Consider the following 72,089-nt stretch of genomic DNA (forward strand, 5'->3'; position numbering starts at 1 on the left):
CCACTTTACCGGGTTACACAGAGACCAATATTATAGTTCTTGGGAAACGTTCCAACCATCATATCTGCCTGAGATTCAGATCTGCTTGGTGTCAGGATATTCCAGACTCATCAAGTCTAGAGGAAAAAAATAAAATTTTGCAACATAAATCGACGAGATGGCATTGCGAGATTCTCAGGAAATGAACTACGATAGCAAGCTCCAAAAGATGAGCCGGTTCTGCTACACACATGTGAACACGCTGTCCCAGACAGGCATGGTCACCTGGTAGTCTTACAACGAAACACTACCGAGTTCAGGTGGAAAACCATCATTGCGGACAACGGAGTCCTTGATTAATCCCAGGTTAGCTCTTAAAAGGAACTCTTTCTCCTGGAACAAATCAGTCAGTGGCTTGGTGTGCTAAGGATACATATAGAATGAAGGTTGCAAGTCTCCAAACCACATAATACTTCGCACGTATGCATGACCGTCTTGGGATGATTCCAAAGGAAGCAACATTGACTTTCTCGAATCCACAACGGCAACTTGCATCAAATGCACATGAATTAGAGGAATACACTTCTTTCATCTGAACATATGCTTCATGAGATAGCATGAAGAAATGCTTTCAAAAGTTTTCAACACTAGCTTAATGTTCAACAAAATTATGGAGAAGGCAAGGATGTTGTCAATGGGCTCAATCAACAACAATTCATCCAGGTTTCCATAAAAATGGAATTCCATAATTATGAGAACAAGTGATAGTATTGGTCAGACCAAAGGATATAATGGTGTATGCTTGAGGGATCAACCACGAGTAAGACAACATTAAGAACATCGTTGGTTCTGATTTGATTTGAGGATAGCCCACACTCAAATCAAAGCTTTGGCAAGACAATAGGTCCAACAATTGGTCACGAGGATCAATCGATGAAGATATCATCTTTCTTCAACACACATACAAGATATCCCTTAAGATGAACTAAATCGGACAAGCTTCCATCTTCCAACTCTCCAAGTTGTTGTTTAGCTTGACCAAACAGCTCAGGGGTATGCAACACAGATTCTTGGAGAAGGGGTGGTTTATATGAAACCAGCTTGATCACGAGCTTAACATAATAGTCGGGTGACGACCTGGTGATACTTTCGAGAAGATATTCAAAAAATCACGAACCACTGATATGTTACTAAGTTTGAATACAATCTTGCTTTTCAGGGCAAGACGATATGATCAAATAAGCAATGATTGGCACTATCCTAATTCATTGATCGGAGAGTGCACCGGAAATAAGGACTAGGTAGCACAATCAATCTTAGAATGATGAATCAATAATCAACACGCTAAGAATGAGGTTGTTGTCCCTTAACTACCAAGCAACGAATTGCTAGGAGTATAGATTTCACACATCACGATTCACTTGTCGGTATTCCGGTTGCAACAACACGGGGACCGAGAAATGAATAATGAGGGCGAGAAGTATCACTCTATCAAGAGTTCGTAGGCTGGTGTGCAATTCCCATGACATTCTTGATATAAAGATGGAAATACTCCAAGGTAGAACAGAATCAAAATCTAGATTGGCATTTTGATTTGCGGAGTACAACTTCTTTGACCCAATCCTGGAAATGGATAAGGTACTGGAGTTTGTTTCTCCTAGTCATTCCGAATAGAATGGCTTGACGGACCACAAGAGTAATAGGCATCGATGAACGAATGCACACATACTCTTGACTATCAATTGATAGACGAGGTCAGAAAGCAACTAAAGAGGGATAACCCAAAAAAACATATGATTTTCTGAGTTGTGGATGCATGGATTAGAATGTCGAACGAGTTCAACATATTTCTTCCGGACAATTCATGCAGATAGGTAGGACTGGCAGGGTCACAACATAGAATGGGGAACTCATCGAGAGCACTTTTGTTGTGATCTTTTGGTTCAAAGAACTTCTGCCATAAATGGTTCATAGTATTTGGAAGAAGGAAATACCACGGACCTCGAGGACTATCGCAAAGGTTACTAACATCCTAAAGGAACTAGAAAACACTATCAACATGAAGTAGGTGGGGTGAATCTCGGGTTCAAAAACCCAGGAGTAGAATACCTACTACTAAGTTGCATCATGGGATGCTTTCGAGAATGAAGTCCAGAATCATCACAATAGGACACAAAATGTGGCTAGATTACTAGGTGATACTCTAGATACCTAGGGTCATAATAATAATAGCTCCAACATAAATGCCGAGGCAATGAAGTATCCCAACACACTAGTTAGTGTGGTTGATCTGGCACAAGGAAACTTTGGGAATGGAAGAAGGGATTTGCAAATGCATCAGATTGTTTAGAAATCTGGGACGACTCGGATAGCATAACGGCTCTAAATGCTCAAGGATTTGAGACATACTGCAAAAATGGTGGCATAACCACTCAGAAGTACAATATCAAGGTTTCGAGATCAATAGTTAACATACGAAAGTAGTAGGAACTTAACTGAGGCTTGAAACCAATAATCCTATAAGTCTACGAATTAGTAACACGTGATCCTGATAGAAAGATGAGAAGCCTAGTTTCTTAACCCCGTAGGAAAGATAGGATGACTCAGATCAGAAGGGCATAAGGTATAAGGAGTAAAAAGAGCCTTACGTTCCATCCCACAATCAATTCCCTTATATAACTAAAGAATTTCTAGACTCAACTTCGACCAGTTTGGCTTGGTAATCCTACAGGCAGTTAAGCTCTGATACCAAAGCTGTCAGGACCCCGATCCTATGCCACACCGATCTAGCATGTAACACCTCATATCACTTTGTAACCTCACGCACGATATTCCCATGGGTGTCGCCTTACCAGGCCCGGGACCGTTTGCGTCTTTTGGCTCACGTATATGATAGTGTCGCTAGCATCCATATGACAAAGAACCCGGGCTGACATGGCTAGTCATAAACCCAAAGTGGCACTAACTTACAGGGACAGGCATACATGACCCAACAACGAACGTGTCGGTCAACAGCGAGCGAATCCGGGCAGTAGCAGCTGGGCTAGCAGGACTCCAGATAATCTGCGCTGTAGTAGGCTAACAGGACTCCGGTAGATACCGCCTGACATTTCCCCGAAGGGACAGACACAGGAACAAAGAAGGACACATGCCGGCCAGCCTAAGTGTTCCGGAGCAGTAGCAAGCTACCATGGCTCAGTGGAAGCACTAGGAGACATTTCCCGGTAAGAGAGGCTACCAAGGATAAACAACTAGGTTGTCAGATCCCACACATACCAAGCATTTCAATAACATACACACAATATGCTCGACATGTGCAAATACAACATGGCATCACAACATGACTCTACGACTCAAGTATTTTATTCAATAGGCTCCGAGGAGCGAGATATTACAAACATGGGTCTCATGACCCAACACTTAGAGCATACAAGTCAAAGCACAAGCGGAAGCTTAACATGTCTGAGTACAGACATCTACAAATGGAAAAGGCTGAGAAGCCTGACTATCTACCAGATCCTGCCGAGGGCACAAGATCGTAGCTGAGGTAACAAGCTAAACGTGGAAGTCCACGTGGAACTACTAGTGAGACGGGAGTCTCTATGCAAAAACATAAATTAAGCAAACGTGAGTACAAATGTACCCAGCAAGACTTACATCAGAACTATCTACATATGCATCAGTATCAACAAAGGGGGTGGTGGAGTTTGACTGCAGCAAGCCAGCTTTGACTCGGTGGCTATCCTGAACTACGACAGCAAGCAACTCTTTTGAGGTGGCGCACACGAGTCCACATATTTACCATATCAATATACCACTATGGATCCGCTCCCGTCCCCCTACGAGAACGCCATCCATAGCACTCACGCTTATCTTGCGCATTTTAGAGTATCCACTTCAAGTTATCTATGAACTGTACAGGCAACCCAGAAGCCCTTTTCCGCGGACACGGCTATTCGAATAGATGATGTTAACCCTGCAGGGGTGTACTTCTTCACACACGCTCTCACCACTTATCGCCGTTTACACGACATGTACTCGGCAACCTTCAAGCGGAAGCCCAGCGAGGGTGTCGGCCATGACCTGACTAACCACGCAAGTCTCTAGTCCAGGTTTATCGCCTATTCGGGTTCCATCCGCAAGGAGATCCGGCCGGGGTGTCGCTCACGGCCCCAAACGATGTGTGCAGGGTTCCCAAGCCCACCTCGACGGGTGGATCTACGCTTGGTACACTGTGCCACCGTGCCTAGTCTGTCCCAAGCCCACCTGTACCGGGTGCCACTTGGTAGACTACTAACACTACCTACAACACAAGAAACTAGTTGCAACTCCTGGACAGAGATCATGTTGATTAATAAGTCGAGAGAGCTTGGAGTGCCCGGAGCCCAATGTGTGGTAGTAATTGTTCATGGATCACAAACACAGAACTCAGTTCCTGAGGACGGTTTCAATGAGACAACCCACCATGTACTCCTACATGGCCTCTCACCGCTACCTTTACCAAATCGTGTTCACACACTTAGCTCTCAACAGTAGGACATGTTCACAACTTTCCAATTCATCCCCGATGATTCAGACCTGACACAACTCTAAGAAATAGTAGGCATGACAAACAAGCATGAATGAGTAGGCACATCAGGGCTCAAACAACTCCTACTCATGCTAGTGGGTTTCATCTATTTACTGTGGCAATGACAGGTCATGCAGAGGATAAAGGTGTTCAGCTATCGCAGCAAGTAACAATTGAATCATTGTTGTCCTAATGCAGTAAAAGAGAGCAGGAGCGAGCAAGTGGGATTGTATCGGAATGAACCAGGGGGTTTTGCTTGCCTGGCACTTCTGAAAATAATATAGTTCTTCATCGGTGTCATCAATCACATCGTCGGTACACGTCTATTGAGAGGGGACAAGCACCGACAAACAAAGAAGAAACACAATCGATGCAATGCACAATATGATGCATGATTATGACATGGCAATATGCTGTGGTTTGAGCTAATGCATCTAGCAGCAGGTTAAATGGAGTTGGTTTGAACCCTGGGTTCAAATTCAAACTCCATATGTGAGGGTTTAAATGCCATTTAAAATATTTGTCCTAAACAGTAGTCATAACTTGATCTAACATGCATGAAAATGGTACAAATGGAAAGATTGGATTTTTCTGATCATTTTTCATATATAAGTTATCTCATTTGGAGTTACGGTTGAATTTATATGAATTTTAGAACTTTTGGGCATTTTCTGGAATTTTCTGAATTATTTTAAATCCAGAAAATTATTAATTGCGTCAGCATGACATCAGCACTACGTCAGCAGGTCAACGGGGCTAGTCTAGGTCAAACCTGACGTGTGGGGTCCACACGTCAGTGACACATGAACTATCCCAGTCAAACCCAGCGCTGACTGGGGTTTGACCAGGTATAGGGCCTACTGTCAGTGGCTGTAGGGTGTTTAGCTAGCTGGGTTAGCTCCTAATGACGGAGCCACGTCGGCTCGCCGGAGTTTGGCCGGCGGTGACCATTTCGCGCGGCCGAGCTGCTGCTGGGCGGCGTTAGGGGCTGCGTTTAGGTGCGGGGAGACCACTAGGAGGGAGCCCGTGCTCTTCCGCATCCAACGGAGCAGAAAGGAGCGGGCGGGGTGCGCTGTACTCGCCGGAGTCGAGCTCGCGGCGGCGGCCGGAGCTCGGGCGAGCTCGGGGTCGGCATTAGGGAGCACAGCAGAGGGTGTAGAGGGGTGCTATGGCCTCCTCGGGGTGCACTGAGCACGGATGCGTGCTCGGTTGCAGCTCTAGGCAACGGTGGCTACGGCGGCGACATGGTCAGCGGCGGCCGGAGATCGGGCGCGGTGGGAACAACGGCTACGGTGGCCAAACGTGCACGGGAGCTAGGGGAGAGGAAGAGGAGCTCACCGCGAAGCCGGAGGGGGTCTCAGCAGGCTCGGGGACGCGTCGGAGACGACGAACAGGCGCCGGCGATCTCGGCGACCGAGAGGTTGAAGACGATGGCATTGATGGCGAAGTAGAGCTCCCGGTGATGCGTGGCTCGACGAGGAGGACGAAGGCGACGAGTAGGATCCCCGGGGCGCGTCGGAGAGGCGGGAGGGAGGCGGTGGCTGCGGCTATGGCGAACGGCGGCGACGGTCTCCGTTCTGTCGCGGGAGGGAGAGAGAGAGCAGAGGAGGATAGGGACGGAGGGAGAAGTGGACGTGGCGCCAAGGAGGTGCGTGGCATCTCCAGGGGGGTCGAGGAAGCGAGCAGAGAGGCAGGAGGTGGCGGCGTGTGCGCGCGTGCGGCGGCCACACGCTCTGCCTACTGGCTCGGGGAGGAAGACGACAGGAGGCGCCAGGTGGGTTGGGCCAGCGAGCTGGGCTGCACAGTGCTGGGCCTCTAGGCTGTAGGTAAGCGTCAGGTAGGGTCAGGCGAGCCTCTGTTCTTTTCCTATTTTTATTTTCTGTTATTTTGTTTTGATTTAGTTTGAGAACTAAATTATTTTAAAACTTTTTGTAAATTTTTGTGTGATCTCAGAGAGATAGTCCAAGGCCACATGCAAATTTACAAAAATATTTGGACATTATTTCTTATATAGAAGAAATAATTCCAACCCAAATATGTTATTGCTTTAAATCAAAGGCCCAAAATAAATTATTTCTGTGCCTTAAAAAATATTGGTTTAAGTTTTACCTCATGCCAATATTTTCACAAAATAACAAGAACATTTTCTTGGACTCATTTGATGAGATTTAAATGTTGGTTATTTTTAGAGGTTTTTCCGAGGCTTTTGAAAATTCCTCAATTCAAGTTTCATTTGAATTTAAACATGATGCTCACATGGAAACTAGCCTAGGTCAGACCAGAATTAGGGACGTGACATTTATCTCAACATGTAGGCATACAACCCACCTCAACATGCAATCATGCGCATAAACCTATTTTTCATTTTATTATTCTACTTATATTTAATAAATATTTTAGAACTATATATATAATAATAAATCATATGTAATTTGAAATTTGATTCATATATCATTGATCTAAATATTTATATTCCACATAATTAAATCTTATTGAAATATTTTACGACTGATTCCTGCGAAAACGTGCAGTGTATCGTCTAGTTGAATTAAGACACAAGAACAATTTCTAGAACAAGTCTAATCAGCGCTGATTTGCTGACGGCTTGCGATCACGACACGGTCGACACACAAAGAGAGGGCCCCAGAAATTAACCCTCCATGCCCGAGCAGCGTCACCAGAGCCATATCGTGCATCGACGACGGGCTTTGAGCCGCACTCAACGTGACACTCAAGTCAACGATCCTCGCCGGCCTCGATTACGATCTGCAAACCGATGCGATTACGGGGCGCCAATTGATTAAGGCCGGCGATAGATAGATGTAATGTAATGCTAGACACTTGTTTTTCCTCGATTCTGATCCCATCGGAGGCTGATCGTTCGCTCGAAAACTAGCACGGGCACTGTGGTTAATTGCTCTGCACAGTAATGTGATTGTGGATGGGGACTCGGGCGCGTACATAGCATTAGCAACAATGCCTGGAACGCGTATAGCTATCTAGCTTTTGGTTACGTTGGATGGATAGAAATGAGGCAAGAGCACTAGAGACCCACAAACTTGCGGTGGATATGATGGTTTAGTCCATAAACTTGCAAAAGGTGATCAACTCATCCACAAACTTGCAAAGCATGGGATGAATTAGTCCACAGCCAATCAAAAGAGGATAATTGGCGCCTTACTGACAGCTTCGTGGCAGATTGGCTTGGACAAGCGTTTTTGTGAAACCCCCCTTAACATTTATGGAAATCACGCCCGCAATCCTTATTTGGGCCGGCCTTGGTTATTTGTCCCAAGATTCTCATCACCTTTCATCTTTTCCCACATTTCAGCACCGGTACCATATTCTATATACTGCTAAAATATCCAATGCAAGAACATGAAAGATCACCTATAGTAGAGGAAATTTAGTAATATGTATCTAAGAATAAGCGGCGGGAACATTTAAAGTTTGTTTCCTTGATGTGGTAAAATCTTCCGTCGACATACGTATAACAACTTCCGAATTGTAGTCATATATAAAATACATATTTAAAGTTTATTTGTAGGTTTCTAGTGATATGCGAGTGGGTTGCAACGGTCAACAATGCTGATAAATAAATAGAATAGATGATACAAATACAACCTTCAAAACATGTCTATTGTTTGACAATCATGTTTAAGAAATTCCATTGACCAGGTGGTGAATAACTATTTTTTTCGAAAAGGTGGTGAATAACTATTTGACATCATAATTTTGTCGATCAATCAGTGATTCAAAAATGAACTTTACACACAAAAAGCATATTGTATAACAATCACATTTAAGCAATTTCATCGACTATTTAATACATAACTGTTTGATATCACAACCGGTTCAATTTCTTTCTGTAACATACAATTACCAAGCAGTAAGTTAAACACACACATGACTCCCCACAGTGAAGGTGGCCTGCACAAAATAAATCTCTGATAATTTGAACCAAAGTACGCAATTTTTTAACTAGTTCAATTCAAGACTAACTAAAGTCCAAAGTTCATCTAGTATGCACGCCATGTCAGTAAATAAGCAAGCGATTGCACCCGGCCGGTTGATCCATGCATCCATGCTCGTAATTTCCTAGTAGTTACCTAGAAAGAGGTATTATGCATATCAGATTAGGATCAACCCGGCCGGTAGCATGCATGGATGCATGATGCTTGTCTCGTCTCGTCTTTCTTTGCCTAGCATGGCAATTGGCGACGATGATGGTGCTGCATGCACGGTTGGCCCTTTCTAATGCAATTCAACTGTGGCAACATTACGTAAGTGCAATACGTGAAACTCGAAACATGGTAGACGCACCTCCCATCGACAGTTTTACCTCCTCACCGTCGTCTGTGGCCGACATGCAGCGGCGGCGACCTGCGAGGTGCTGCGCATTCTGAAGGTTCCCCTCCTCGTTGTCATGTGCGGCCGATCTACAGCAGTGGCTACCAGCGAGGTGACGCGCTTTTTGGAGGCGACCAGCAAGGTCATCCTCTACATTTTGTACGTGATTAGTTATACTTTTTGGAGTAGTCTATGACTCCGATCATATGTATTTGCTGCAGATGCAGATATGATTGAAGTGTGTTAGAAATCTGCAGAAAGTTACGACTACAACCTGAGCTCAGCCAACAAGTTATTCTGCTCCATATTGAAACTGCTTCCTGTATTATGGAACACGACACAGAGTAAATTGTAATACAAGAAAAGCTATCAGCAAGCGACGGCATCATGGATTTTCGCAAAATACCAAGGCCGGCCCAGACAAGGACTACGGGCATGATTTCCATAAATGTTGAGAAGGTTTTCACAAAAACGCCGGTCCAAGCCAATCTGCCACGAAGCTGCCAGCAAGGCGTCAATTACCTTTTGCAAGTTTGTGGACTAATCCATTACATCCATAGCAAGTTTATGGGTCTCTGGTGCTCTTGCCTCGATGGAAATCAACTGGCTATCCGATCCGCGCGCACGGGAGGCCATGGTTTCCTTCGCCTTTCCGGCGTCGAGGCCGGATATGGCCAGCCAGCTAGGTCGCCCTTTTGGGAGGAGACATGTCTATCTGCGCTGTTTGACGAAGCCGGCCAAAGCAAGTTTAAAGCCGATCCATCGGCCGTCGACGTAAAAATAGGATAGCTCGCTCGTGCGGGCAAGCGCTAGCAACCGCGGCCGTGACCGGGCTCGTCGGCGCGCGCGGGAGTCGTCGATCGTTGGCGGGAGAAATCATTACCCAGACAGAGCGGATCGCCCTGGTTCAAACCGTTTGTCAATGGATGCCGATCCAAAGTGGTGCGCGCTAGCCGGCTCTATCGCAGTGTGCTCTGTGCTGTGTGCAAGCTGCAACGTCGCATTTTGAGCGCGCGCAATACGGTGGGCCGGGATCCCTCCCACAGGAGGTCTCATGCCGACAGTCCGGCCAGGGCAGGCCGGCGCGTCGACCGGTCAACCTCGTGAGTGCGCCATGCGGGAGACAGCGCCTCAATCCACACGTCCAAATGAAGATCGCATGATGGAATTACTTCCATGCATTTTTTTTTCACGGGGAACTTCCATGCATGCCAATTGAAGTTCTGGGTTTATCGTAAGCTAAACTTGTTTAAATGTAATCAGGTCTATAGAAAAATATACTAAAATTAAAATCTAGAACAGCAAATTAATCTCATGAGATTCTTCATATGAAATGGAGTATATTTCTGTACTATGTGTATTTATTGTAGTGATCTAAACGCTCTTACATTAGTTTACAGAGGGAGTACTTCTTACCAATTTTTTTAATAGAGTTGGTCAAACTTATGCAAGTTTGACTTAAGACAAATCTAGAATTTTAATTATTTTGAAATGGAGGAAATAATACACATACTTAGAATCCCGATAGCTGGAATATTGCATAGGCACGAAGCATCATTAACGCCCACACGTATATATATGTAGCCCCTCAAGTTAGCGGTGCAAGGACCCTAACTTGCCTTTTTTTTTCTTTTTTTCTTTTGTGATGAGCCCTTAACTTAGTTGATCATGTATCTACTCCCTCCGTCCCCGGTAATTGCCTTTGGCTCCTAGGTGCATATGCACCCATTGTCGAAATCCAAATTCCGAGAAGTTAAAAAATTCGAAACAAAAATCCCGCGTGTATATCCGGACATTTTATGTGCGTTCACAAGGTTTCAGTGAAAAACGACGTTTTTTGTGGCTTGTGTAAAAAAGATAAAGAAATGCCTCGTGAATAGTTAGAATGAAGCATCAGAAATTGTCTTTTTTACACAAGCCACAAAAAACGTCGTTTTTCACCGAAACCTTGTGAACGCACATAAAATGTCCGGATATACACGCGGGATTTTTGTTTCGAATTTTTCAACTTCTAGGAATTTGGATTTCGACAATGGGTGCATATGCACCTAGGAGCCAAAACGCCACTCTCCTCCGTCCCATAATATAAAACTTTTTTGACACTAGTGTACTGCCAAAAAACGTCTTACATTATGATACAGAGGGAGTAGCTTGTAATGTATTGTACCCCGACGTATCGAACCAATGATGTTGATGTAGTTCTAGCACCAAGATCAGTCAACCAGTTGTACATCTTGTTGGATCATGTACTTTTCACCTTAGTTGTTTGCATGCTTGGTAAGGGCATCTCAGCCGCGCCCCCAACAGGCCACCCTAGGCCATTTTTTCGGCGCCGGCGCCGAAAAAACGGCCCAGCCGCGCCCCCAGGACGCCGAAAATCGCCGGTTCGGACCTTTTTTCCGCCCGGCGGTCACAGGCCGAATCCGGCGCGCTGGGGAACCGTTGGGGGCTCCGGCGCTAGGGAAAAGCACGCCTGGCCCACACCGACAGGGGAAAAGTCAAGGTTTTCTTCCCCCGACTCGCCTCGCACCCCCCGCGCCCTCGGCCACCACTAGCTATATCCCGGCGACGGCCGCCGGCCTACTCCGCTAGATAGCCATTCCCCGCCGGAAAATAGCAGCGCTTCGTCGCGGCAGCCCCTCCCGCAGCAGCTGGGCATTTCCGGCCGCCGTTTCCGGCCGCGGAGGCGCGGTTTAACGGCGGGTACACGCCCACCGAGCGCAAGGTGTTCGGCGTTTTGACTGTCTCGGTGATGGACTCGGATGAGGAGGAAGAGCTCGCCGCGCTGCTGGAGGAGGAAGCCGCGGCCGACGTCCAGGAAGAAGAGCATCTGATGGTGCTCGCCGCCCTCGCCCAGCTGCTGGCGAGCAATGAAAAGCCGCGACGAGGTGGCTCGGCGCCGGGGCGGGTGAAAGCAAAGAACCGGCATCGTCTGCAAGGCTACTGCATGCTCTACTCCGACTACTTCGCCGATGCTCCACTTCATGGCGAGAGAACATTTCGAGCGCCATTACCGGATGAGCCGAAAGCTCTTCCTCAGGATTGTGAATTCCATCCGGGAGTTCGACAACTACTTCAAGTGCAAGATGGATTGCACTGGCGCTCTTGGATTCACCTCCATCCAGAAGTGCACGACAGCGATGAGGATGCTTGCATATGGAGCTCCCGGTGATTCACTCGACGACTATGGGCGCATAGCCGAGTCCACCAGCATAGAGTGTTTCTACAAGTTCTGTCGCGCAGTGGTGGCAGTGTTTGGGCCACAATACTTGAGAACACCCAATGCGGAAGACACTGCTCGGATCCTAGCCCAGAATGCAACAAGAGGATTTCCTGGGATGCTTGGAAGCATCGAGTGCATGCATTGGAAATGGAAGAACTGCCCATTTGGTTGGCAGAGGATGTACAAAGGCGCCAAAGGCGGTTGTAGTGTGGTGCTTGAGGCGGTAGCCACACAGAACCTCTGGATTTGGCACTCCTTCTTTGGTATGCCAGGAACTCACAATGACATCAACGTGCTGCAGTGCTCTCCTGTTTTTGCCAAGCTCGTTGAGGGCCATTCTCCTCCGGTGAACTTCGAGATCAATGGGCACCAATACAACAAGGGGTACTATCTAGCTGATGGCATCTATCCGAGATGGTCGACATTTGTGAAGACGATCTCAAACCCTGTGGCAGGAGGCAAGAACGCCTGGTTTGCGAAGCTTCAGGAGGCTTGCAGGAAGGATGTTGAGCGGGCATTGGTGTACTCCAATCTCGATTCGCTGTTGTTCGGTACCCCGCTCAGACCTGGTCGAAAGATCAAATGTGGGAGATCATGACTTGTTGTGTCATCTTGCACAACATGATCATCGAGAGCGAGCAAGAAGACCCAGTGTTTGACACTGAACCATACTACAGGCAGGGTCCTCTAGCCGAAGTTGATCACCAGCTACCGGCAACTTGGACTGCCTATCTCAGTATGCGTCAGGAGATCCGAGACCCACAGCTGCATCATCAACTGCAGAAAGGTCTGATTGAGCACCTATGGAAGCTCAAGGGGGACGCCGCGTGATGAAATACGAGTTTTTATTTGTTGAACTATATAATTTGTATTGAACTATTTATTGTTGTAGTATTTTGTTGAAGTATTTGATTTTTCTGTGATGAAATATGTGATAAGGAATAATTGTGTTGATAATTGAACGCCGAGACACGGCGAAACCACGCCGAATATGGGCCTATTCTCGCCCATATGGGCCGTTTATTCGTCGAATTGGGCTGCAAAGTGGGCCAATTTCGGTGCCTGGGGGCGAGCTGAGGGCGACGACTGGGCGCAAAATCGCCCCCAACGCCGAGTGTATCGCCGGCTCGCCCCCAGGCGGCGCTTTTAGACGCCCTCTGGGGGGCCAACGGCTGGAGATGCCCTAAGTTGTACTCCATGCAGCAGAAATATACCCCGTGTGAATGTAAAGGCGTGATGATACTTTTGGGACCAAGACAGGAAGCTTCCTCTAGAGAGGTCACATCATAGGATGAGTCCATTTTCATTAGCAAATCTTCCTTGGGAAGCAGGTGGCATGCAAGAATTATGACCACACTAACGTATTGCAGATGTTGTAAATAGGATTGTTCACGGTTGTTAGGTCCTCCTGGCAATTGTGCATTTTTCACCGAGGTAACAACATACCCGGTTGACATGATGGGGACTTGGATATCGGTTGGCATTTGTTCATCACAATCCATAAGAGAATGTCTCACAAGCCCCATGGAAAATGAGAACACCAAAAGGGACTAGGTATTCTGGAACTAGAAATCATGAATTCGGTGCATTGGCTTCATTGGGCATGAGAGGGGTCTCTGCAACTCAAGCTGAGTTAGGTAATGGGCAAAGATGTTTCTTTCGGACTCACATATGTATCAATGGCACAATCGTTGAAGAATTTGCATGGAATATTGTCGATGGGACAAGGAAGCCACCCCCTCCCCCTTCTGGACCTTCCCGAGAAGTCACCATGCTCCCGAAGAGTGTTCGGCCCTGCGAAAATAAGGAAAGGTGTCCGGGGAGGTCGGTCCTCGCCCCCTCTCCTTCTCGGGGAATTGCCATCTGGCTTACAGTTTGCATGGGTCGGACGCTCCCCGAAAGAAAATGAGGGATGTGACTAGAGGAGCCCATACCTAGGCAGGGGGGATGTCATGGTCTATGTATAATAGGGCAGGTTAGGCATGGGCTCAGCCATGCCAGGGCGAAAGGACTAATGTGAAGGGGTCTGGTCAGAGTAAATGGGCCTACTACTGCCTACATCACCACATGGGACGTGTGACTCCCCTCTGTGTAGGACTGAGAGGGTATAAAAAGGGGACATCAACAATATTTGTTAGAAGAGGAATATACAGAAGAGCACACTAAAGCGGGAGTAGGGTATTACACCACTATGGTGGCCTGAACCTCTGTAAAATCCTTTGTCGCGTGCGTGGAGTGATCGAAGTGTTTTAACCCATGATCAAACAATCTAGGAGCACCAACGTAGCTCTGATCTTGATGATCACCCGTCGATAGATATTCTCAGTTCTTGCCTCCGGTCGCTAGAGAGAGAAGAACAATTGCAAAAGCAATGATCAATGAAGACTTGACTAATGATACAAAGGGACAAATTAACATCTGCATTTTTCATCAGGATTTATCCTTGTGGGAGGTGATCTTTGAACTTCAGATCACATAAGGAGTTGAATGCAAGTGGAGCTGGTCCTGAAATTACAAGTTCCAACTAGTGAGCAGTGTGAGAGATGTCATGGCTATTCTGTTGGGGGTGTTGATGTCAGCAAGATTGACCCACCAATCTTTGATGGATCGTTCAAGATGCCAAGTGAATGTGTCAATGTTCTTGAGGTGAAGCCACTCGTTTGCCAAGTTCCAAAGGCAAAGGGTGAAGTGGCACCTTAAGAAGAGGTGCATACTGGACTCTGCTTGAGTTGACCGTCCAGCGAGCACGAAGTACATACACAAATTATTGCTTCACCAATAAGGATTACAACAAAATTGCATTTGCATTGGGTCAAAAGGTACGAGACCTACCTCCCGACCCCGACTCCTCCTCCCGACCCCGTGCGGCCGCCGCCGGGCCGCACCGGGCGGCCACATCCCGATCTCCCGTCGACTCCCCGTGCACCCCCTCCCTCCGCCGCCGCCGGCAACGTCGCTGGGCGAAGGCCCCGTGGCGCGGCGGCGGCGGACCTCCTCTGGCGTCCTGAGATCTGAGGCGGCGGCAACCTGATTTGGATCTCCCCCCCGACGAGGATGGCGGGCAGCGGCGGCCGGGGCGCGACGGGGGGTTTGGCTGCACCCGGCGGGAGTAGTACGAGATGGCGGTAGCGGCGGCTGGGGCGCGTCCCAGGCTGCCGTTACGTCCTCAAACCGCTGCATCTCATCGGATTCGGCGACGGCTCGCTGAAGCACTCCGGGTCTGCATCGCATCATGAGGATTATGGCGGTGGTGGTCATCTCCTACGTCGGAGGTCGTCGACCTGAGACTGGATGATCGGATCTCGAGATCTGTAATCTAGTCCCGGCTACGAGTCGGGGAGACATAGTTGCCGGTGAAAACCGAGCCGATGGCGGACGATGGCGGTGTTCTGCGTCGTTACCTTGATGAAGGCATCGTTCTGTAACTACTATCGACCCACTCGTGCTGCTCCGGGGGAAACTCTATGATCTGGTTTTCCAGATCGGACGATGGCGGCACTGCTGTGTTGTTTCTCTCTTGGGAGCATCGTTTGTGGAGCAACGCTGAAAGTCACAGGCAGGAGGTGGAGCGGCTTCGTCTTGCATGGAGCTTCGGTGGAGATGTCAAGTCATGCCTGACCAACAGGTGCTACGCTTTGTCATGCCTTGTCGGCAGGTGCTACGCACGACAGATCTTCCAAGGACTTCATGTTGTGTCAGCTGGTGGTACTTGGCAGCATGGCGCTGAGGTGTATCAGTGGCGACCGCGACGTGCTCAGTTGTTTGCGCGCAGGGAGGAGGTGCCGTTGGGCGTCGTGGTGGCGTCGATGATAGCTAGACCGAGCAAGGTTGATGCTTCAGTACAGTTCTGAAGATGGAGCGGTGGCAGTTGGCCGCGGCGGCCTCTAAGAGCACGCCGGACCAGTGCGTGCCCCAAACCCCGCAAGTGGCTAGGTTCGGGTCTCAATGTTGGGGAACGTAGTAATTTCAAAAAAAAATCCTACGCACACGCAAGATCATGGTGATGGCATAGCAACGAGAGGGGAGAGTGTTGTCCACGTACCCTCGTAGACCGTAAGCGGAAGCGTTAGCACAACGCGGTTGATGTAGTCGTACGTCTTCACGATCCGACCGATCCAAGCACCGAACGTACGGCACCTCCGAGTTCAGCACACGTTCAGCTCGATGACGATCTCCGGCCTCCGATCCAGCAAAGCTCCGGAGATGAGTTCCGTCAGCACGACGGCGTGGTGACGATGATGATGTTCTACTGGCGCAGGGCCTCGCCTAAACTCTGCGATGATATGACCGAGGTGGAATATGGTGGAGGGGGGCACCGCACACGGCTAAGGAACGATCCGTAGATCAACTTGTGTGTCTATGGGGTGCCCCCCGCCCCCGTATATAAAGGAGCCAGGGGGAGGAGGCGGCCGGCCAAGGAGGGCGCACCAAGGGGGGAGTCCTACTCCCATCGGGAGTAGGACTCCCTTCTTTCCTAGTTGGAATAGGAGAAGGGGGGAAAGAGGAGGAAGAGGGGAAGGAAAGGGGGGGCGCCGCCCCCTTCCCTTGTCCTATTCGGACTAGGAAGGGGAGGGGCGCGCGGCCCCCTCCTGCCTCCTTCCCTCTTCTCCCTCGAGGCCCATGTAGGCCCAATAACCCCCCGGGGGGTTCCGGTAACCTTCCGGTACTCCGGTAAAATGCCGATTTCACCCGGAATGATTCCGATGTCCAAATATAGGCTTCCAATATATCGATCTTTATGTCTCGACAATTTCGAGACTCCTCGTTACGTTCGTGATCACATCCGGGACTCCGAACAAACTTCAGTACATCAAAACTTATAAACTCATAATAAAATTGTCATCGTGACGTTAAGCGTGCGGACCCTACGGGTTCGAGAACTATGTAGACATGACCTAGAACTATTCTCGGTCAATAACCAATAGCGGGACCTGGATGCCCATATTGGTTCCTACATATTCTACGAAGATCTTTATCGGTCAAACCGCATAACAACATACGTTGTTCCCTTTGTCATCGGTATGTTACTTGCCTGAGATTTGATCGTCGGTATCCAATACCTAGTTCAATCTCGTTACCGGCAAGTCTCTTTACTCGTTCCGTAATGCATCATTCCGTAACCAACTCATTTAGTCAAATTGCTTGCAAGGCTTATAAAGATGTGCATTACCGAGAGGGCCCAGAGATACCTCTCCGACAATCGGAGTGACAAAACCTAATCTCGAAATACGCCAACTCAACATGTACCTTCGGAGACACCTGTAGTACTCCTTTATAATCACCCAGTTACGTTGTGACGTTTGGTAGTACCCAAAGTGTGTTGGAAATATGCCCTAGAGGCAATAATAAATTGATTATTATTATATTTCTTTGTTCATGATAATAGTCTTTTATTCATGCTATAACTGTATTATCCGGAAATCGTAATACATGTGTGAATACATAGACCACAATATGTCCCTAGTGAGCCTCTAGTTGACTAGCTCGTTGTGATCAACAGATAGTCATGGTTTCCTGGCTATGGACATTGGATGTCGTTGATAACGGGATCACATCATTAGGAGAATCATGTGATGGACAAGACCCAATCCTAAGCCTAGCACAAAGATCGTGTAGTTCGTTTGCTAGAGCTTTGCCAATGTCAAGTATCTCTTCCTTTGACCATGAGAGCGTGTAACTCCTGGATACCGTAGGAGTGCTTTGGGTGTATCAAACGTCACAACGTAACTGGGTGACTATAAAGGTGCACTACAGGTATCTCCAAAAGTATCTATTGTTTTATGCGGATCGAGACTGGGATTTGTCACTCTGTGTAAACGGAGAGGTATCTCTGGGCCCACTCGGTAGGACATCATCATATGCGCAATGTGACCAAGGAGTTGATCACGTGATGATGTGTTACGGAACGAGTAAAGTGACTTGCCGGTAACGAGATTGAACAAGGTATTGGATACCGACGATCGAATCTCGGGCAAGTAACATACCGATAGACAAAGGGAATTGAATACGGGATTGATTAAGTCCTTGACATCGTGGTTCATCCGATGAGATCATCGTGGAACATGTGGGAGCCATCATGGGTATCCAGATCCCGCTGTTGGTTATTGACCGGAGAACGTCTCGGTCATGTCTACATGTCTCCCGAACCCGTAGGGTCTACACACTTAAGGTTCGATGATGCTAGGGTTATAAAGGAAGTTTGTATGTGGTTACCGAATGTTTTTCGGAGTCCCGGATGAGATCCCGGACGTCACGAGGAGTTCCGGAATGGTCCGGAGGTAAAGATTTATATATGGGAAGTCCTATTTTGGCCACCGGAAAATGTTCGGGATTTTTCGGTATTGTACCGGGAAGGTTCTAGAAGGTTCCGGAGTGGGGCCCACCTGCATGGGGGGACCCACATGGACGTGGGTAGTGGGGTCAAGGCCCCACACCCCTGGTCAAGGCGCACCAAGATCCCCCCTTAGAAGGAATAAGATCATATCCCGAAGGGATAAGATCAAGATCCCTAAAAAGGGGGGATAACAATCGGTGGGGAAGGAAATAATGAGATTTCTTTCCTCCCACCTTGGCCAACGCCCCAATGGACTTGGAGGGCAAGAAACCAGCCCCTCCACCCCTATATATAGTGGGGAGGCGCATGGGAGCTATACACGAAGTTCTGGCACAGCCCTACCTCTCTCCCTACTCCTCCTCTCCCGTGGTGCTTGGCGAAGCCCTGCTGGATTGCCACGCTCCTCCATCACCACCACGCCGTTGTGCTGCTGTTGGATGGAGTCTTCCTCAACCTCTCCCTCTCTCCTTGCTGGATCAAGGCGTGGGAGACGTCACCGGGCTGTACGTGTGTTGAACGCGGAGGTGCCGTGCGTTCGGCACTTGATCATCGGTGATTTGAATCACGACGAGTACGACTCCATCAATCCCGTTCACTTGAACGCTTCCGCTTAGCGATCTACAAGGGTATGTAGATGCACTCTCCTTCTACTCGTAGCTGGTTTCTCCATAGATAGATCTTGGTGACGCGTAGGAAAATTTTGAATTTCTGCTACGTTCCCCAACAGTGGCATCATGAGCTAGGTCTATTGCGTAGATTCTTTGCACGAGTAGAACACAAAGTAGTTGTGGGCGTTGGTGTTGTACAATATGCTTACCGTTACTAGTCCAATCTTGTTTCGACGGTATTGTGGGATGAAGCGGCCCGGACCAACCTTACACGTACTCTTACGTGAGACAGGTTCCACCGATTGACATGCACTTGGTGCATAAGGTGGCTAGCGGGTGCCAGTCTCTCCCACTTTAGTCGGAACGGATTTGATGAAAAGGGTCCTTATGAAGGGTAAATAGCAATTGGCATATCACGTTGTGGTTTTGCGTAGGTAAGAAACGTTCTTGCTAGAAACCCATAGCAGCCACGTAAAACATGCAAACAACAATTAGAGGACGTCTAACTTGTTTTTGCAGGGTATGCTATGTGATGTGATATGGCCACGAAGAATGTGAAGAATGATATGTGATGTATGAGATTGATCATGTTCTTGTAATAGGATTCATGACTTGCATGTCGATGAGTATGACAACCGGCAGGAGCCATAGGAGTTGTCTTTATTTATTGTATGACCTGCGTGTCATTTAACAACGCCATGTAAATTACTTTACTTTATTGCTAAACGCGTTAGTCATAGAAGTAGAAGTAGTCGTTGGCGTGACAACTTCATGAAGACACGATGATGGAGATCATGATGATGGAGATCATGGTGTCATGCCGGTGACAAGATGATCATGGAGCCCTGAAGATGAAGATCAAAGGAGCTATATGATATTGGCCATATCATGTCACTACTCTATTTGATTGCATGTGATGTTTATCATGTTTATGCATCTTGTTTACTTAGGACGACGGTAGTAAATAAGATGATCCCTTACAAAATTTCAAGAAGTGTTCTCCCCTAACTGTGCACCGTTGCTACAGTTCGTCGCTTCTAAGCACCACGTGATGATCGGGTGTGATGGATTCTTACGTTCACATACAACGAGTGTAAGACAGTTTTACACAGCGAAAACACTTAGGGTTAACTTGACGAGCCTAGCATGTACAGACATGGCCTCGGAACACGGAGACCGAAAGGTCGAGCATGAGTCGTATAGTAGATACGATCAACATGAAGATGTTCACCGATGATGACTAGTCCGTCTCACGTGATGATCGGACACGGCCTAGTTGACTCGGATCATGTAATCACTTAGATGACCAGAGGGATGTCTATCTGAGTGGGAGTTCATAAGATGAACTTAATTATCCTGAACATAGTCAAAAGACCTTTTTGCAAATTATGTCGTAAGCCCGCGCTTTAGTTCCACCATTTAGATATGTTCCTAGAGAAAATATAGTTGAAAGTTGATAGTAGCGATTATGCGATCAGTAGAAAGCTTATGTCCTTAATGCACCGCTTAGTGTGCTGAACCCCAAACGTCGTCTGTGGATGTTGCGAACATCGGACATACACGTTTTGATAACTACGTGATAGTTCAGTTAAACGGTTTAGAGTTGAGGCACCAAAGACGTTTTCAAAATGTCGTGGAACATATGAGATGTTTCGAGGGCTGAAATTGGGATTTCAGGCTCGTGCCCACGTCAAGAGGTATAAGACCTCCGACAATTTTCTTAGCCTACAAACTAAGGGAGAAAAGCTCAATCGTTGAGCTTGTGCTCAGATTGTCTGAGTGCAACAATCACTTGAATCGAGTGGGAGTTGATCTTCCAAATGAGATAGTGATGTTTCTCCAAAGTCATTGCCACCAAGCTGCTAGAGCTTCGTGATGAACTATAACATATCAGGGATAGATATGATGATCCTTGAAATATTCATGATGTTTGACACCGCGAAAGTAGAAATCAAGAAGGAGCATCAATTGTTGACGGTTGGTGAAACCACTAGTTTCAAGAAGGGCAAGGGAACAAAGGGATACTTCATGAAATGGCAATTCAGCTGCTGCTCAAGTGAAGAAACCCAAGGTTGAACCCAAACCCGAGACTAAGTGCTTCTGTAATAAGGGGAACAACCACTGGAGCAGCATTACCCTAGATACTTGGTAGATGAGAAGGCTGGCAAGGTCGATAGAAGTATATTGGATATACATTATGTTAATGTGTACTTTACTAGTACTCCTAGTAGCACCAGGGTATTGGATACCGGTTCGGTTGCTAAGTGTTAGTAACTCGAAATAAAAGCTACGGAATAAACGGAGACTAGCTAAAGGTGAGCTGACGATATATGTTGGAAGTGTTTCCAAGGTTGATATGATCAAGCATCGCACGCTCCCTCTACCACCGAGATTGGTGTTTGCGTTGAGCATAGACATGATTGGATTATGTCTATCGCAATACGGTTATTCATTTAAGGAGAATAATGGTTACTCTATTTTTTGAATAATGCCTTCAATGGTCTTGCACCTAAAGGAATGGTTTATTGAATCTCGGTCGTAGTGATACACATTTTCATGCCAAAAGATATAAGATAGTAATGATAGTACCACTTACTTGTGGCACTGCCATGTAAGTCATAATGGTATAAAACGCATGAAGAAGCTCCATGTTGATGGATCTTTGGACTCACTCGTTTTTGAAAAGTTTGAGACATGCGAACCATGTCTATTGGTGTATATGCATGAAGAGACTCCATGCAAATGGACCGTTCGGACTCACTTGATTTTGAATCACTTGAGATATGCAAATCATACCACATAGGCAAGATGACTGAAAAGCCTCGGTTTCAATAAGATGGAACAAGATAGCAACTTGTTGGAAGTAACACATTTTGATGTGTGCAGTCCAATAAATGTTGAGGCATGCAGTGAATATCGTTATGTTCTTACTTCACAGATGATTCGAGTAGATGTTGAGAATATTTACTTGATGAAACACAACTCTGAATTATTGAATGGTTCAAGTAATTTCAGAGTGAAGTAGAAGATCATTGTGACAAGAGGATAAAATGTCTATGATACGATCATAGAGATGAATATCTGAGTTACGAGTTTTGGCACACAATTAAGACATTGTGGAAATTGTTTCATAATTAATACCGCCTGGAACACCATAGTGTGATGGTGTGTCCGAACATCATAGTTGCACCCTATTGGATATGGTGCGTACCATGATGTCTCTTATCGAATTACCACTATCGTTCATGGGTTAGGCATTAGAGACAACCACATTCACTTTAAATAGGGCACCACGTAATTCCGATGAGATGACACCGTATGAATTATGGTTTAGAGAAACCTAAGTTGTCGTTTCTTAAAGGTTTGGGGCTGCGACGCTTATGTGAAAAAGTTTCAGGATTAAGCTCGAACCCAAAGCGGATAAAATACATCTTCATAGAACACCCAAAACAGTTGGGTATACCTCCTAATTCAGATCCGAAAGCAATATGAATTGTTTCTAGAATCGGGTCCTTTCTCGAGGAAAGGTTTCTCTCGAAAGAGTTGAGTGGGAGGATGGTGGAGACTTGATGAGGTTATTGAACCGTCTCTTCAACTAGTGTGTGGCAGGGCACAGGAAGTTGTTCCTCTGGCACCTACACCAATTGAAGTGGAAGCTTATGATATTGATCATGAAACTTCGGATCAAGTCACTACCAAACCTCGTGGGATGACAAGGATGCGTACTACTTCAGAGTGGTACGTAATCCTGTCTTGGAAGTCATGTTGCTGGACAACAATGAACCTACGAGCTATGGAGAAGCGATGGTGGGCCCGGATTCCGATAAATGGCTCGAGGCCATAAAATCCGAGAACGGATCCATGGACTTTGGTGGACTTGCCCGATGATCGGCAAGCCATTAAGATAAATGGATCTTTAAGAAGAAGACGGACGTGGATGGTAATGTCACCGTCCATGAAGCTCGACTTGTGGCGAAAAGTTTTTCACAAGTTCAAGGAGTTGACTACGATGAGATTTTCTCATCCGTAGCGATGCTTAAAGTCCGTCGGATTCATGTTAGCATTAGCTGTATTTATGAAATCTGGCAGATGGATATCAAAACGAGTTTCCTTACCAGTTTTCGTGAGGAAAGGTTGTATGTAATACAATCAGAAAGTTTTTGTCGATCCTAAGGATGCTAAAAGGTATGCTAGCTCCAGCGATCCTTCTAAGGACTGGAGTGAGCATCTCGGAGTTGGAATGTATGCTTTGATGATGATCAAAGATTTTGGGTTTGTACAAAGTTTATGAGAAACTTGTATTTCCAAAGAAGTGAGTGGGAGCACTATAGAATTTCTGATGAATACATGTTGATCAGAAATGATGTAGAATTTCTGGAAAGCATATAGGGTTATTTTGAAAGTGTTTTTCAATAGAAAGCCTGGATTAAGCTACTTGAACATTGAGCATCAAGATCTATAAGGATAGATCAAAATGCTTAATAATACTTTCAAATGAGCACATACCTTGACATGATCTTGAAGGTGTTCAAGATGGACCAGTCAAAGAAGGAGTTCTTGCCTGAGTTGTAAGGTACGAAGTTAAGACTTAAAGCTCGACCACGGCAGAATAGAGAGAAAGGATGAAGGTCGTCCCCTATGCTTAAGACGTAGGCTCTTCAGTATGCTATGTTGTGTACCGCACCTGAAGTGTGCCTTGCCATGAGTCAGTCAAGGGGTACAAGAGTGATCCAAGAATGGCTCACAGGACAGCGGTCAAAGTTATCCTTAGTAACTAGTGGACTAAGGAATTTTCTCGATTATGGAGGTGGTAAAAGAGTTCGTCGTAAAGGTTACGTCGATGCAAGCTTAACACCTATCCGGATAGCTCTGAGTAGAGAGACCGGATACATATAATGGAGCAATAATTTAGAATAGCTCAAAGTAGAACAGTTATTTGGAATAGCTCCAAATAGAGCGTGGTAGCTGCATCTAGGAGATGACATAGAGATTTGTAAAGCACACACGGATCTGAAAGGTTCAGACCCGTTGACTAAAACCTCTCTCACAAGCAACATGATCAAACATAAAACTCATTGAGTGTTAATCACATAGTGATGTGAACTAGACTACTGACTCTAGTAAACTCTTGGGTATTAGTCACATGGCGATGTGACCTGTGAGTGTTAATCACATGGCGATGTGAACTGGATTATTGACTCTAGTGCAAGTGGGAGACTGTTGGAAATATGCCCTAGAGGCAATAATAAATTGATTATTATTATATTTCTTGTTCATGATAATAGTCTTTTATTCATGCTATAACTGTATTATCCGGAAATCGTAATACACGTGTGAATACATAGACCACAATATGTCCCTAGTGAGCCTCTAGTTGACTAGCTCGTTGTGATCAACAGATAGTCATGGTTTCCTGGCTACGGACATTGGATGTCGTTGATAACGGGATCACATCATTAGGAGAATCACGTGATGGACAAGACCCAATCCTAAGCCTAGCACAAAGATCGTGTAGTTCGTTTGCTAGAGCTTTGCCAATGTCAAGTATCTCTTCCTTTGACCATGAGAGCGTGTAACTCCTGGATACCGTAGGAGTGCTTTGGGTGTATCAAACGTCACAACGTAACTGGGTGACTATAAAGGTGCACTACAGGTATCTCCGAAAGTATCTATTGTTTTATGCGGATCGAGACTGGGATTTGTCACTCTGTGTAAACGGAGAGGTATCTCTGGGCCCACTCGGTAGGACATCATCATATGCGCAATGTGACCAAGGAGTTGATCACGGGATGATGTGTTACGGAACGAGTAAAGTGACTTGCCGGTAACGAGATTGAACAAGGTATTGGATACCGACGATCGAATCTCGGGCAAGTAACATACCGATAGACAAAGGGAATTGAATACGGGATTGATTAAGTCCTTGACATCGTGGTTCATCCGATGAGATCATCGTGGAACATGTGGGAGCCATCATGGGTATCCAGATCCCGCTGTTGGTTATTGACCGGAGAACGTCTCGGTCATGTCTACATGTCTCCCGAACCCGTAGGGTCTACACACTTAAGGTTCAATGACGCTAGGGTTATAAAGGAAGTTTGTATGTGGTTATCGAATGTTTTTCGGAGTCCCGGATGAGATCCCGGACGTCACGAGGAGTTCCGGAATGGTCCGGAGGTAAAGATTTATATATGGGAAGTCCTATTTTGGCCACCGGAAAATGTTCGGGATTTTTCGGTATTGTACCGGGAAGGTTCTAGAAGGTTCTGGAGTGGGGCCCACCTGCATGGGGGGACCCACATGGACGTGGGTAGTGGGGGCAAGGCCCCACACCCCTGGTCAAGGCGCACCAAGATCCCCCCTTAGAAGGAATAAGATCATATCCCGAAGGGATAAGATCAAGATCCCTAAAAAGGGGGGATAACAATCGGTGGGGAAGGAAATAATGAGATTTCTTTCCTCCCACCTTGGCCAACGCCCCAATGGACTTGGAGGGCAAGAAACCAGCCCCTCCACCCCTATATATAGTGGGGAGGCGCATGGGAGCTATACACGAAGTTCTGGCACAGCCCTACCTCTCTCCCTACTCCTCCTCTCCCGTGGTGCTTGGCGAAGCCCTGCTGGATTGCCACGCTCCTGCATCACCACCACGCCGTTGTGCTGCTGTTGGATGGAGTCTTCCTCAACCTCTCCCTCTCTCCTTGCTGGATCAAGGCGTGGGAGACGTCACCGGGCTGTACGTGTGTTGAACGCGGAGGTGCCGTGCGTTCGGCACTTGATCATCGGTGATTTGAATCACGACGAGTACGACTCCATCAACCCCGTTCACTTGAACGCTTCCGCTTAGCGATCTACAAGGGTATGTAGATGCACTCTCCTTCTACTCGTAGCTGGTTTCTCCATAGATAGATCTTGGTGACGCGTAGGAAAATTTTGAATTTCTGCTACGTTTCCCAACAAAGTGTTCCTCCGGTAAACGGGAGTTGCATATTTCTCATAGTTACAGGAACATGTATAAGTCATGAAGAAAGCAATAGCAATATACTAAACGATCAAGTGCTAGGCTAACGGAATGGGTCATGTCAATCACATCATTCTTCTAATGATGTGATCCCATTAATCAAATGACAACACATATCTATGGTTAGGAAACATAACCATCTTTGATTAATGAGCTAGTCAAGTAGAGGCATACTAGTGACTATATGTTTGTCTATGTATTCACACATGTATCATGTTTCCGGTTAATACAATTCTAGCATGAATAATAAACATTTATCATGATATGAGGAAATAAATAATAACTTTATTATTGCCTCTAGGGCATATTTCCTCCAGTCTCCCACTTGCACTAGAGTCAATAATCTAGATTACATAGTAATGATTCTAACACCCATGGAGTCTTGGTGCTGATCATGTTTTGCTCGTGAGAGTGGCTTAGTCAACGGGTCTGCAACATTCAGATCCGTATGTATCTTGCAAATCTCTATGTCTCCCACTTGGACTTGGTCCCGAATGGAATTGAAGCGTCTCTTGATGTGCTTGGTCCTCTTGTGAAATCTGGATTCCTTTGCCAAGGCAATTGCACCAGTATTGTCACAGAAGATTTTCATTGGTCCCGATGCACTAGGTATGACACCTAGATCGGAAATGAACTCCTTCATCCAGACTCCTTCATTTGCAGCTATGTACTCCGCTTCACATGTAGATCCCGCCACGATGCTTTGTTTAGAAATGCACCAACTTACAGCTCCACCGTTTAATAAAAACACGTATCCGGTTTGCGATTTAGAATCGTCCAGCTCAGTGTCAAAGCTTGCATCGACGTAACCATTTACGACTAGCTCTTTGTCACCTCCATATACGAGAAACATATCCTTAGTCCTTTTCAGGTATTTCAGGATGTTCTTGACCGCTGTCCAGTGATCCACTCCTGGATTACTTTGGTACCTTCCCGCCAAGCTTATTGCTAAGCATACGTCAGGTCTGGTACACATCATTGCATACATGATAGAGCCTATGGCTGAAGCATAGGGAACATCTTTCATTTTCTCTCTATCTTCTGCTGTGGTCGGTCATTGAGTTTGACTCAACTTCACACCTTGTAGTACGGGCAAGAACCCTTTCTTTGCTTGATCCATTTTGAACTTTTTCAAAATTTTATCAAGGTATGTGCTTTGTGAAAGTCCTATTAAGCGTCTTGATCTATCTCTATAGATCTTGATGCCCAATATGTAAGCAACTTCATCGAGGTCTTTCATTGAAAAACTTTTATTCAAGTATCCCTTTATGCTATCCAGAAATTCTATATCATTTCCAATTAATAATATGTCATCTACATATAATATCAGAAATGCTACAGAGCTCCCACTCACTTTCTTGTAAATACAGGCTTCTCCAAAAGTCTGTATAAAACCATATGCTTTGATCACACTATCAAAGCGTTTATTCCAACTCCGAGATGCTTGCACTAGTCCATAAATGGAAGGCTGGAGCTTGCACACTTTGTTAGCACCTTTTGGATCTACAAAACCTTCTAGCTGCATCATATACAACTCTTCTTCCAGAAATCCATTCAAGAATGCAGTTTTGACATCCATTTGCCAAATTTCATAATTATGAAATGCAGCAATAGCTAACATGATTCGGACAGACTTAAGCATCGCTACGGGTGAGAAAGTCTCATCGTAGTAAACTCCTTGAACTTGTCGAAAACCTTCCGCAACAAGTCGAGCTTTATAGACAGTTACATTACCATCAGCGTCAGTCTTCTTCTTAAAGATCCATTTATTCTCAATTGCTTGCCGTTCATCGCGCAAGTCAATCAAAGTCCATACTTTGTTTTCATACATGGATCCCATCTCAGATTTCATGGCCTCTAGCCATTTTGCGGAATCTGGGCTCATCATCGCTTCCTCATAGTTCGTAGGTTCATCATGGTCAAGCAACATAACTTCCAGAATTGGATTACCGTACCACTCTGGTGCGGATCTTACTCTGGTAGACCTACGAGGTTCAGTAGAAACTTGATCTGAAGTTTCATGATCAATATCACTAGCTTCCTCACTAATTGGTGTAGTTGTCACAGGAACCGGTTCTTGTGATGAACTACTTTCCAATAAGGGAGTAGATACAGTTATCTCATCAAGTTCTACTTTCCTCCCACTCACTTCTTTTGAGAGAAAACTCCTTCTCTAGAAAGGATCCGATTTTAGCAACAAAAATCTTGCCCTCAGATCTGCGATAGAAGGTGTACCCAATAGTCTCTTTTGGGTATCCTATGAAGACACATTTCTCCAATTTGGGTTCGAGCTTATCTGGTTGAAGTTTCTTCACATAAGCATCGCAGCCCCAAACTTTAAGAAACGACAACTTTGGTTTCTTGCCAAACCACAGTTCATAAGGCGTCGTCTCAACGGATTTTGATGGTGCCCTATTTAACATGAATGCAGTCGTCTCTAAAGCATAACCCCAAAACGATAGCGGTAAATCAGTAAAAGACATCATAGATCGCACCATATCTAGTAAAGTACGATTACGACGTTCGGACACACCATTTCGTTGTGGTGTTTCGGGTGGCCTGAGTTGTGAAACTATTCCGCATTGTTTCAAGTGTAGACCAAACTCGTAACTCAAATATTCTCCTCCACGATAAGATCGTAGAAATTTTATTTTCTTGTTACAATGATTTTCCACTTCACTCTGAAATTCTTTGAACTTTTCAAATGTTTCAGACTTGTGTTTCATCAAGTAGATATACCCATATCTGCTCAAATCATCTGTGAAGGTGAGAAAATAACGATACCCGCCGCGAGCCTCAACATTCATTGGACCACAAACATCAGTATGTATGATTTCCAACAAATCAGTTGCTCGCTCCATAGTTCCGGAGAACGGCGTTTTAGTTATCTTGCCCATAAGGCACGGTTCGCAAGTACCAAGTGATTCATAATCAAGTGATTCCAAAAGCCCATCAGTATGGAGTTTCTTCATGCGCTTTACACCGATATGACCTAAACGGCAGTGCCACAAATAAGTTGCACTATCATTATCAACTCTGCATCTTTTGGTTTCAACACTATGAATATGTGTATCACTACTATCGAGATTCAATAAAAATAGACCACTTTTCAAGGGTGCATGACCATAAATGATATTACTCATATAAATAGAACAACCATTATTCTCTGATTTAAATGAATAACCGTCTCGCATCAAACAAGATCCAGATATAATGTTCATGCTCAACGCTGGCACCAAATAACAATTATTTAGGTCTAAAACTAATCCCGATGGTAGATGTAGAGGTAGCGTGCCGACCGCGATCACATCGACTTTGGAACCATTTCCCACGCGCATCGTCACCTCGTCCTTAGCCAATCTTCGCTTAATTCGTAGTCCCTGTTTCGAGTTGCAAATATTAGCAACAGAACCAGTATCAAATACCCAGGTGCTATTGCGAGCATTAGTAAGGTACACATCAATAACATGTATATCACATATACCTTTGTTCACTTTGCCATCCTTCTTATCCGCCAAATACTTGGGGCAGTTCCGCTTCCAGTGTCCAGTATGCTTGCAGTAGAAGCACTCAGTTTCAGGCTTAGGTCCAGACTTAGGTTTCTTCTCTTGAGCAGCAACTTGCTTGTTGTTCTTTTTGAAGTTCCCCTTCTTCTTCCCTTTGCCCTTTTTCTTGAAACTTGTTGTCTTGTTAACCATCAACACTTGATGCTCCTTCTTGATTTCTACCTCCGCGGCTTTTAGCATCGCGAAGAGCTCGGGAATAGTTTTGTTCATCCCTTTCATATTATAGTTCATCACGAAGCTCTTGTAGCTTGGTGGCAGTGATTGAAGAATTCTGTCAATGACACTATCATCAGGAAGATTAACTCCCAGTTGAATCAAGTGATTATTATACCCAGACATTTTGAGTATATGTTCACTGACAGAACTATTCTCCTCCATCTTACAACTATAGAACTTATTGGATACTTCATATCTCTCAATCCAGGCATTTGCTTGAAATATTAACTTCAACTCCTGGAACATCTCATATGCTCCATGACGTTCAAAACGTCGTTGAAGACCCGGTTCTAAGCCGTAAAGCATGGCACACTGAACTATCGAGTAGTCATCAGCTTTGCTCTGCCAGACATTCTTAACGTCGTCAGTTGCATCAGCAGCAGGCCTGGCACCCAGTGGTGCTTCCAGGATGTAACTTTTCTGTGCAGCAATGAGGATAATCCTCAGGTTACGGACCCAGTCCGTGTAATTGCTACCATCATCTTTCAACTTTGCTTTCTCAAGGAACGCATTAAAATTCAACGGAACAACAGCACGAGCCATCTATCTACAAACAAACATAGATAAGCTAAATACTATCAAGTACTAAGTTCATGATAAATTTAAGTTCAATTAATCATATTACTTAAGAACTCCCACTTAGACAGACATCTCTCTAGTCATCTAAGTGATTACGTGATCCAAATCAACTAAACCATGTCCGATCATCACGTGAGATGGAGTAGTTTCAATGGTGAACATCACTATGTTGATCATATCTACTATATGATTCACGTTCGACCTTTCGGTCTCCGTGTTCCGAGGCCATATCTGTATATGCTAGGCTCGTCAAGTATGACATGAGTATTCCGCGTGTGCAACTGTTTTGCACCCGTTGTATTTGAACGTAGAGCCTATCACACCCGATCATCACGTGGTGTCTCGGCACGAAGAACTTTTGCAATGGTGCATACTCAGGGAGAACACTTCTTGATTATTAGTGAGAGATCATCTTAAAATGCTACCGTCAATCAAAGCAAGATAAGATGCATAAAGGATAAACATCACATGCAATCAATATAAGTGATATGATATGGCCATCATCATCTTGTGCTTGTGATCTCCATCTTCGAAGCACCATCGTGATCACCATCGTCACCGGTGTGACACCTTGATCTCCATCGTAGCATCGTTGTCGTTACGCCATCTATTGCTTCTACGACTATCGCTACCGCTTAGAGATAAAGTAAAGCAATTACAGGGCATTTGCATTTCATACAATAAAGCGACAACCATATGGCTCCTGCCAGTTGCCGATAACTTCGGTTACAAAACATGATCATCTCATACAATAAAATATAGCATCACGTCTTGACCATATCACATCACAACATGCCCTGCAAAAACAAGTTAGACGTCCTCTACTTTGTTGTTGCAAATTTTACGTGGCTGCTACGGGCTTTAGCAAGAACCGTTTTTACCTACGCATAAAAACCACAACGATAGTTCGTCAAGTTTGTGCTATTTTAACCTTCGCAAGGACCGGGCGTAGCCACACTCGATTCAGCTAAAGTGAGAGAGACAGACACCCGCCAGCCACCTTTAAGCACGAGTGCTCGCAACGGTGAAACCAGTCTCGCGTAAGCGTATGCGTAATATTGGTCTGGGCCGCTTCATCTCACAATACCGCCGAACCAAAGTATGACATGCTGGTAAGCAGTATGACTTGTATCGCCCACAACTCACTTGTGTTCTACTCGTGCATATAACATCAACGCATAAAACCTAGGCTCGGATGCCACTGTTGGGGAACGTAGTAATTTCAAAAAAAAAAATCCTACGCACACGCAAGATCATGGTAATGGCATAGCAACGAGAGGGGAGAGTGTTGTCCACGTACCCTCGTAGACCGTAAGTGGAAGCGTTAGCACCCGATCCAAGCACCGAACGTACGGCACCTCCGAGTTAAGCACACGTTCAGCTCGATGACGATCTCTGGCCTCCGATCCAGCAAAGCTCCGGAGATGAGTTCCGTCAGCACGACGGCGTGGTGACAATGATGATGTTCTACCGGCGCACGGCTTCGCCTAAACTCCGTGATGATATGACCGAGGTGGAATATGGTGAAGGGGGGCACCGCACACGGCTAAGGAACGATCCGTAGATCAACTTGTGTGTCTATGGGGTGCCCCCCGCACCCGTATATAAAGGAGCCAGGGGGGAGGAGGCGGCCGGCCAAGGAGGGCGCGCCAAGGGGGGAGTCCTACTCCCATCGGGAGTAGGACTCCCTTCTTTCCTAGTTGGAATAGGAGAAGGGGGGAAAGAGGAGGAAGAGGGGAAGGAAAGGGGGGGCGCCGCCCCCCTTCCCTTGTCCTATTCGGACTAGGAAGGGGAGGGGCGCGCGGCCCCCTCCTGCCTCCTTCCCTCTTCTCCCTCGAGGCCCATGTAGGCCCAATAACCCCCCGGGGGGTTCCGGTAACCTTCCGGTACTCCGGTAAAATGCCGATTTCACCCGGAACGATTCCGATGTCCAAATATAGGCTTCCAATATATCGATCTTTATGTCTCGACCATTCCGAGACTCCTCGTTACGTCCGTGATCACATCCGGGACTCCGAACAAACTTCGGTACATCAAAACTTATAAACTCATAATAAAACTGTCATCGTAACGTTAAGCGTGCGGACCCTACGGGTTCGAGAACTATGTAGACATGACCTAGAACTATTCTCGGTCAATAACCAATAGCGGGACCTGGATGCCCATATTGGTTCCTACATATTCTACGAAGATCTTTATCGGTCAAACCGCATAACAACATACGTTGTTCCCTTTGTCATCGGTATGTTACTTGCCCGAGATTTGATCGTCGGTATCCAATACCTAGTTCAATCTCGTTACCGGCAAGTCTCTTTACTCGTTCCGTAATGCATCATTCCGTGACCAACTCATTTAGTCACATTGCTTGCAAGGCTTATAAAGATGTGCATTACCGAGAGGGCCCAGAGATACCTCTCCTACAATCGGAGTGACAAAACCTAATCTCGAAATACGCCAACTCAACATGTACCTTCGGAGACACCTGTAGTACTCCTTTATAATCACCCAGTTACGTTGTGACGTTTGGTAGTATCCAAAGTGTTCCTCCGGTAAACGGGAGTTGCATATTTCTCATAGTTACAGGAACATGTATAAGTCATGAAGAAAGCAATAGCAATATACTAAACGATCAAGTGCTAGGCTAACGGAATGGGTCATGTCAATCACATCATTCTTCTAATGATGTGATCCCACTAATCAAATGACAACACATATCTATGGTTAGGAAACATAACCATCTTTGATTAATGAGCTAGTCAAGTAGAGGCATACTAGTGACTATATGTTTGTCTATGTATTCACACATATATCATGTTTCCGGTTAATACAATTCTAGCATGAATAATAAACATTTATCATGATATGAGGAAATAAATAATAACTTTATTATTGTCTGTAGGGCATATTTCCTTCACTCAGGTCTTAGATGTTAGGCTTGGCTGCGATGTCTGTTTGGTATTAGGCCCAGGCTATCTGCGCCCCTTCATCAGCTGGATAGGTGTAGCGATAGTCTGTTGCTTAGACGGTGGCTTTAGTCTTACTGTTGTATCACTTTGTAAGGTCTTGTGAGAATAATTAATAAAGTGGCCGTATGCATCGCCCAGATGAGGCCGGGGGTCATCCTCCTTTTCTAAAAAAATAATTATATCTTGCGTCTTGGTTGTGTGCATCCTAATTATGCACAGGCTGAATGTGCACTCATTGCGTTTGTATCAACTTGATGCATCATTTAAGTTAATAAAATTCACCCTTTGTCGAGAAATTATGTCTATTGCAGTGACGCGCACGTTGAACAAGAATGTATTTGGTAGCAATACATATTGTGGAGAAAATATCCTATGAAAACATGTACTCCCTACGTTCCTAAATACTTGTCTTTATAGAGATTTCAACAAGTGACTACATACGGCGCAAAATGAGTGAATCTATACTTTAAAATATGTCTACATACATTCGTATGTTGAGCCCATTTGAAATGCCTAGAAAGGCAAGTATTTGAGAATGGAGGGAGTAGAGCTCATGTTTCAAATGTTTATAACGACGCGCTTGGTCCGTGACATTCTCGCTGTCTTCCGAATACACCGGCTCACGATTACGTTACCAGCGTTTGTTTCGGGCACGTCCGTTTCAGTTCCCGTGTAACCGAAAAACATCTTTCACAAAACCGAAAACACCCGATACAGCCCGGTATCCAATACCGCTCGTCCTGATCATTTTCTTCACCACGAGGACGAAGGAGCAGCGACAATGATCTCCCTCACCATGAGCAGTACCATCGTCGTCTCTCTTTTCGCCTCTGCCGCCGATCTCTATTCTTCTCTGATGCCGAGCGCCGCTGATATCCATTCGCCTCCGCCGCCGAGCGCCGACGATCTCCATCGCCTTGGGCGGCGCCGTCGATCTCTCTTCGCCGCAGCCGTGGGCAGCTCCGCCTTGAGCAGTAGCGATTGTTGTGAACGGCCAGTGATCTCATTTTCCGTCACGAGCCATCCCAGCAGTCATCCGTCCTCCAATCGTCCAGCATCGTCTACAAGGCTGACGACGGTATTCCACGGCTTACTACTCCCTTGCGTTGCGTGAACCAAACACTTCTCGTATTCAACTACCTCTAATCTAATATAGAGTATTCTCATTACAATAGTGAATACGTTAACTGAGCTCCAACCAAACACGTCGTAAGATTCTAACAAAAACACATTGCCACATGTTTCACGTGTTTTGCAAACATGACAATTTTCAAATTTAATTACACTGGGAGCTAGAGAGAAAAAAAAACAAATCCAGCACCAGTTTTAGTAATTTCAATTTAATTACACTCGGATTCTTGGTTGCTAAATCTGGCATTTTCATACTAGCTACTCCCTCCACCAATAATATAAGAGACGGAGGGAGTAGCTCCCAAGTGAAACTGCAATTTATTTTCGAAACGGAGTGAAACTGTAATTTCACAAGTTTGTAGAATGTCATCTCGCCAGCACACTGTATTTATGTCAGAATTTTTTTAACATGGTTTTCATTTTGTTTTCACCGGTTTCCCCCGAAACTTGATTTCCATCAGATACCCTTTTTTTTTTTTGCGGGGAGCCATCGGATACTTTCTCGATATTGTGTCTGCCCATTCGCGGCCGCTGAGAATAAGATTCGAGCTTCCAAACCTGCAACCGGTCGGCTGAGTAATCAGTCAGCATTTGACTCCTCGTGCACAAGAATCCGATGCTATTCCTAGGTCGAAAAAATTGTCGTTGAATCCAGGGAAGGGAAAACAAACGAATCTACTATCATACTTGTTGTGAAGAACAAGATGAACCCAGCAAATTGCACGCCGTACAGATAGTGTAGGGGCACTCCTCGTGCTGAAACAGTAGTCCAGTACCAAGAGAACTTTCCTGCAACCCAGACAAGTCCGTCTCAGGGAGAAACAGGACAGTACCACCGGTTAGTTACGTTGCTTGGCTCAGCTTCCTAACCTCCACGTCCGTGGCTTGTTGCTAGTACTAGTACGTATAGGCGTATAGCCCACATACATAGCCAGCGAGTTAGTATTATCTCCGATCGTGTCATATCATATCAGTGTGGCGTGAGAGCAAGAAAGAGAGCTGAAAGGAACAGTAGTGCCAGTAGTGTCCTCCCAATGAAAAAGGTGGGCCAAATTAGGTGGGGGGAATTAATTAGTGCACCGGGTTGGTTTGCATGGGTCGGGCGAGCATGCAGGGCGCTTTTCCGTTGTAGCCAGCGAACGCGGCTCAATCATGCAGGTTACTCATGCAAGCCAAGTGCACATCACGCCATCTTTTTCTGATGCCAACGGCCTCCTCCAAGTCCTAGTACGTAGTACCGGCCAGCCAGGGGCAACAGCAGTATAGTATAGTGGAAGCACCGGCGCGACCTCAAGTACGTACGTACTCTCCCTCTCTCTCCCGCGCGCACCGGAGCGAGCGAGCTAGCTAGCTAGGCTGCCTGGAGCGGCGAATAAACTAGCCAGGCGTGGGTGGGACGTGTGCGTGCGTGTGACGGTGGCGATCGAGCCGTGTGTGCGTAATGTGATGTGTAATGCGGCCACTTAGCAGCTAGCTTCGGGGTTGCATAACTTCAAAGAGGAGCCACCATGATGCACCCCTCTCCTCTTTGCTCCCTTTCACTTTCCTTTCTAGAGGAGGCATGTCAAGATCAGGCCCGCCCTCAGGTAGCTAGCTTTTTCTTTTTTTGCGGGATAGGTAGCTAGCTAGGACAGAATAGAATCCTGCTGCATCATCTTTAATTTTACCCCACAATAGAGACATGCACTTGTGCTAATAATTTACTAATCGGCTGGGCCATTGATCGGTCCATCGATTCCTTAATTTTACATGTCATGCACCGATGGGACCGCTTATGTAGTACTCCCTCCGTCCGGAAATACTTGTCGAAGGAATGGATGTATCTAAACATATCATAGTTTTAGATACATCCATTTTTATTCATTTCTCCGACAAGTATTTTGGGACGGAGGGAGTACCACGTAGTCGCGCGTAGCTAGTGTCGGTAACAAGTTTTACTAGTAATTGGCACGTGCTTTGCACGTTTATAGCATGCATGTCAACGATGTTGACTTCTTCAATTTTTAAATAGCTAAAACTCATTATTTATTTTTGCTAGTCATGCAACCATTTATGCTTTCCAGTAGCTATAACTCATTTTCGGGATGTTGCTTTCCATTAGCTTTACATGTTTTTAGCAACTATTTATGCTTTTTTAGCAAGGTTCTGGCATCAACGCGCCGGACATCATCTTATTTCGTAAAATATATATGCTCGATAAACGTGTAGCACTTGACTATAATTATCTTTTTTGCTTATATACAATTTCTTATGTCGCATTTTCCCTTTCTTCGAGTGTATATTGTGGAAACTATTATGTCTGTGCAGATCTTTGGAACATGGCGGCCAATGCATCCGAATTGAAAATCAATTAAAAAATAAAGATTCAAAACTTTTTGAAACTTATTTAACAAACATGACCTAGCATAATACTCGTGTAAAAAGTTTCACAGGGGAATGACTGTCGTGATATCCTCGGCAACAAAAAACCACAAGTCCAAAAAATATGAATAGTAACTTTTATATAGTATCAGTTTTGTTTTTTTCCCTGTCCAGAACACCACGCTTACACGTGCAATGCACATCTTACAGTCATGGAGTGATTTTTTTTAGAAACTTGCCGAATGTAAGTATTACTTTTTTTAGCAAGTATTGTTTTTTTAGACAATTTAGTTTTTTTTTTAGGTGAGACAATTTTGTAAGTATTGCTGAGGTAGCAAGTATGGAAGCCCATCCTTATGACACAGAGAAGAATTTGCAAATTCTGCCTTGGGCTTAGCACGTCCTCCACTCAATCTGCAACATGGCCCAAGATGTATCACGTATTGGGCCTCTTTTCTGGGAAGTGGGAAGGCGATAGTTCCAGAAAACCGTGGAGGTTGTTACGTTCTACTGTTCATGACGAATCCCACTGCTGTCAGCCGTTAGATTTAGCGCATCAACGGTTATGATTGATGCTTTAGATCCAATTCAAAACTGGTACACAATATAGTAGTATAGATAAGACAGAATAATGCTATGTAGCTCGTTGTGCCTCCTTTCTCTGTCCACTACTAGTAGTTTGTCTCGAGTCTGTCTGAAATAATCAACGTCAACTAGCAGTATTTTGAGAATATAAATACTGGACGTACGTACTAGTAGTACCGGGATTGGAGTTCCTTTGAAGAAATGAGCATGGTGCAAAAGGAAGGGGGTACAAGTTGTCAACATATTATGTCACTACCAGAAAACAGACTTTTCCCCACGGCTAAGAACCCACAGGAAAAAGCCAAATCCCGTCGGGAAAATATTTCCTGACGGTTACCCGACAGGAAAATTTCGCCAGGAATAAAACGACAGGGAAATCTTTTAATGCCTGACGGCCAGCCGACAGGAATTATTTTCCTGACGGTTATTCCTGTCGACTACCCTCAGGAAAATCTTGATGCCGTCAGGTTTATAGGTAGACTTATTGTGATGGCCAGCCTACAGGGAAAATGGCACGCAGGAAAATGAATTATGTTGAGCATGTATTTTTCTTTCTTTAGGATCAATGTTGAGCATGTATCTGACAAATCCATATCCTTCTATAGTTACAAATTTATTAGCACATATCAATGGTCCACGTATGATCCCATTAAGTGAAAATCCACATCATATCTTCGTACAAGCATCCAAAACCAGTATATACATAGCACGTATCCATGCATGATTGAACATCTGGTAGATGACATCTGAAAATTTCAATTGCTGTTGTTTTATTTGCTCAACAACAGTAACATGTCAGTTGTACGCATACATGCCACCGCCACCCAAAACAATAAGACTCATGTTTCTAAGTCCACTAGTTCATGATCTGGAGCATCATCTACACCTTCATAAGTTTCTAAGTCACCTTAGGCTACCACCATGTTCTCAACATCATTGTTGCCTTCGCTGTTGCCATTGCCGACGTGGTCGCCCATAGCACCATCCTCCAAGCTAACAGAGGATAACTCGGTGTTCCCTGCAAAGTCATGTACACAAGTAACGGGAATAATATTGGAAAGAGAAGGAGATGATGACCAACATCTTTCACCATATGAGTTGTTATCCGCTTAACTCTTTCAAGTTTCATCTTTTAGCATATCTATACAATATATCCTACAGCCCCATGAAACATATATTTTATATTTTAAAGTGGCTCCAAAAGATAATCTGGTCCACTTGATGATAATTTAGCTAATCAAGGACTAAAAAAGGATGTTCATTTAGTTTTTCTTTGTAAATCTTAGATATGGCATATGGCAGCAATGCAACCATTAGATGTTATACTACCATCTTGGTGCTTTATAAAATAATGGATAGGATTAAACAATACTCACTGGTAGCTTCATGTTCGACCTTGTGCCCACTAGGACGACATTCTTAACGAGGTCTTGCCCTTTTTGCCCTGATGAAAAATGTGCAATCTCAAGATTCCAATCAAGAATAGATGATTTTGTTCAGAACAAGACTAAAGATTTCTGGAAAAGCAGAGTATACTTGTAGCCAGCGGAATAACAGTTTATCTAAAAAGATGACCAAGAAGGCAAGAACTTAAGAGATTGCATAATCCCCTAATTTTAGATATATAGTAAATTCAGCTTCATCTAAACTAACATGATGGGTGAAGATTGTAATTCAAGGAAGTAAAATAAATTAATGGGGTTAGGTAGACGTTGGGCAAACAATGGCTCCAGATTCAATGCATAAGAGCCAAAGACTGGACAAGAAGACCTGAACTAAATCATGCCCTCAAAGAAGATCCAGCATGCCATACACCCTTGAGTAACTGAGGAATATGACTGCCAGTCTAGATACATGATGGAAGTAACACACAAATCAGATAGATATGCATGTGCATTAATCACCTCATGTTGCTGACCTGCGAGAACTTCATAAAGAAGAGGTATGTACTCCTCATAGTCTTCAGCATCCATGGGCTTGCACCTGAACCAAAACACACACACACACGCGCGTAAAACAGAGCACGGACACACACTGACTCACTCTTCGAACATGGCATATGCGAACAGGTGCCGAGCTCAAGGGATGACATGTTCCAAACAACAAGGTACCTGCGACCAAATATGTGTTCAGGAGAAGATTAGAGGAATGGATTAGTGGCGCTGTGCATATGAGGAGAGACTGAGTTAGCATCAGGGATAGATGGTGTATAGTCTCAAAACAATTTACACTACCTCATCATAAATAAGTAATTTGCCAAATAAATAAGGACAGCAACAAATAATAAGGTAACAATTTGAGAGATAATTGCCACATAAAGGCAAGTATGTATATTTCCAAAGTGTGAGAGGTACCTGAGACAGGTTTTGTCTTGCCCTTCCTTCCACTACAAAGACTTCTAAAGATGAGAAACAAAACCTAAAAGAGAGTGGCACAACTATGCAAATAATTACTTACATTGCTAACTAAAATATGACTAACTTGCTTCTAAAATTGAACGTTTACTGCCAAAATTATTTGTGAAGGGAGGCGATATATAGAAGTTGTACCAGTGTGGCTGCAGCTTCAACAAAGGATCCTTGATATGGCAGATTCAAGCTACAAGAAATCAAGCATGAAAAAAGAGTAAATATTTGACATCTGATTTCAAGACATTATACTACAATTTGCTCATAAAGTTTTTCAAATGTACATAAATACATAAATACCACTGAGAAAGCAGCTATAGGCCTCATCTTTATATGCGGTACATATTCTAAAAGTACATATCTAGCAATGATACAAGAAGCTTTTCAGTTTCTCAATTATATTAGCTAACATCAATGCTAATAACACAACCAATTGTAGGTCCTAAAATTTTGAGATATGTGAGAGAACAAAACTCTTTCTAGCAAATTGAAAATTGAACAAATCAACATACTGAAAACAGATGCAAAGGGACCCTTATTTTCCCACTCACAAGCCTACTCTTTTCACCAATGAGCCAGCAAAAGAAGGCAATCAAGATCCAGATGCCCTCAGATCTAGATTCTACATAAATTGTATGAACAACTAAAGATCCTGACTTCGTTATTTGGATGACCATGGTTGGACTTACCACAGAAAAATGGATCAACTGGCTTGGACAAAACGGAGAGGAGGAGGCCGCTACTGTCACGTCAGACGAGGAGGAGCAGGAGTTTACTGGATGTGCAACAACAGACTTACCCAGATCTGGAGCAGGGAGCACGGGGTACAATCATCGCGTCCAGGGAAGCCGTGTTGGGCGGAGTGGTCCGACGAAGGTGGGATGAAGCAAGGGTCGGAGCTGCAGGCAAGCGACGGTGGAAGTCACAGACATTAAAGGTGGGCGTCGGTGGCGGATGCAGGTTGACCCGGGCGGCGGTGGTGGAGGTGAGAGACGACCAGTAGTGGAGGTCGGGAGAGTGGAGGGCGAGCGGCGCCGGAACGATTTAGGGCAAGCGGCGCCGGAACGATTTAGGGCGGCGGCGCCGGCCAGGAAGTTTGAGGAGGGCGGCGGCCATGGAGCAGATGTGAGATGGAGAGATGGGACGAAGTGTGGAATTGGTGGTCTAGGGATTCTATTCATCTGGATGGGCCTTTTTTCCTGTAGGCCCATACACACAGGAAAATCGGCGGAAGTTTCATTTGAGGCGCCAAAGCGAAAAAAACGCGGGAGGTAAGAATTTCCGGCGCCAGAGCCCGTTTCGCGGTGGTGAAATGGCGGGCTGGGCCTTAAATATTTTTTCCTGTGGGCTGGACTCTCAGGAAAATAGTCAATTTTCCTGGGAGCCAAATTTAGCCCGTCAGGAAAATTTATATTCCTGTGATGGGCTTCGGGCCTCACAGGAAAATTCGTCACCTACAGGAAAAGTACAGTTTCTGGTAGTGTGTTACTGCCCGTTCCTTTTCGTGCCCAGTTTTTTTTCCCTTGTGGGTGAAAAGTGAAAACGTCCAGATTGTCTTTTACACACTCATGCAGCTCGACTGAAAGGGAAAGTCTGGCTACCTCGACGTACCGGGCAGAAGAATTGGACAAGAAGCATCGTTCCAAATGCAGTACATATCGTAGATCATCACACGAATTCAACATGAGCGTTACATGAAATGTCTTCAATTTCACTCATGCACACACAGACCGGTCTGCCTGGCAAAGTGGCAATGGAAGTGCGCGTTCACGATAAGCTAGCTATATATTGTATTCTTCATCTAGACATTTAACGACTATGCATTGGCAGTTAGACGAGTCATATGCAAGCTAACCAAGAATAATCTCTAAATTCTCTTCTAAAAACAATATATATCTAAATTCAGCAGGTCGACACAAACTCTTGGCATTCCAAAACATCACCGAGTCATTAACCACCTCATATTAGTCACTCTCACATTCTTCCTTGAAGCCGAAGCTAGCCGAGACTGGCATATATATGAATCATGCATGCATAGCCGGTGCACGGTAGTGTGATTAATGGCGCCATGGGTACATGCTGCATGCCTAATGATAACGGTGCACGGTTATGTGGGTAAATGGGTACCGTCCATGCATGCAGTTGCAGACTTGCAAGCGGCACAACCGTTACATGCCATCAGGAGGCTAAGCTCTTCCCTCTGAACATGCATCGATGGAGCAAGTTGGAAGCTAAACCCAGAGCCTGATAGGCCACCAAACGTCCACGGCCGTGCGCGCGGGTGGTCTCCGTGCTACGCTAACCTGCATGCTTTTCCAACGCACGCTAGCCAGCCCCGCCCCGCCGGTCGACGGACGCATTCCCCGCTACGTCACTATCCATGCGGTTGCATCGCGCTAGCGCTCTCTCTCTCTCTCTCTCTCTCTCTCTCTCTCTCTCTCTCTCTCTCTCTCTCTCTCTCTCTCTCTCTCTCTCTCTCTCTCTCTCTCTCTCTCTCTCTCTCTCTCTCTCTCTCTCTCTCTCTCTCTCTCTCAAAAACTATAGTAGCTGCCATCATTTGGCACTACCCTTGAAGCCACACTAAGCCGGGGGTACTACTAACCAGTACACGCACACTTAACTAAGTAGATTCGTATCGTCTACTGTCGTGTGCGGCGATCTCTGCCACCCTCGTGATCGACAACGCATTTGCAGAGGACCGGAGTAAACCATCCATATCTGTACTGTTCTCGTTGTCGTTAGCAAATGTGTTCCACAAGCCAATGGTTAGCTTAAAATACGACGTATATCCGGACACATGCCCAGAAAGAAGACGCCTATTATGCATGCTTTTGGCGGATAATAAGTTCGCCTTTGTTTTCCTGGCGTGGTGTGGGAGCTAAGTGCGGGTTGCCGGGTTCTCCTGCACGCCGCTGGTGGCTTTAGGAAGCTAGGGCCCCTTGTAGCCTTTCAGCATGTGTACTGGGATGGCATGATTGCACGATTGATCGCCTTCTCAAGGCACGCACGTACGTGATACTGCGAGCGATGCGAACAGGTCGATCGAGCCGGCTTGTACCTACTACGTACGTATAGTAGTGGCACCGATTGTTTGCGCGCGCGTGCCGGCCGTGTGGTTGATCTGCTGCGCATTCATCTCGGCATGCGGCTGTTATTTTCCTGGATGCGTCTCTTTCGTTTTTGTTTTTTCTTTTTACTTTCCGGATGAAGAGACCCCCAGCGGTTATCATGTGATTTTTCACCTCCGAGCGGTAACTTTCGCCTTTGCATCCTTCTAGAACCGGATGAAGTGACCCCCAAGCGGTTACACTACACCAAATTACGTCCATCTGCAGATCCGCTCACGTAGTTTTCAGACATGAAAGTAAGAGAAACAAAGATAATTATTAATTAGGATGAAGACGACTTGCATGCGGTGGTCTATTTATTGTTTGTTGATTCTTGCTGACTATCACTGGTTAGGTGATTAATTTGTTCCTAACAAATGAAACGCCTTTTCTCCTCCCCTCGAGAGAATCACGCGTCTAGGTTTCCCCGCCTTCTGTCAGCGCCGTCGTAGATTTGCATTGTCTCACGTGGCCTTAGGGGTATATGGAAGCGTGGTGGATTCGGCCCTTGCTGGTGAGAGGGCTCCTGCTTCGTCTGTAGATTTTTTTTAAATAATTTGTTCAAGGTTTGCGTCTTGTTTAAGAAGGCGAGACGACATCGGCCCCCTGAAGATGTAATAAGATTCTCCTCAACTAGCCCCTTCCCTGGTGGTGCATCTCGCGCCATCCGAGCGCATGTGGAGGTGCTGGGATTCGGTCGGTATTTGTCTTCGATGGATCTGGTCTTTGTTCGTTTGCGTTCGTGTGTCTACGAATTGGATCCTTTCAATCTACGCTTCTCTTCATTGGCCACAGTTCATTGTTCTCGTAAGCTGGTCCTTCGGGCCTTAGCACGATGAGTTTTTAACTTTCTATTACAACAAGATTTGCTCAGCTCTTGTGAGGAAGGGGCAATGACAGAGGTGCTTCTTCGGCTCACTCAAGTAATTGTAGTCGTCACTATGTGGTCTACGGACATTGATGTATTTTTGTTATTTATTGTGTTCTTTGTACTACCATGATATTTGATGAATAGATTGGAAGTTTTCCCCAAAAAAGATGATATGTTCCGACTTCCTCCTTCCCAAAATGTAAGGCGCACTTGACTTTGCACGGTCTCTGATGCAAGACTTTGACCATTCGTCTATTACTTTACTAATAAAGGGAGGTAAGTTTATGTCCGTCCGTCTACTCCTCAAGTGATTGAAAAAAAAGTTTCAGCAAGGAATAGTTTGCCCCTGTCACTAATTGACTTGCTGACTCATGGACCACACGATGCGCGAGTGGGCTTCTTGCTTCTATGCGTGGCCCGGGTGGACCTCCCGCTACCTGTCCCCACATGTCCGATCAGAGTTATCGACCAAATGACGTATGGGTAGGCTCCCTACAAAGGGCTGATAAATATAGGCGTCATATTCAGTGTGACCTAGAAAAAAACTAGACAGGTAAATCTTTGAGAATAAATCTCCTCATGTTCACTATATCAAGAGAAATATACTTGAGCGTGTATGGTATAACTTGATCACTCATTCTACACTCCTAATCCAATTAATACGTGTGGTTACTTTCTCACGTAAATAATTAACGCGTTTTAGGAAAAATTGTGCCATTTAAATGTATTTGTGCCCTTTGAAAAATGTTAATCCCTCTGATCAGGAATAATTGACGCAGCCTCTATAAAAGTACGTAATTTAATAAAAACATCTATTTTAAAATGTTTGTGTAGTTTTAAAAAAGTGTTCACATGTTGAAATAATGTTCATATAATGTCAAAATATCCACCCTTCTTTTTAAAAAAATTCATGTAATTCTAAATAGTAGTCACGTGCTTAAAAACATATTCATAATTTAAAAAATATTCATGCACTTTTCAAAATCCCATGTGATTTTAAAAGTGTTTATTTGTTTTGAAAAGAATGTTGATGCATTTGAAAAAATAAATATACAACTTAAACTAAGTGTTGGTATGAGGGGTGGTGTATAGATTAGGTGTAGGTTGTAGCTCAGGATGGGCGGCCATCACGTACAGCTCAACAAGATTAGTGTCAAAAGTATTAAGCATCCGCTTGCGATGACACGGTTCAACACAAGTGAGGTACTATGCTAAAAAAGATAGCGTGGACATGTGTAGAGATCTTGAGTCGTGCTTATTGCGGTAGGAGCATGCAGTAGCGGAGCTGAGCACAAGTCTCAGGTATGACATATATCTACAGTGTCAAATTTGGTACAATCATGAAGAAAAACTCCACCACGCCCCACTTCATGGGAGCATGCATTTTTTCTGGACAATTTTTCTAGTAACATGTATAAATGATATTATCGTGTTTGTCTTACAAAAAGTTTGTATTTCATATGTATTTATACCAATTTTGTATGCATATAATAAGTAAAAATCATACTCAAAATTATGCGATGAAGACAAGAAAAAAATAACGTGCGCCTTATATTTTGGGGAGAAGGGAGTATTTAGCAAAAAAAGTGATTTGTTCCTACAAATGACGGAGATCTCTAGCCAACATATTTGCTTCTTGTTTTGTGCTCCTCCTTTTGCCCATCTTCTTCTTCTACTCCATGATATCTTCGGTGATGGTGAGCTCGTGATGCTTCAAGGTGGAGCCTCCAATTGCATGAGCGTTGACGGTCGAGTTGAGGGCAAGAGGGACACCTGACCAGACTAGTTAGCGTTCTGAGATGAAGATCGCCAACAATGCGGGGATGTGATGATTGTGGAGAGAGGTGGCCATGCACCGACACCAAAGAAAAATCGTTCTAGGGCATCCCAAGCTCTCCAGCCGATACCATGAAGGCTAATGAAGTTGAACATAGTTTGAGTCACGTCTTGAGAATCATGGACGAAGCTAGGAATTTAACTTTGTCTTTGAGAGAAGGAGTGAGATTCTTTGGATCCACCATAGAGAAACCTTACATAGTAACCTCCCAAAGACCAAAAATTCTCCATATAGATGATTTCTCGCTATAGTTTTCCAATACGCACACTGATACCTATCAAACATGGGTATGGAGCCAACATTATCCCATAAGTGTTCTGAGAAATAGAAACACTATAATCGAATGCCACCTTTGGGTGGTCCAGTAGTAGGCCCCCTCTTCACCCAAGTAGGAGAGCTTCTCCGTAGACGTATTCATTAGGTTCTTGATTTTGGTTTTAAGTCTTTAATTCTAGCTCACCTTATTATCCAAAGAAGACGTCTTTAATTTGTAAGCATTAAAGTCTACTACAATAGTAAAAAATAATTGAACTTATGGTACTAGTTCATTGTGTTTGGAGATACACAAAACCACCGGTGTATGCACAACCAATGGTTTTGACTAGCTCTCTTAGGTCCCACGGTTGTCAAAAACTGCTCTGGCTTGCGCATCGGAGTTGGTCATCAATAGTTGTATTGGTACATGTTTGAAATTAGCATATACGTATGCACTACCTTAACGATCATTGCTCAAAACAGAAGAAAAATATATGCATCAACGTATATGGAGTACGGGATGGTTTTTGCCTCAGTGGTAGAACTTAGCAAAAAAAGTGTTTTCAACAGGCAGCTAGAAGGATACTCTAGGATACATACTAGGCGTTTTTAGCCACTATCCTCAAAAGTGCAGCAACAACATCAACACACATACACACCATATTTAATGTGGAAAACCCCCAATGTGGGTAAAAACATGAGCCGGTGCCACACCTAAACATTCTTCCACTATTATCAAAATAGGGGATCATTTTTGTTGCATACACCTCCCGCTCCCGCGGCGCGCTCCGCGCGCGCGCCTCGGGAGATCCCGATCGGCCGCCGCCGCCGTCGCCTCCCCAGCGTCGCCTTCCCCTCGCCGCCGCCGGAGTGCGCCTGCCGGGCGAAGCCCGCGCGGCGCGGGCGGCGGCGGGGCATTCCCTCCTTCCTCTGGTCCTCGTGGCGGCGGCGCGGGACGTCAGATCGGGGACAAGGGGCGCCTCGTCCGGCTGGTCTCCCGGAGGTGGGGACGGCTGGATCCGGCGGCGACTGGGCTAGGAGGAGGTGGCGCGGTGTGGCGGTGCTGGTGGCAGGGATCCGGTCGAGGTCGTCTTCGATCTAGATCGGGAACTCCATTGGGGGCGTCGCACGGCGGTGGGATCGGATCGGCGGCAACGTCACCGGTTCGGCGGAGGGCTCCATTCCAGCCAACCGCGAGATCGGGACGCCGTGGCTTCCGGTGAAAATCGCGTCTGACTGCGGTCATGGCGGACGATGGCGGCGTCTCGGACGTCGTTCCCTTCTCGAGGCATCGTCGTTGCAGGTCACGTCAACCTGATCGAAAGGTTTCGGGGGAAACCCTAGATCTGGATCTACCGGATCGGACGATGGCGACGTTTCGATGTCGTTCTCCCTCCTGGGGGCATCGTTTTGGAGCAAGTGTTGGCTGGAGGGGACAAGAGGAGGAGCGGCGTCACATCTGGCACGTCGACAACGGCGGGTCTCAGCGGCATGGAGCAGCGGGGGTCTCGCCGGTGGACGTGTGATTATGGATGAGTGCAGGATGGTGGCGCTGTCTGGCGTCGTGGTGGCGTCGATGGCAGTGAGGCCTGGCACGGTTCATGCATAAGTTCAGCTCTGAAGATGGATTAATGGTACGTGGCTGCGGCGGCCTCATACCTGGCAGGGGGCCTGGTTGAAGAGCACGCCGGACTGGTGGGTGCCCATACCCGGAAGGAGTCCTGGTTGGGACCTCAGGTCTCAGATGTTAGGATTGGCTGCGAGGTCTGTTTGGTATTAGGCCTAGACCATCAGCGCCCCTTCATCAGTTAGATAGGAGTAGCGACAGAGGTTGCGAAGATGGTGGCTTTGGTCTTATTGTTGTACGACTTTGTAAGGTCTTGTGTTAATAATCAATAAAGTGGCCGTATGCATCGTCCAGATGCAGAGGCCGGGGGTATTCCTCCTTTTCGAAAAAAAAATCAAAATAGGGGATACATCAAGTCTTCTTTAGGTAGCATTAGAGGCTCTTATGCATCAAAATTTTATATTGGATAATAGTGAGATTTGAGGCTGCAAGATTTAGAGATTGGAAATCACTGATAATTGTACAACCACAACTCGAAGGATACAAAATGGCGGATCTGAACTCCACAATCTTGGAAGAAACTCACTTTTCTTGATGGCATTTTTTTTCTTTCAGTCACCCCTCTTTTGTTTTCTTTTCCCTTTTAGTGGAGGCTAACCTAAAAATTTCATCACACCTCTTGCTAGTTGTTGGATGGAGGCTAAACGTTCTCTTCTCTTGAGTGCAAACTCGAAAATACCATACGGTCATAACCTTAATGAGTAGTAAGCTCTTGTACATATTTGGGATATCTATAAGACTTTGAAGTCAACTTCTCATGGCCCACATAAGAAGGATATCGTACAGTATGAGTGATAGTCAATCTTAGAAAAATGGTTTAATTTTGTTATGATGTAGGCCAGAAAAATTATGCATATGCATGCTGCTGCCTCATCCTCCTCGCTAGAGGGAAACCGATGCATATCAATTTCGTTGTTTCCTCCATTGATCCTTGACACCATTGTCATCGATTTATTTCTCGAAAGGAGGCTCCTACCTGTAGCACCTTGTTGGCATAGGCCAACAGGGGTCCTCTGCAGTTAAATATGTGGCCATCAACATTTGTTCCATAACCGCCAATGAGTTTAGAGATAGTGAGCCGGTTAATATCATCCAAGAAATATCGAAACACCTATGTGTGTCAGGGGCTTGAAACACTTTTGCTTCCGGTTGATTCTTTGAGTCGTTGGATTGAAGTCTAATGGCGCTAGTTCATGTTCCTCCACCAGCCCTACCTCTTCCCGGTTGCTCCGCCTCCCACCCGAACCGGTAAAGCTTGTTTCTCCTCTTCGATGGTGACATGATAGCAAGGCACGTTGTCCCCGCCCCCGATGAGGTCCTGGTTAGCCCCCGTTGGTGCTGCCACGACACCCCCGGCTTGCATTTGTGGTTGCCCTACTTTTTCTCTCTATTGACTGATTCAATTTGTTTTCCAATTGCATGATGAATTACACGGGTGAATACGACCTCTGCTAGAAAAAAAATCCCTACAACGATGTGCCGCCACCTTTTCGACCCTAACTAAGCTTATCATCATTTTGTCACAGTTAACGACATATGGAGGCACGATGGGATCATCCATTTGCAAATCAAGATGGATAGATGGAACGCGGAAGTCGGCAAAGGGTGTTGGTGTATGTCACGCATGGTTGGTGCGAGTATAGTGAATAATCTGAGCACAATTATACATCTAGCCTGTTAATTCAGTTTGGCATTATGGTGGCTTTTGTAAACCACTTATCATGAATAGCAGAGAGCACAGATGTTGCGTTTTTCTAGCTTGCATTGTCGCAACAGTCCTCCTAGGTGATTAATACAGTACCCGTTCCCCATAATCATGCATGCGCTAATGAGAAAAATCTCAAGTCATACCTCCAACTAACCCAACTTTTGGCCCGTCATTTTCCATCCTGTAGCGTTGGGCCCTACTCGATTCCTCTCCCCGGCCGTGTCTCTGCCTCCTTTGCTGTTACTAGTACAACAGTAGAAGCTGCTCCTCTTCCTTGCTCCCGCACGCACCCAACTATAGGAGCACTTCATTTTGATTACGAAAATCCTAAGCCTACGGAGCACAAGTAAAACGGGGTGTATCTTGAGCTCCAATCCATTGCAGCGCAAGCACCTCAAAGCGCACACACACTTACACACATACTCCTCAGCTAGGTTGCTTGAGACCTACTACTTCATTGCTGCGTCGTCTTCTCCTCCCCGCCCCCCGTACGTGCGCAGTTCTTGGCACGCACGCTTCCCCATATATACCCCTGCCAGCCTTCCCGACCGAGATAGATAGATAGAGATACACAGGCAAGGCAACGAACCAACCATCACACTGAGACGAGGTAGCTCGCCGGTTGCTCGGTCGTTTGTTCGTCCGTCCCTTGAGCCGGCCGCGCGCGCGTGCCGGGCGGGCGGGAGAATGGGACGGCACGCGGGCACCGGCGGCGGCGGGGGCGTCCAGCAGAAGCTGCGCAAGGGGCTGTGGTCTCCCGAGGAGGACGAGAAGCTCTACAACCACATCATCCGCTACGGCGTCGGGTGCTGGAGCTCCGTGCCCAAGCTCGCCGGTACGCTCCCCGCGCCCACGCGCACACACACACTTCTCTCCCCTCTTCAGTTTACCTGCATGTGTGCTGCTACATCGCTCTAATCTAACAACCGTTGACGCTTAATGCGTGTGCTGAATGAATCCAGGTCTGCAGAGGTGCGGCAAGAGCTGCCGGCTGCGGTGGATCAACTACCTGCGCCCCGACCTGAAGCGGGGAAGCTTCTCGCAGCAGGAGGAGGACGCCATCGTCGGCCTGCATGAGATCCTGGGGAACAGGTACATACATTACGCCTTCCATTTTGTTTGAAATTGTAGCAGTGTGAAATCTTGCGAATTGCTGATGAACGGAGCGGAATCAATGCAGGTGGTCGCAGATAGCGTCTCACTTGCCCGGCCGGACGGACAACGAGATCAAGAACTTTTGGAACAGCTGCCTCAAGAAGAAGCTGCGGCAGCGCGGCATCGACCCCAGCACCCACAAGCCCATCTCCGGCGTGGTGGGGGTGGAACCGGACCAGGCATCGAAAGATGAGAGGCCGCAGGCGGCCGACGGTCTAGCCCTGAAGCAGCAGCAGGTGTTCGACCCTTTCCCGGTGGCCGACACCTTCGGCGCCGGCTTCGATGGGGCGGGCATGCCGCTGTACGACCACCTCGGCGGCAAGGACGCGGCCGGGTTCGTGGACTACAGCAGCGTGCTGGACGTGTCGGAGAACCTGGGCTACGGCGAGAGCTCCAGCAACAGCAGCAACTGGAACAGCGCGCCGGAGGCGAGCAACGCGCTGGAGGGCGAGGCGCTGCATTGGGCCTCGGAGAGCAAGGTGGAGCCTTTCGCCGGCTACGCCGGCGACGAGGACGACAAGTTCGCGCTGCCCTGCCACGGCCAGCAAGAGCACAGCATGGCGCATTTTGACTTCAACCTCGAGTACTTCTGAGGCCTTTTCTGATCTAGTCATCGTCGTATATATTGTTTTCACACACGGGCACGGGCAAGACCAACCAACCGGGAGATTAGCGACTGTACTTTGTCAATTTTCTCTAGTCTTTACTACTCCTTTTAACACTGTTTCTTTTCTTTTCACCGTCTGTTTATGGTTCTTATATATGGCTGAAATAAGAGGTATAGAAATGTGAACACTCTGTAATTTACCATGAGATTCCGCTCTCTCTCTTTTTTGTAAGGATAAGGAATAAGATTCTTACACTTTTGCTCGGTAAGTTGCTATTACTTGGAAGATTATGTGTTGTGTATTCCTGAAGGAGAAACTATCAGTCGCCGTCCTGTCTTAGCTTCTTTCTCCCCTTGGATTTGTGTCTCGTGAAACTAAAGCAATGAGAAAGAAAGATGCTGCTGTTATAGTAGTACTAGTTGGAATTAGGAGCAGCTGTCGTACGTGCGAGTCAATTTCAGTGATTAGTTTGGGAGCAGTACTGTGTGCACTGTTGTTGCACAGCCATTTCGTGGCATTATTAATGCTGGTGTTAGCTTGTAACCCAATTTTCCGCAAAAGGGTCCCTTTTGCTAGAAGGTGGGTTTGAATTACTCCCGTGACAACATGGCTCCAATAATCTAGCGGTGTTGGTGGAGAAAAGAAAAGAGAGACGAGTGGAACTAACTAAAGAAAGACGCTAACCACCTTGCCGCCCGTTCGGGATTCCTTTCTACGGAACCGACCGAACGTGCCAGTTTCTTCTTTGTTCTTGCGCCGGCGATTTGCGGGACGTAATTTATTTTGTTTACGATGTGATGGCGCGCAGAGCCATGATACGATGTCTTGCTTGACGCCAAGACTCTGACCGCGGCTGGCGGCAGAAGCACTGCACATGATGGCTGGAAACGCCGTCGCAGACATCCATCCATCGTGCTTCAAATCCAATCTGGATTTCAGGGGCTGTAAAAGGTCTGCCAAAACGGAGGGGCCGGCCATCGAGTTGCGTGTTCCAAAGAAGGGCCGTGTCCGGTGTATGAATCATCGCCCCATTGAGGGGATGGCCCACGGGATCAACGACGACAAGATCGAACACCATACATGCTAGTGGTACTTGGTAAACTGCTAGGCACGTTCGTCAGTTGTTGCTGGCATCGTTCCATCCCATCCCCTCGGAGCTCGGGACCAGGTTAGTATTGGTTCATCAAAGGTACTAGTACTAGTATAACAGCAGACCACCAGACACCTGATCTGACGTTCTGAGATCATACCTGTCATGCACCGGGATGATGAGCAGCAACCAGTGGAGTGGACCAGGCGGAGCATTATGGCGAGAGGCCAACGAGGAATAAACCAGCCGCGGTGTTGCCTTGCCGCGGGGCCGGGCCAGTGGCGTCGCCACGAGCACGGGGCGAAGGCGTCGCCCGCTGTTCTGCCGCGGGGTACGGCGTTGGCGGGAACAGAAGCTGCACCGGCCGCGCTCTGTAAGCCGGTCGATCTCGTACGTACGTGCTGTTCCGGGTCCAAGCCGGAACAACATGGGCCGATGTACGTGCGCCAGTGCCGCTTCTGTGCTCGGATCCTTTCGTTGGCACATGCGCGGGCAAAGCACGCACTCGGAAACTTTGCCCTAGCTCGTTTCAGCCTTTCAGTTTCAGGATGAAAAAAACTCGCGGCAGCGTTAATAACACGCCTCTAAACCTTTATGGATGGTACTGAACGGCCATGCGTGAGCTGACTGATGCAGCTGAGCGTTTGGTCAAAGAGCCGCAGGCATGGCTACAGGCCACTCTCCCTTTTTTGTTTTTGAGAATCCCTTCCTTTTATTAATTAAAACACGTCCGGAATGTCGCGTGCTACACTATGAAGAATACAATCAGGTGGCACCAGAGGCTACAGGCCACTCTCTATCTCTATGGAACGACCTTTTTTTTTTTGAGGGAACATGAAACAAGCATTCTGTTTCGCGCTGATCGGATGTGTATCTATTTGCAAGCCAGGCAATATCACCTTCTTTAAAGGATTGCCAAGATTCATTCGTCACAAGCGGCGATACAACGCACAAACGTGGATACGTAAGGTCTTCTCCAAACCTAGCCACCACGGTCAAATCTAGGCGAAGGAGATTTGAAATTGTTCATGAATAAAAAATGTTCATCAATTTGAAAACTGTTCAAAAAATTTATTTTTTAAACATGGATTCCAAATATTTCATAAATTTGAAAAAAAATACCCATGTACTATAAAAAGTTCACGAGTTCAAAAACTACAGCGAATCAAAATAGGATCATGCCGAATTCAAAATATATTTACGTGTTCAAACAATGTTTGTGGATTAAAAAATATACATGAATTTAAAAAATCATGAATTAAATTATTATCGCGGTGAATTAAAAAAATCATGTATTACAAAAATGCTCGCGGAAAATTGAAAAGATGTTCTCGGAATTCAAAAAATGATCATGAAATAAAAAAAATTAAAAAGTTTAAAATATAATAACGTTGAATTCAAAAAATATTCATGATTTCAAAAAAAATCCACATATTAAAAAAAAATCAGAAAATGCTCGTGAGTTCAAACATTGTTACCTAGCAAATTCAAAAAATGTTCGCATATTCAGAAAAATATTATAATCAGAAAAAAAATATTCACGAATTGAAATTATTTGTAAATTTTTCAAAATTATTAATGAATTTATTAGTAAAATAAGAAAGGAGAATCAAGCAAAACGAGAAGACCAAATCAAAAAAAGAGATTTAATACAAAATAGGGTGAGAAAGCACGAAGAAACGAGAAAAGAACATCCGGACGCTCAACGGAAAGGAAAAAGGAGTTATTGGGCCGGCCGCTCGGAGCGCTCGTGTAAGGCGATCGAGGCGATATCGCTCACAACGATCGGATATATATCACTGACGCAGCAAAAAAAGCCCATCATCTTCTTCATTAAATCTAAGCACGCACGATCGAGCATATTCATATATAATACTCCCTCCGTCCCAAAATAAATGTCTCAATTTTGTACTAGCTCTAGTACAAATTTGTACTAAGCTCAAGACACTTAATTTGAGACGAAGGGATTATCTTCTAAATTTAGCCACACGAATACGTCATCGTGTACCTCCAACGCCGAGGGTGATGCACCGCAACTCATGTCGAAGGAGACCCGTCCGGAAGCGCGGTACACATGCAATCCGGCGGGCGCTTTTGAGGACCCGAAACCCCACACGCCCAGGAGGGACCCCGTCAGGGCGCGCGGCGGCTATGGGCTGCCCTAGGTCGGCCTAACCGCCCCTAGGGCCTCGAGGTTCGCCGCCCTGCAACAAGAAGAACGAACGAAGAACGAGGAAGAAGAAGAACAAGGCAGAAGAAAAAGTAAAGGGCAAAAGTTTAGATAGATTTGTTCGATTGTGTGTTGTTATTCAATCGGCCGTCACCTCTTACATATATATGAGGCGGCTGGACTTTCCGTACAAGAAAAGGACTCAAATCCCGTCCAAAACATCAAAAGATAACCTAACTCGGACTACGAGGGCCGGAACTTCCGGGCTGAAATTACATTAAGTAGCCCTCTTGCACAGCTCTTGCAGGTCGCATATGGCTTCGGATCGCGATAGTCCCAAAAGAAAAGTTATAGATCTTGCAATGCATAAAAATTCCTTAGTTGATCACTTTTCCATCCGAGGTGATCTTGATGTCGAAATCGGCCCCGCAAATCTGCAAACAATGTTAAAATTCCATTTTTTGGGGTGCACCGCGTGCAAACTTTTGGTTTAGCCCGGATCCTCCCCGGAAGTTTTGCCCGGAACTTCCAGGGCAGACTTATGCAGCACACTGTTTTGACTCTAACTTTTGCATACGAACTCCGATTTAGACGTTTCTTAGATCAAAATCGATCGTTTCGACGAGACGAAGACAATCTGTAGAAACTTTTCTCATATGAGGCCATCATGGGGGCGTAATCAGCCGAATAGTATTCTGAATACAAAATTTCAGTGTTTCAAACACAACTTCGGCCTTAGAGATGAGATCGGATGGCTATGTCCCAAATATCAAAGTTTCTCCTTTTGACGATATGGAACTTTCTCACTTTGAGCACTTTTCCATTTAAAGCCTTCTTAATTATGTTTTTGACCATGTCAAAATCTGGTGTCAACACATGTCCCCCTATTTTTCAGCAAAGTTTGTGTGCCGAAAAATAACTTCCGCATAGCTTGTTCTAAGGGCGATGCCAACACTCCATCGGCCATTTTGCATGTTCTTAGGACGACAAGTATATATCGTCCATTGCTTGTTTGAACCTCTTGATGCAAACTTGGGTGAAAACTTCTCAGCTTCTATAACAATCCGGTGATAAGGTTCCATAGATCAAAACCATCCTCCGAACCATATTGTTCACCCTTTCACTAGGATTTTGCAGATAATCAAGAATGAACTTCCTCCAATTCTTACTTTGCCTGCATAAAAGTTTCATTAGTGGCTGAAGCGGTGGGCTTCGATTCAGCCTTACCTATGTTGACAAGACCTAGCATCGGCTATTGATAGAAATAAAATACACCATGGTTAACATAGTAGCCGGATGCTTGCTGTGCCAACTCTTTCAAATTGTCATGCCTAGATATATGAACAATTTTAAAGCAACCCAAGGTAAATCTTGCATCTAGACATACCAAAATATAAACTATAAGTGATTCGTCAAAATATTGATAACCCTTGGATATTTGTTGCACTACTAATAACGAATCACCGGAAGCCTCAATATGTATAGCACCTATAGAAAGGCAAAGCTCCAATCCGAATGACAATGCATATTCGGCTTTGATGATTGTGCAAAAATATCTTAAGCGGCATGAGGCTTCACAAACTAGCTCCATATGGAGAATAAACAACACCAACACTTTGGCCATTGCTACAAATTGAACCATCAAAATATAATCTCCATAGTACTAGAGAGACAAGGCTAATATCACTTAACGTGTACCTTGTCTCGGTCTCCAATTGAACTAAGGACAATGTTAGAATTCCACACCGGTCATGATCAGATAGTTTCTTAGGACGATAGTTAAGTATCGGCCATTACCATGAGGTCCACGTAGAATTCACCCACCAAACTATGTATAGCCGAAACAAACAAATAAAATAGCAATAAAATATTTCGGCCCCTTGTATTAGCAACAAAAATGTAACTAACCAAATGTATAGTGATTTGGTAATACCCTCTCATGATATAGAAAATTATGTTACATCCATGGATCAAAATAAATCCATGGAGGGTAATTGATCATACCTAGGGATGAATTCCGTGGCAAAGGCATCAATGGCATGGTTGAAGAAAATGGATGATGTTCTAACCGAAAATTTTGATGTTGTGATGCACACCTTCGGCTTAATTGTTTGTTGCTTCCATCCTTCTCTTTCTTCACTTTTACCATACTTGTTGCAATAGAAGCATGCGCATCATTTTTATTTTGATTGATCCTCTTGGGAACCCATGCCATGTTCCTCTTTCTCAGCTCTTGTGCACTAAGATTTTGTAATTCCTTCTTTCGCCAATACGATAAGCCGATTGGGCACCCCGGCTGTGATTTTGTTTGAAGCAGTGGAAATTCTTATTTTACCTTGTGCACCCTCAACTTCTTTTCTTCAGATTTGGCACTCTGATTTTTATCAATTGATTGCTTCACTTCTTTGCCTTTTGTAGCCAATGTCAACACTTTAATTGACTCTTTGTTATTTGAGATCAAATCTGAAGTAGCACACTTACGATCATCTCTTTTCACGCGGTAAACTTGCTTTACCACCTCTTTCTTCTTCCTTGAGCTCTAGACCGATTCCTTATGATTGAAACGGTCTCTGATGTGTGATTGTTCAAATGTTGATCTTCTTGGAGCTGCATAGTATTGCTGAGATGGTCTAGAATAAGATGGAGAATGTCCCCTTGTATCATACCTATCACATGATGAATATGTATCTATATGAGCATAGGGAGGCATCCACGACATTGGCATTGGCGGCCCAAAATAAGGATATGAATATGTTGCATTAAAATTATCACTTTGCCAATACCAATCCTTATATTTGCGCCTTGGGGGTGATCTTGGTTTCTTTGCATGATTTGGCCGATAAGCATTCTTCCATTCACTCTTCTTTTGATATTTATCCAATAGTTCAGCGAAGGTGATTTTTGATCTCTTACACTTGCACTTATTTCAGCCTTTGTTTCCTTTTGGTTTGCTTTCATCAATCATTGGATTTGCTTGCTGCCCCCCAGTCCTTGGCGTCTCCATTGTAGCTTCGATGGAATTCTTGCCCTCAAGATTATATTCGTTATGCTCTTTAACAACTTCTTTACTTGAAAGCTTGATCCCATCACCTGCAGCTTTTACATTCTCTGTAAATGGATTGACTTGAAGAAGCCGATGCAAAAACTTTTTGCCATCAGGACAATCGGAATAGAGTGGTCATCTCTTGGTGTTTCAACAAACTTCAATCGTTCTTTTTCAATGGCCGATTTAACTATTTGACAAAAAATTGTTGCAATCCTCAAAATTATGCTTGGATGAATCATGCAACTTACAATACATTCGTCCTTGGATTGATGGCTTAACATGGTGATCAAGAATTGTAATGTAATTATTTTTCAGCAACAAATCAAATATTTGATCACACATGCTTGAATTGAAGGTATACTTCTTGTTTTCTAGCCCATATTGTTGTTTGAACGGCTTTGGAGATAAGAAAACGAATGGTTCAGATTTGGAATCTCCCCATTCGGCTATGCATTGTGTTTTCCACTCTATCTCCGATGTCTTTGGATAAGATACTATACTTGCATCTGTTTGCTCAGACGATTTTAACCTTGGCTTTAAATTTCTGAAACGAAAATGGTTAGAGCATACATGTATCAATGGAGACCAAATGCAAGCCAAGTAATAAATAAGCAAAGCTACCCAATTAGATATGAACTTTAGATAAAGCAATAGGGAAAGCCTTGGCCGCAATAATAAGTCACTATCCGTCTCTTTGAATGGTACAATATATTGACTGATATGCTTAGTAACAATTTTATTGCTAACAAGTAAATTGCCCTTCTTCATTGGTGTTTGAAAATTACTTATGATAATTTTTCTAATAGATGCATCAATAATAAAGTTGTGACCAAATCTGAACATAGGTAAATCACTTGCTAGACATACCTCTTCAAATATGTTGGGAGAGCATGACGATTGCATGTGATGAATAATATCGTGCTTTGCTTTTGGATGGCTCCCCAACGCCTCTTCATCATCTTTTTCTTGATTCTGTGCATCATTACATTGAAGATTTTTGTCGGTCGAACTTTGTTCGGTTACTTGTTCTTGTCCTTGAATCTTGTCAATTTCTACGACACGGAACTTATAGGGCAGGAAGTAGGTTCCATTAACTTCAGAAAAATCAAGCACCGTGGTTTTCCTATGCTTTCCATGCCCTTTCTCAATAATGCTGGCCTCTTTGGATTTGATGGACTCAGAATATATACTACTTGATTCAGCTTTTCCAATAACCGAATTTTCTTTGTTACCTGAATCAATAACTTTATGTTTTTAAATTTGCAAGGCTTCTCGCTCTTGTCTAATTTTAGCCCACATCTCAGCTTGGCGAGCTTTAAACTTTTTCATCTCAATTTCCATCCACTCCTAATGAGATTTCCTCCCAATACTTTCAGACTTTTCCAGCAATGAGGTGCCGAAACTTTGCAATTGTTTACGGGGTGTACTGGATGGTACAACACTGGGCAACTGCATCATTTGCACAACTCTAGCTTTTACCGCAGCAAAATCATGAGGCCTCCCGCCTTCTATTAGTTCCTTTCAAATGGAGTTGCACAAATCCCAAGAGAATGTAAGCTTGTTCTCAACTATCCAGTTTGGATATGGTTGACCCCGATGCTTTTAGACTCTTTCGGCAATGAGATGTTGCTGAAATTCTGTAATTGTGTAGGGGGAACATGATATGCCACGGTAGTAGGTGAAGGCATTTGTGCTCCTGTAGAAGTTTCACTTATTCGGCCATGACCATTAAGGGGTGGAGCCGAATTATGGACATCAACAGTTGCGTATGGTGCCAAAAAACTAGTAGCATGAGGTGTAGCATATGATGTTTGAGGGTAATTGGCCGAATAACTAGTAGTAGCATGGCCAATTCCCCTATCCACCGGCATGTTTGGATTAACATGTTGCAAATTAGTTGACGATGAATAAAAATATGAAACACTATGTTGCATGTGATACGTCTCCAACGTATCTATAATTTTTGATTGTTCCATGCTGTCGGTGTCAAAACCGGTGGATCACGGGTAGGGGGTCCCGAATTGTGCATCTAGGCGGATGGTAACAGGAGACAAGGGACACGATATTTTTACCCAGGTTCAGGCCCTCTTGATGGAGGTAAAACCCTACTCCTGCTTGATTAATATTGATGATATGGGTAGTACAAGAGTAGATCTACCACGAGATCAGAGAGGCTAAACCCTAGAAGCTAGCCTATGGTATGATTGTTGTTCGTCCTACGGACTAAAACTCTCCGGTTTATATAGACACCGGAGAGGGCTAGGGTTACACAGAGTCGGTTACAATGGGAGGAGATCTACATATCCGTATCGCCAAGCTTGCCTTCCACGCCAAGGAATGTCCCATCCGGACACGGGACGAAGTCTTCAGTCTTGTATCTTCATAGTCCAAGAGTCCGGCCACAGGTCATAGTCTGGTCATCCGGACACCCCCTAATCCGGGACTCCCTCAGTAGCCCCTGAACCAGGCTTCAATGACGATGAGTCCGGCGTGCCAATTGTCTTCGGCATTGCAAGGTGGGTTCCTCCTCCGAATACTTCATAGAAGATGTTGAACACAAGGATAGTGTCCGACTCTGCAAAATAAGTTCCACATACCACCGTAGAGAGAATAACATTTGGACAAATCTAATCTGCTAACGTATTCCGCAGCGTGACATCATGCCACGGCCAAGCCTTCATTCGAATCGTTTTATTGTCCCACCTCAGCGCGTTTAGCGAGGCGGTTTCCTTGGCACGTCTTGTCAAAGCAGAGATCATGTCCCTTTATTCCGGGATTCTCATCAATACGGGTGTGGGTAACCCAACTGCGCCATTAATCACAGCGCTTGGGAGATAAGCGAGTTTTACTAGGCTGGTGGGGGTACATATCTTCGTCCGCCCATATAAGGGGATAAGGATCCACTCTTTCCATTTACGCCTTCTTCCTCCTTTGCTTATCCATCTCCGCACACTCAAGCTCCAACGCCCAAGCCCGCACTTCCCACCTCAACCTTTTCCAGTCATGTCCGGAGCGGGAGGCAAGTGGATGGCCTCCTCCGTCACGGAGGGGCACATCAAAAAGTTGAGGAAGGACGGATACTTGTCCAACGACATCGCGCACAGGCTCCCAGATGAGGGGCAGCTCATCCCCACCCCTAGGCCCCATGAGAGGGTGGTGTTCCTCCCCCATTTCCTCCGCGGACTGGGCTTCTCACTCCACCCATTTGTCTGGGGGCTCATGTTCTACTACGGCCTGGACTTCCACGATCTGGCCCCGAACTTCATCCTCAACATCTTGGCGTTTATCGTCGTGTGCGAGGCCTTCCTCCGCATTAAGCCCCACTTCGGCTTATGGCTAAAGACCTTCAATGTCAAGCTGAAGGTAGTGGACGGCCAGAAAGCGGAGTGCGGAGGCGCCATGGTGGGCAAAATGCCCAATGTCACACGGCTCGAGGGCTCCTTTGTGGAAACCATTAAGGGGTGGCAATCGGGGTGGTTCTACATCACCGAGCCGCGCGACCCTGAATGGGCAGCGGCCCCCGAATTCCGATCTGGCATCCCCACACGGCTCACCTCTTGGAAAGAGACGGGCCTGTCGTGGGGTAATTTGGAAGAGGTGCCCGGACTCCAAACCTGCGTCCAAAACCTGATGGACAAGAAGGTTAAACTCGTCACCGTAGTCCAGGTCATGCTCTTTCGCCGCATCCTCCCGTGTCAACGACAGACTTTTAACCTGTGGGAATTCGACCCGGCCCAGCACCAAACTTTGTCCAGGCTTTTTGACACAATGCACGAAGATGCCTGGAAGGTGCTATTCAAGGGCTCCGAGGTTCACCCTCCCACTACCGAGGATCGCGGATTCTGCACGAAGCGCCAAGCCAGCGCGGTAAGTTTATTTTGCCCATCACAGGATATTTATGTTTCATAGTTTGACTCTATGCGGGATCTAAGCTCCCGTTCCTTTGACAGGACTGGCAGAAGAAGTCCGGACAGATCGATTGTCCGGCTCCTTTGCCCAAAGGTCCGGCAGATGCCCGCTTGGCAAAGCTGCTGGTTTCGGCACCTCACGTGGTGCCGGAGAAGAAGGCCCGGAAGAAGGCTCCGAAGCGTGCTCCTCCCACGAAGGCGAGGAGGAGGAAGAAGAGGCCTCTCCCCCTCCAACGGGGGGAGGAAAGAAAAGGAAGGCTAGTAGTGTCGGATTCCTCGTCCGAGGACTCCGAAGCGTGCTCCTCCCACGAAGGTGAGGAGGAGGAAGAAGAGGCCTCTCCCCCTCCAACGGGGGGAGGAAAGAAAAGGAAGGCCACCCCGACTAGGGGGGCCGGAGGGTCCAAGAAGGAAAAAACCCTTCTCCTGGACTACTCCACCAATGCCGACAGCGGCGAAGAGGGGTGGCCATCCAGGGCCAAGCCCCTGGCGAAATCGTAAGTATCCAGATATCAGAATAACTCACGGTGTTCCTTTACAGCACAGTATCTTCTAACGCTGAACATAATCATGCAGTCCGCCCAAGGCACAGCTCGACGCTTCGTCGAGCGGATCCCTGGATTCGTCAGATATGAACAGTCTTTCACTTCCGACTGCTACCTCCCCTCTCCCTACGGACGACGCCGAGGTGGAGTCCCAAAAGGGGACGAGCCAGGAGGAGGTAGCCCCGGAGGCGCCGCAAGGCGACCTTCCGGATTCCAGGCGCCAAGGGGATAAAACCCCAAAGGGCTCTAAGTCCGGCCCTGGACCGGACGCCGCACCGGAACCTTCAGTGGTTTCGGAGTCCGGCAGACGGCCCCCTCGTAAGAAGGGCAAGCCTGTGACGCCGGTGACCCCCGTCCAACCGGAGGCACCGGACAATTTGCTGGAGGTGTTTAAAGGCGCCTCCATCGACGAGGAGCACCGCACTATTATGAGTGCGGTGGTCAAGAAGGTTCAGTCCGCCAAGAGCGGGCTGACAAAAGCCTGTGCCAGCCTTCTAACAGGCTTCGAGGTATGTATTAAGATATGTAAAAATATTACCGCGTAGACAGTAGCCCCTGATGCTCAGTTTGGTGTTCGGGAAGAAAAGCCGGACTGAGGATCTAAAAAGATATACACAGGAGTCTAACATAAATATGTCAATATGGGAATGCAGGCTACGCTGCTGACCTCTGCCGCACTGACTGCAGAGGTCGATGCATTGAAGCAGAGCCTCGAGCGGACCCAGAACGAGCTCGGCCTTGCCAAGAAGCAGCTCGAGGACAAGGAAGGTAAGTAGTACCTAATGTTAGTATATAAAAAATACCTGGATGCAAAAAATGATAGGACCAACGTGAGTGTTACAGGGGCCACAACCGAGGTGGCAACCCTGAAGGAAGCACTGTCCAAGGCCGAAGACAATGAGGCCGTGGAGCGCACCGAGCAAGAAAAGCAGGAGGCGCGGTTGGCGGAGGTGCGGCAAGAGCTCCATACTCTTGTGAAGAAACACCAGAGATTGGAGCTTGACTCAAAGGATCGAGAGTCCGAGCTTGCCTCGGCCCTTGAGAGCGCCAAATCCGCCAAGGCCGAAGCCCAAAAAGCCCTCCAGGAAATTGAGGCGATGAAGAAGATAGCGGCGGGTAAGGCATTCTTTATGCAAAGCAAGCACGTTAAAGTAAGTTACTTGTTACTTACCCGAATCAGGAGCTCTCCAGGAGCATTCGCAGATCTACCCCGCAGTGTGTCCAATGCTGCCGCATTCTACCGAGCCGAGGAAGGGAGCTCGACGGAGAAGGTGTTCTGGTCCTAGTATGCTGAGGCCGGACACCCGGTGCCCTTGAGCGACCAGCTGAAGCAGCTGGTCAAGCTCCATAAGGTAGACGAACAGGCCATGAAGGGTCTTATAGTCCGGCTATGGCCTAGCGAGGTCGTGGCCGGGAGCTACTTTGGGCTGGAGGATGCATGTCCACGGCTTGAAGTCATCAAGCGCTCCGCATGCATCGAAGGCGCCCGTTGGGCCCTTGCTCGTGCTAAGGTACACCGGGGCAAGCTGAATGCTGAGAAGCTGGTGACAGATGGGCCACCGGAGGGGAAGGAGCATCGCAGGCCCGAGATGTATTATGAGGGCGTCCTGAAGGGTGCCCGCCTTGTGGCGAATGAATGTTCCAAGGATTTAATTTTTGAGTAAACTCGCTCGTGTTTATCCTATGCGCTGAAAACTTGTTCATATGCGCTAAGCAACGCTTTTTGAATTTAAAATATTACCTCCTATGCGGTCATTTATTAAATCTAAGAGATGCGAGTCGCCGGCTTCTGCCCCCGTGCCACGAGTGCTGGGGTGTTCGGGATAAACCTGAGCGCTCTTGTTCCCATTCTTGGGTCCTTTGAGGGAGGCGCTCAGCACAACGAACAAGCCAATCGGACTATAATGCTTTATCACTCTCACTTAGCCATAGAATTCTATAATTTTAAATTTTGGCGAAGCCCCTAGTATTCGGAAGACCGAGTTCGGGGCGCTATCCACGCCTAGGCCGGACAAAGCCAGCTCCTCGCTCTAAGCGGCATAAGTCTTTAGGGACTCGAAAACCTCTCGAATAGCGACCGGCTCTCGCCCTATCATGACGGTCAGTTTTAGCTTTCTCTACTGAGGTGCTTAACCCAGCTCAACTGGGGCACAATCACAGTAGTTCTCCCAGCGCTACCTTAGCCGATATAACGGAATGTAAGGTACCAAAACATGGGAGCCGGGCAAACCCAACTATTGACCCAAGACATGATTCGGAGCCGATGCATATAATGCTATAAGTTCGGGGTGCCGCACTCGTGAGAGTGTTCGGACTTCTCACACCATATTCTGGGGTACTTGAGCCCCTGGTGTATTAGCCGTACCAAAGTGTGCGGTTGTGTAATGTCATAACTGAACATATTTAAAGAAAAAATGAATGCAATAATAGACAAGAGCTATGTATTGTTTATTAAAAGGCTGCTGTAAAAGCAGAACGATACAAATAGTGCGATAAGCGAGAGTTGGGATTATTTAACGTGTCCCTCTCCAGGGGCAAGCTGCGAGACTTTATGTAAGACAGGTATTTAGCTCGTTATAGAGACCACCTGAACGTTCGACGTAGCTTGCTGCTTCCCTGGCCGTTGCATCGTGTGTTCGGCGATTGTACTACCGGACAGGCCTTCCGGATAGTGGAGTCCTGAAAGTAAGAAAAAAGAAATGACAAAATTTGGAGCCCCTAGTGCGGTTGAGCCGCATATTGGGCGTGCCGTGGTTGTGCCCCTCCCGTTATGCCCATGGTACTTCCAGAGCGTAATTATGTACGGTAACACTGGTTTCACAATTTCCCAAGGGCTGGGGTTGGGGCCGCACTGCTACGCTTGCTTGGAACGTGCCAGGCGGTCTTTTTGTAGGTTATTCCGAGCGCGCTTGATGGTGTCCGGACGTTTAATAGCCGGACTGGAGAACTACCTTGAGAGGCTACTTTGTACTTCCGCCGCTAGGGCCGCCGTATGCTCCTCCGTTAAGAGAGAGCGTTCGGTGTTTCCGTTGACCGTAATGACTCCTCGAGGGCCTGGCATCTTGAGCTTGAGGTATGCGTAGTGCGGCACCGCATTAAACTTTGCAAATGCGGTTCGTCCGAGCAGGGCATGATAGCCACTGTGGAACGAGACTATGTCGAAGATTAACTCCTCGCTTCGGAAATTATCCGGGGATCCGAAGACCACTTCCAGTGTAACTGAGTCTGTACAGTTGGCCTCTACACCTGGTATGACGCCTTTAAAGGTCGCCTTTGTGGGTTTAATCCTTGAGGGATCTATGCCCATTTTTCGCACTGTATCCTGATAAAGCAGGTTCAGGCTGCTGCCGCCGTCCATAAGGACTCTAGTGAGGTGAAATCCGTCAATGATTGGGTCTAGAACCAATGCGGCGAATCCGCCGTGGCGGATGCTAGTGGGGTGGTCCCTTCGATCGAAGGTGATCGGGCAGGAGGACCATGGGTTGAACTTTGGGGCGACTGGCTCCAACGCATATACATCCCTGAGTGCACGCTTCCATTCCCTTTTAGGGATGTGGGTTGCGTATATCATGTTCACTGTCCGCACTTGTGGGGGAAAGCCCTTCTGTCCGCTATTGTTCGGCGGCCGGGGCTCCTCCTCGTCCTTGCTATGCAGCCCCTTGTATCTGTTTTTGGTGCTTAACTTGCCTGCCTACTTGAACACCCAACAATCCCTGTTGGTGTGATTGGCTCGTTTTCCGGGGGTGCCATGTATCTGGCACAAGCGATCGAGTATTCGGTCCAAATTGGACGGGCCCGGAGTACTTCTTTTGAATGGCTTTTTCCGCTGACCGAGTTTAGGGCCTTGGAATCCGGCATTAACTGCTGTATCCTCTGCATTGTCGCCGTTAATGCGGCGCTTGTGTTTATTGCGATGCAACCTGCCATTGTTGTCCTTGGTATCCGAATTACCAGGGCTCTTGGTCATGTTATTACTACGAGCTAGCGAGCTGTCTTCTCCCGCGCAAAAGCGGGTCATGAGTGTTGTGAGGGCTGCCATGGATTTCGGCTTTTCCTGTCCTAGGAGCCGGGCAAGCCATTCATCACGGATGTTATGTTTGAAGGCTGCGAGGGCCTCCGTGTTCAGACAGTCGACTATTCGATTTTTCTTGGTTAGGAACCGTGTCCAGAATTGTCTGGCGGATTCATCTGGCTGCTGAATGATGTGGCTTAGGTCATCGGCGTCTGGTGGTCGCACATAGATGCCCTGGAAATTGTTGAGGAATGCGGCTTCCAGGTCCTCCCAGCAACCAATTGACTCTGTTGGCAAGCTGTTAAGCCAATGCTGAGCTGGTCCTTTAAGCTTGAGTGGGAGGTATTTGATAGCGTGTAGATCATCACCGCGGGCCATGTGGATATGAAGAAGATAGTCCTCGTTCCATACCGCAGGATCTGTTGTGCCATCGTATGATTCGATGTTTACGGGTTTAAAACCCTCAGGGATTTGATGATCCATTACTTCATCTGTGAAGCATAGTGGGTGTGCGGCGCCTCTGTACACGACGTAGCTCAAATGAGCTTTGTCTGCTATGTTCGGCCTGGCCGTATTTGCCATATCCGGCATGACGGTTATCATTATGTGTCGTGGGGCGCCCACGCGATCCGTAGATCGATCTTGTTTGCCTTGCCTTGTCCTCCAGTATGTCTCGCAGGTCCGATGCATTTCCCCGTGCCTTGGTATAGCGGCGCCGGGGTGCGGCTTGAATTGATGGCCGAGAGGCCTATCTGTCGCGGCCACGAGGTGGCCGGTCGGCCGCGTCATGCGCTGGTGATGTAGGTTTAGGTGCTTCCTCCTCTAATCGGGGTAGCAGCTTGCGGTCTGGGTAGCTCTTAGAGGGGCGTTCGAGTTCGTATTCCTCGGCCGCCAGGATTTCAGTCCATCTGTCGGCTAGCAAGTCTTGGTCAGCTCTAAGCTGCTGCTGTTTTTTCTTGAGGCTGCTCGCCATGGCCATAAGCCTGCGTTTGAAATGCTCTTGTTCGACAGGATCCTCAGGCACGACAAATTGGTCGTCGTCGAGGCTTGCCTCGTCTTCGGAGGGAGGCATGTAATTATCGTCCTCTACCTCTTTGTCTGCCGCTTTCTCATGAGGGCTGGTCTCTCCATCCTCCTGTGCTGAATCCAGCTGGAGGGGGTTGTCTTCGGCATTGTCCGGGGTGTTATTATTTCCCGTGCCAGAATCGCCGCTTTTGCTTTGGCGGGATTTAGAGTGGCGCCACTGATGCCGGCGCTTAGGCTGCTTCTTGGAGGGATCATCCTCCGTTGTTCCATTGCCATCCCCTTCTTTTGGGGTGTCCACCATGTATATGTCGTATGACGAGGTGGCCTTCCAGTGCCCTAGAGGCGCTGGGTCTTGGTCGTCTCCTGCATCGGTGTCCATACCGTCGATGTCTTCGGAGTCGAAGTCAAGCATGTCGGTTAAATCATCGACAGTGGCTACGAAGTGGGTGGTGGGTAGGCTTTGAATTTCTTCGTCGTCCGCATCCCAACCTTGCTGGCCATAGTCCGGCCAAGGCTCTCCTGATAAAGAGAGAGACTTTAGCGAATTTAGAATGTCGCCAAAGGGCGAGTGCTGAAATATGTCCACGGTGGCGAACTCCGTGATCGGCGCCCAATCGGGGTCGATCGACAGGGGCGCGGAAGGTTCAGAGTCCAGAAAGGAGTCCGGAACCTTGCAGTCACGAGCTTTGCAAAGGACAAGGCTGGTGTTCGGCTCGATCACCATGGAAATTGTAGCCCCCAAGGCGGTGTCCAGCCACCCGTCCTCGATTGGCGTAGTCGGCTCCGAACTAAGGGTCAGAGCAGACACTGGGGCGGCCTCCTGGGCACTGTTCGGCGGCAGAGCTAGATCATGCCCACCGTGACAGTGCGACGCGCTTGGCCGTGGCTCGAATCCGTCGAAGATCAAGTCTCCGCGGATGTCAACCGTGTAGTTCAAACTTCCAAATCTGACCTGATGGCCAGGGGCGTAGCTTTCGATCTGCTCTAGATGGCCAAGCGAATTGGCCCGCAGTGCGAAGCCGCCGAATACGAATATCTGTCCGGGGAGAAAAGTCTCACCCTGGACCGTGTCGTTTTTGATGGTCGGAGGAACCATCGGGCCTAAAGATGACGACACAGAGGAACTCTCAATGAAAGCACCAATGTCGGTGTCAAAACCGGTGGATCTTGGGTAGGGGGTCCCGAACTGTGTGTCTAGGAGGATGGTAACAGGAGACAAGGGACACGATATTTTAACCCAGGTTCAGGCCCTCTCAATGGAGGTAAAACCCTACTCCTGCTTGATTAATATTGATGATATGGGTAGTACAAGAGTAGATCTACCACGAGATCAGAGAGGCTAAACCCTAGAAGCTAGCCTATGGTATGATTGTTGTCCGTCCTATGGACTAAAACCCTCCGGTTTATATAGACACCAGAGAGGGCTAGGGTTACACAGAGTCGGTTACAATGGGAGGAGATCTACATATCCGTATCGCCAAGCTTGCCTTCCTCGCCAAGGAATGTCCCATACGGACACGGGACGAAGTCTTCAGTCTTGTATCTTCATAGTCCAGGAGTCCGGCCACAGGTCATAGTCCGGTCATCCGGACACCCCCTAATCCGGGACTCCCTCACATGCTATTATATTACCCCTTTTGGATGTTTATGGGCTTTATTTTACACATTTATATCATTTTTGGGACTAACCTACTAACTGGAGGCCCATCCCATATTGCTATTTTTTTTGCCTATTTCAGTATTTTGAAGAAAAGGAATATCAAACGGAGTCCAAACGGAATGAAACCTTCGGGAGCGTGATTTCTGGAACGAACGTGATCTGGAGAGCTTGGAGTGCAAGTCAAGAAGCTTCCGAGGTCCCCACGAGATAGGGGTCGCCCCCCCTGTAGCACGCCCCCCTATCTCGTGGGCCCCTCGGGCGGCCACCGATGTACTTCTTCCTCCTATATATACCTACGTACACCGAAAACATCCAGGAGCACCACGAAACACAATTTCCACCGCTGTAACCTTCTGTATCCGCGAGACCTCATCTTGGAGCCTTTGCCGGCACTCTGCCGGAGGGGGAATCAACCACGGAGGGCTTCTACATCAACATCCTTGTCCCTCCGATGAGTTGTGAGTAGTTTACCATAGCCCTACGGGTCCATAGTTATTATCTAGATGGCTTCTTCTCTCTTTTTGGATCTCAATACAATGCTCTCCCCCTCTCTTGTGGAGATATATTCGATGTAATCTCTTTTTGCGGTGTGTTTGTCGAGATCCGATGAATTGTGGGTTTATGATCAAGTTTATCTATGAATAATATTTGAATCTTCTCTGAATTCTTTTATGTATGATTGAGTTATCTTTGCAAGTCTCTTCGAATTATCAGTTTGGTTTGGCCTACTAGATTGGTTCTTCTTGCCATGGGAGAACTGCTTAGCTTTGGGTTCAATCTTGCGATGTCCTTACCCAGTGACCGAAAGGGTTGCAAGGCATGTATTGTATTGTTGCCATCGAGGATAACAAGATGGGGTTTATATCATATTGCATGAGTTTATCCCTCTACATCATGTCATCTTGCTTAGTGTGTTACTCTGTTGTTATGAACTTAATACTCTAGATGTAGGCAAGAGTCGGTCGATGTGTGGAGTAATAGTAGTAGATGCAGGCAGGAGTCGGTCTACTTGTTATGGACGTGATGCCTATATACATGATCATGCCTAGATAATCTCATAACTATGCGCTATTCTATCAATTGCTCGACAGTAATTTGTTCACCCGCCGTAATACTTATGCTATCTCGAGAGAAGCCTCTAGTGAAACCTATGACCCCCGGGTCTATCTCTTATCATATTTGCTTTCAATCTACTTTTATTTGCATCTTTACTTTTTGCATCTACATTATAAAATACCAAAAATATATTTATCTTGTCATACTATCTCTATTAGATCTCACTTTCGCAAGTGGCCGTGAAGGGATTGACAACCCCTTTATTGTGGTGGTTGCGAGTTCTCAGTTTGTTTGTGTAGGTGCGTGGGACTTTTGAGGAGCCTCCTACTGGATTGATACTTTGGTTCTCTAAACTGAGGGAAATACTTACGCTACACTTTGCTGCATCACCCTCTCCTCTTCGAGAAAAACCAACGCAAGCTCAAGACGTAGCAAGAAGGATTTCTGGCGCTGTTGCCGGGGAGGTCTTCGCTCAAGTCAAGACATACCAAGTACCCATCACAAACCTATCTCCCTCGCATTTACATTATTTGCAATTTTTCTCTCGTTTTCCTCTCGCCCACTTCACCATTGCCGTTTTATTCGCCCTCTGTTTCTCAATCTCCTCCTCTCTTTTCGCTTGCCGTTTTTCTGCTTGCTTGTGTGTTGGATTACTTGTTGCCATGGCACAAGATAATACCAAATTGTGTGATTTCTCGAATACCAATAATAATGATTTCCTTAGCACCCCGATTGCTCCTTTTAATGATGTTGAGTCTTGTGAAATCAATACCGCTTTGCTGAATCTTGTTATCAAAGATCAATTCGCCAGCCTTCCTAGTGAAGATGCCACTACTCATCTAACAATTTTGTTGATTTGTGTGATATGCAAAAGAAGAAAGGTACAGATAAAAATATTGTCAAATTGAAGTTATTTCCGTTTTCACTTAGAGATCATGCTAAAGTTTGGTTTTCATATTTGCCTAAAAATAGTATTGATTCTTGGAACAAGTGCAAAGATGCTTTTATCTCTAAGTATTTTCCTCCCGCTAAGATCATCACTCTTAGGAACAATATTATGAATTTTAAACAACTTGATCACGAGCATGTTGTCCAATCTTGGGAAAGAATGAAATTGATTCTTCGCAATTGCCCTACTCATGGTTTGAACTTATGGATGATCATACAAAAATTTTATGCCGGTTTGAACTTTGCTTCTAGAAATCTCTTAGATTTGGCCGCGGGAGGCACGTTTATGGAAATCACATTAGGAGATGCTACAAAATTGCTTGATAATATTATGGCTAATTATTCTCAATGGCACACCAAAAGATCTTCTAGTAAAAAAGTGCATGCTATAGAAGAAATCAATGTTTTGAGTGGAAAGATGGATGAACTTATGAAGATGTTTGCTATTAAAAATACTCATCTCGATCCTAATGATATGCCTTTGTCTTCTTTGATTGAGAATAATAATGAATCTATGGATGTGAATTTTGTTGGTAGGAATAGTTTTGGAAACAATGCTTATAAAGGAAATTTTAATGCTAGACCTTTCCCTAGTAATAATTATGGAAATTCCTACAATAATTCTTATGGTAATTTTAATAAGATGCCCTCTGATTTTGAGAATAGTGTGAAAGAATTTATGATTTCTCAAAAGAGTTTTAATGCTTTGCTTGAAGAAAAATTGCTCAAAGTTGATGATTTGGCTAGGAACGTTGATAGACTTTCGCTTGATGTTGATTCTCTTAGAATTAGATCTTCTCCTCCTAAGCATGATATCAATGAGTCTCTTAAAGTAATGAGAATTTCCATTGACGAGTGCAAGGAAAGAACCGCTAGATTGCGTGCTAAAAAAGAAAGCTTTATAAAAGCGTGTTCTTCTAGTTTCCATGAAAATAATGATGAAGATCTTAAAGTTATTGATGCATCTCCGATTAGATCTATGTTTTGCAATATTAATTTTTGATGACTATGGGAGTGATGATGAATCAACTTTGCCTAGAAGGCGTCCCAAAAATTCGGAGTCTTTAGATCTTAATGTTAAATTTGGTAAAAGTGAGATTGGAGAATCTTCAACTTCTAATAGTATTGAACCTACTATCTCGGATTTCAAGGAATTTGATTATGATAATTGCTCTTTAAAAGGTTGTATTTCCTTGTTGCAATCCGTTGTTAGTTCTCCTCATGCTTATAGTCAAATAAAGCTTTCACCAAACATATTGTTGATGCCTTGATGCAATCTTATGATGAAAAACTTAATTTGGAAGTTTCTATACCTAGAAAACTTAATGATGAGTGGGAACCTACTATTAAGATTAGAATTAAAGATTACGAGTGTTTTTCTTTGTGTGATTTGGGTGCTAGTGTATCCATGATTCCGAAAACTTTATGTGATATTCTAGGTTTCCATGATCTTGATGATTGCTCTTTAAATTGCACCTTGCGGATTCCACCATTAAAAAGCCTATGGGGAGGATCAATGATGTTCTTATTATTGCAAATAGAAATTTGGTGCCCGTAGATTTTATC

At 45.9% G+C, this 72,089-nt stretch overlaps 1 protein-coding gene and 1 long non-coding RNA gene across 5 annotated transcripts; one reads left to right on the forward strand and one right to left on the reverse strand.

The window, feature by feature from the left end:
- Positions 1-38,329: 38,329 nt before the first annotated feature.
- On the reverse strand, positions 38,330-40,711 carry LOC123065547 (uncharacterized). 4 transcript variants are annotated; one of them, XR_006431058.1, is made up of 5 exons: positions 40,697-40,711; positions 40,587-40,604; positions 40,039-40,087; positions 38,866-39,472; positions 38,330-38,507 (listed from the first exon to the last, which is right to left on the reverse strand). It is a non-coding gene; the product is annotated as an uncharacterized lncRNA (long non-coding RNA). The 4 variants fall into 4 exon arrangements; XR_006431060.1 differs by lacking the exon at positions 40,697-40,711 and having other exon boundaries at positions 38,866-38,933; positions 39,394-39,472; positions 40,587-40,642; XR_006431059.1 differs by lacking the exon at positions 40,587-40,604.
- An 8,970-nt stretch (positions 40,712-49,681) lies between these two features.
- LOC123065548 (myb-related protein Hv33) lies at positions 49,682-51,333 on the forward strand. Its single transcript, XM_044488805.1, has 3 exons — positions 49,682-50,137; positions 50,265-50,394; positions 50,483-51,333. The coding sequence occupies exons 1-3, from the start codon at positions 49,990-49,992 to the stop codon at positions 51,048-51,050; spliced, it is 846 nt and encodes a 281-aa protein (XP_044344740.1). The 5' UTR covers positions 49,682-49,989; the 3' UTR covers positions 51,051-51,333.
- Positions 51,334-72,089: the final 20,756 nt, after the last annotated feature.

The sequence above is a fragment of the Triticum aestivum genome, chromosome 3B (assembly GCF_018294505.1).
Source record: "Triticum aestivum cultivar Chinese Spring chromosome 3B, IWGSC CS RefSeq v2.1, whole genome shotgun sequence".
Classification (NCBI taxonomy): domain Eukaryota; kingdom Viridiplantae; phylum Streptophyta; class Magnoliopsida; order Poales; family Poaceae; genus Triticum; species Triticum aestivum.

Bases quoted from the DNA above. Each gene is read 5' to 3' on its own strand.
- LOC123065548 (XM_044488805.1), top strand. From the start codon at position 49,990: ATGGGACGGCACGCGGGCACCGGCGGCGGCGGGGGCGTCCAGCAGAAG. The intron at 50,138-50,264 runs GTACGCTCCCCG...GAATGAATCCAG, and splicing joins CTCCGTGCCCAAGCTCGCCG to GTCTGCAGAGGTGCGGCAAG. The intron at 50,395-50,482 runs GTACATACATTA...GAATCAATGCAG, and splicing joins CATGAGATCCTGGGGAACAG to GTGGTCGCAGATAGCGTCTC.